At 38.9% G+C, this 72089-nt stretch overlaps 3 protein-coding genes across 3 annotated transcripts; all 3 read left to right on the top strand.

Annotated features, from left to right (window-relative positions):
- Positions 1 to 3885: 3885 nt before the first annotated feature.
- Positions 3886 to 5208, top strand: LOC130215982 (D-galactoside-specific lectin-like). The gene is made up of 6 exons (XM_056447856.1): positions 3886 to 3923; positions 4088 to 4177; positions 4311 to 4358; positions 4455 to 4590; positions 4789 to 4892; positions 4970 to 5208. Exons 1-6 carry the CDS (start codon positions 3896 to 3898, stop codon positions 4981 to 4983), a joined length of 420 nt encoding a protein of 139 aa, XP_056303831.1. The 5' UTR covers positions 3886 to 3895; the 3' UTR covers positions 4984 to 5208.
- A 31753-nt stretch (positions 5209 to 36961) lies between these two features.
- On the top strand, positions 36962 to 38240 carry LOC130215981 (L-rhamnose-binding lectin ELEL-1-like). Its single transcript, XM_056447855.1, has 6 exons — positions 36962 to 37000; positions 37164 to 37262; positions 37400 to 37447; positions 37553 to 37688; positions 37827 to 37930; positions 38006 to 38240. Exons 1-6 carry the CDS (start codon positions 36973 to 36975, stop codon positions 38017 to 38019), a joined length of 429 nt encoding a protein of 142 aa, XP_056303830.1. The 5' UTR covers positions 36962 to 36972; the 3' UTR covers positions 38020 to 38240.
- Positions 38241 to 66487: 28247 nt separating this feature from the next.
- LOC130215763 (L-rhamnose-binding lectin CSL3-like) lies at positions 66488 to 71098 on the top strand. Its single transcript, XM_056447609.1, has 7 exons — positions 66488 to 66518; positions 70048 to 70113; positions 70277 to 70369; positions 70502 to 70549; positions 70639 to 70774; positions 70904 to 71007; positions 71085 to 71098. The coding sequence occupies exons 1-7, from the start codon at positions 66488 to 66490 to the stop codon at positions 71096 to 71098; spliced, it is 492 nt and encodes a 163-aa protein (XP_056303584.1).
- Positions 71099 to 72089: the final 991 nt, after the last annotated feature.

Below are 72089 nucleotides of genomic sequence, written 5' to 3'. Positions count from 1 at the left end.
TTTTATCTCTGACTTACTAGTTAAAACTGATAAAATACTAATTGTGGGAGACTTTAACATCCACATAGATGACGCTCGCGTTTAGGGATTTCCTACATTGACTAGGGAAGCAAAACGTTATTGGTCCAACCCATCGCTTAAAGCATACACTAGATCTAATTCTGACTTATGGAATTGAGGTCACTGATGTAGACATTATACCACAAAGTGATGATATTACAGACCACTACCTTTTACTATATAAGCTGTGTTTACCTGAAATTAGCAGATCTGCCCTGATATATCGCCCTAGTAGAACTATTGTTCCATCCACCAAAGATAAATTTATAAATAACTTACCTGATCTTTCTCTATTTCGAATGCAAACGCAAATGACCTTGATGTAGTAACCAGCAGTATGGATGCCATCTTTACTAGCACTCTAAATACTGTGGCACCCATCAAACTAAAAAAGACTAGAGAGAATAAAACTACACCAAGGTATAATAGTCATACCCGCGCTCTCAAAACAGCAACCCGTGCTCTGGAACGTAAATGGAAAAAACTAATTTAGAAGTTTTTAGAATTGCGTACAAAGACAGTATGTCCAGCTATAGGAGGGCTCTTAAATCTGCCAGGGCTGAGCTCCTCCGCAAACTGATAGAAAATAATCATAACAATCCTAGATTCTTATTTAACACCATTGCTAAATTAACAAATAATCGGTCATCTTTGGAACAAAACTTTCCACCGCAAATTAGTAGTGATGACTTCATGAATTTTTTCAGTGTTAAAATAGAAGGCTTTAGACAGAAAATAGGAGATATTAAACTTTTTGCACCGCCTTATACTTCAGATCCAGTTAACATTCCACTGAATTAAAATAACCTACAGTGCTTCAAAATCCTAGAACAGGAAGAGCTAGATAAAATTATAAATAGTTCTAAACCAGCTACTTATATGTTGGTTCCAATTCCAACACAATTACTGAAAGAATTGTTACCTGTTATAGGAGAACCTCTTCTTAACGTTATCAACTCTTCTTTATCTTTAGGCCATGTTCCAAATCCCTACAAGTTAGCTGTTATTAAACCTATTATTAAGAAACCACAACTGGAACCCAGCAACTTAGCTAATTATAGGCCTATTTCAAATCTTCCATTTATATCTAAAATACTAGAAAAAGTTGTTTCTGCTCAGTTATGCTCCTTTCTGCAGACGAACAATGTTTTAAAGTGTTTCAGTCAGGTTTCAGAGCTCATCATAGTACAGAAACTGCATTAGTGAAAATAACCAACGATTTACTCTTAGCTGCTGACCAAGGGTCCATCTCGCTATTAGTTTTACTCGATCTTAGTGCGGCATTTGACACCATTGACCATGGTATCCTCATAAATCGCTTAAAGTCTACAGGTGTCCAGGGACAGGCTCTACAATGGTTGAAGTCATACTTAGCTGACCGGTACCAGTTTGTGAATATTAATGGACAACCTTCACAAGTTAGCCCAGTAAAGTATGGGGTGCCTCAAGGATCAGTTTTAGGCCCTTTGCTGTTTACAATATACTTGCTACCCCTGGGAGACATTATTAGAAGACATGGGATCAGCTTTCACTGCTATGCAGATGATACTCCATTATATATTTCAACTAAACCTGACGAGACGTCTAATCTGTCCAAGCTAACTGAGTGTATTAAAGATGTTAAAGACTGGATGACCAACAATTATCTTCTCTTAATCTCAGACAAAACAGAATTATTACTTATTGGGCCTAAATCCTGTACACAGCATATCTCACAACTCGACCTGCAATTAGAGGGATACAAAGTTGGCATTAGATCTACTATAAAAGATCTGGGTGTCATATTAGACAGCAATTTAACTTTTAAAAATCATATATCCCAAGTCACAAAAACTGCTTTCTTTCATCTAAGAAATATCGCTAAGTTACGAAGTATGCTATCCATCTCAGATGCAGAAAAGCTAGTCCATGCTTTTATGACTTCTAGGTTGGACTACTGTAATGCACTGTTTACTGGCTGCCTATCATCTTCTATTAACAAACATAAATTAGTACAAAATGCAGCTGCCAGAGTTCTTACCAGGTCTAGAAAATTTTATCACATCAACCCAATTTTATCCACCTTACACTGGCTGCCTGTTAAGTTTCGTATTAAATTTAAAATATTGCTTCTTACATATAAAGCTTTAAATAATCTAGCTCCTGTCTATCTAACTAACCTTCTGTCTTGCTACAATTCAACTCACTCTTTAAGATCTCAAAACTCAGGGCTTCTGGTAGAACCTAGAATAGCTAGGTCGAGTAAAGGAGGTCGAGCCTTCTCATTTATAGAATAGCCTGGAATAGCCTTCCTGATAACGTCTGAGGCTCAGACATACTCTCTCAATTCAAAACTTGATTAAAGACCTATTTTTTTAGTAAAGCATACACTCAGTGCACCACTTAGCGAGTTTCCACACAAGTTCTGCATCTTGTTTATATACACTCCGAACAGCAGCTACGCTAATTATTCTCTTTATTCTACATTTCCACCTAGGGATACTCTTCCCGAGGCTCTTAGACTATGCAGAGTCACTGATTCAATCCAAGACCAATGACGAGATGATCCCAAGGTTTCCATATCCTGGACCAGGCCGTATCCTGAGCAGCTACTGTGGTGGTCATGGAGGAGTGGAACATGAGACTGATTCCTGTGACGCTCCAGGGACAGACGAGTCTTCGCTGAGGCAGGCTTCCAGCCTCCGCCGCTGAGACTGCAGCTCTGCACAAGACGTTTGGCCAGCGGATAAATTAAAATGGTCGTGCCCAACTGAGTCTTATTTCTCTCAAGATTTTTTTTCTTCACTTTCGCCAATTAGTGAAGTTTTTTTCCCTCTCCGCTGTCGCCACTGGCTTGCATGGTTCGGGATCTGTAGAGCTGCGCATCGTTGGATTTGCTCTTCAGTGTTTGGACTCTCAGTAGTGATTTTTGAACCACACTGAACTGAGCTAAACTGAACTGAATTTAAACACTAAAAACTGAACTATACTGTTCTATTTACCATTTACTATGACCTTTTATGTAAAGCTGCTTTGACACAATCTACATTGTATAAGCGCTATACAAATAAAGGTGAATTGAATTGAACACACACACACACACACACACACACACACACACGCTCTCTCTCTCTTTCTCTCACAAGTTGCCTGAATTTGCACGCTCTAGATTGCTCAAGCAAAAGCCTCTAACAATTTAATGTTCAATAACATTCGTTCTTTCTTGATTTAATGGCGGATTGCAACCTACTGAACCGGGACGTGTAACTTTAAGGATTAAATAATAAAAAAAAAAGAATAATAATAATAATCTATATCTTATGCTCCAGTCCCGTATCTCTAAGGAAGTTTAAAATAGCCTTGCTAATTTTCCATATTTTTCCCAACTGCCCCAATAATCCTTTCAAGCTCCATTCTTGTTCTAATTTATACATTATTTCCTTCAAGATTTTCCTTTCTGTCTTGTATTTATTACATTTCATAAGGACATGCTCTACATTTTCTGTTATATTACACTCGTCACATTTATCTGATAAACTTTTTCCCATTAAAGCAGGAGTGAAATTTAAACTACTATGTCCTAATCTTAGTCTAGTCATTAGCACTTCCTCTTTTCTGCATTTGCTTTTATAAAGTCAATATTATTATAATCATTTTTATTATATTATTATTGATTAACTTTCCTTCAGAACTGTTAACAAATACGCGTATGCGCTGGTCACTCATCCTAGTGTTGTCCTTTGTGGGACTGCAGATTGGTGTGGCACACAGGTGTCGCTCATTACCACTCACACCAGCGGCCTATAAATTTGAATCAGTAAAGGCTGCATGGGATGTTGAGGACGACAGCAGAATCATGTTTTCTCTCAGTTTATGTCTCACCTGTGAGTTTCTTACTGAATTGAGAAAGCAGATGTGTGGTGAAATTGTATTTTAGATATATTGTTTTTATGTGAATTTTTTTTTTCTTTGTATCAGGTTTTGTGCTACTAATAATGTGAATAGAAATGCACAAGTGTCTTAATCAGTTCTGTCTTGTTTATTTCAGTAATTCTTCTGAACTCCAGCCTGCTGATATCAGCAAATGGTGGCCATGGTCATGATGATGATGATGATGATTACTGTAGGAGGTCTTCTAGTAAGTGTTATGTCCCAAACCCCCCCCCCCCCCCCCCCCAACAACTGCTCTGATGTAGTGATGCTTAACACAATTACAGATTTTCTTTAAGTAGATGAAATTTGTTACTGAAGTTGAACTGTCCTATTTACAGGAACCGCAACTGAGTGTGAAGGACTTAATCTGGTGCTGTCTTGTCCTAGTAAGCTGTTAAAGTGTCCCAATATATTTATGCATGTGGGTTAAATATTGTGGTTTTGATGTGGTTTTTTTTTTTTTTTTTTTTTTTTCTTTGTAGGATTTAGTAAGATCCACATACTTGCTGCAAACTATGGACGTACAGATAGAAGAACCTGCGCTGACCATCGTCCATGGGGTCAAATCCGAAAAACCAACTGCATTTCACGCAACTCTCTGTACATTGTGTCCAGAAGGTATAAGGTTTTTTTTTTATTTATTTTTTTTTTTCCTCTAAGAATTTAACAGTTTTGATTTATCGATAGATGGGGGCATGTGATGGGCATAAACTTTTTGTATAGTCTCCCTTATGGTGTTTTATAAGCATTATACACAACTAGAACAAACCGGCATGTCCAGTTTAATCAAATGAGTTTCATGAATTGTCTGTGTAGCTGTGATGGACATCGGAGCTGCACCATATCAGCCACCAACAGTGTATTCTCTGATCCATGTGTCGGCACATACAAGTTTCTGAGAGTCAAATACTGCTGCAAGCGTAAGTTATTGTGCCGAGCAGCAAAGTTATTCGAGATGAGTTAAAACTCTCATTAAGCCACAGTTTTATTTTTGCAGGTCGTAGGGGCTGATCTTGTGGATTTGACACAAAGAGGAGGGGGGGGGAGGAGTTTCTGAAGCCTTCCCTCATGAAGATTAACCTTATCACTAACTGTGGTTAAACCATGATGGCTATGGATGTGCTGTAGTGTAACTGTAGCATTTAAATGTGCTAAATGGTTAACCAAAATCTGATTTGTTCCACAAATACATGAACTTTCCCTTTTGCGTATGGTTCACAACAATATTATCCTTCTGTGCTGATTACACTAAATAAATTCATTTTGAAATAAAATGTTGGTTCTCTTGATCTCCTGTTTTATTCTAGTTAAAAGATTAAGTTTTATTATTAAGGGTCTTTAGAAACCTGTTTGTATAAATAAGATGCATTAAGACTTTGGTTACAATATGGCCAGACTTGTTGAAGCTGGCAAAAGTTACTTCAATCCTGACAAACCTTTTCAAAAACTGAAAGATGAACTGCTGCAAATTAAACTCATTGGTGCCAGTTCTGTTTGTTAATCAACTGAAGTGAATTTTTCCATGAGTTAACCAAATATGAACCATAGAATGATGGATGTGTTGCTAGGTTGCTAAGATCATTAAATCTTTAGGCAAAAGCTAGTGTTCACACAAACACACACACACTTTTTGGGGGACAGACTTTAAACCCATCACCTGTGGGGACCACCCTTTCTAAAGGTGTCAGAGGTCTGATGAAAATTAGTATTTATACCTGAATTTAAGAAGTAATGGTTCAAACATTGTTCATGGTATTTCTAAAAAACTGAATGGAAATCACTTACAAGAACCTCATATGGCTAATACAAACACGCATTAGTTTATGATTTTTGGGGACCCTGCAAACACATTCCTTTATGGTGTGTGGGGACTCTATTTCGAATCTCACATAGAGCTCTCGTTTTTTTTTTTTTATTTATTTATTTTTTCTCATTCTGCACCCCTCACATTTTTCTGTAACTTATATAAGTACAGCTTTGTCTTTTGTCGGAAAATATATCCATATTTTAAGATGTAGGACGTCGTTCATATGTAAACATCTATTCACATGCGCACACACACACACTTTATACATTTTTTAAATATATTTTTTCAGGGTTTACAAATGCTATTGTGAGCATTAATTACAGCCTATTTTAAAGCTCCATCAGTCACTAAATGACACTGATAATATGAAATCTGTCAATGGTATAAATGTGCAGGTATAACTTAATTTTCTGTTCTTAATCTTTTGGTGTTTCAACTATTAAACTCATTACTGCTTCCACGTACTAGCTCATAAGTGATGATGACCCCACCTCATCACTATGTTGAGGCTAAATGGCTGATTTTCAGGGAGCAAAGATTCAATTGTATAATACAAATATAGTAAACAAAAAAACATTGTGTAAAGCATGTTGAATTAAACAATGTTTCATTTCACTATATTTGTATTGTACACTTGAATCAGTACTGGGCACTATATTGTTACTTGCTGGAGGATAAATGATACCCTTTTCTGTCTTACAAGATGACACCCTACCTGCAGCCTGACCCAGAGGAAACCGCAGAGACCTAGGCAGACCAAAGAGATGGAAGTGCGCTAAGAAATATAATTTGTCAAAAAAATGTTTAATTAAACAGTTTGGACTGAAGCACTGTTCATTTCTTTATTTCCTGAAATAAAATGAATGATTTGATTTTTACATTGCTTTATACTCACACACACACACCTTTCAACATGTAACATATTTTTTCCTTCACATTTCTTTCCTTAAGATGATGCTCGTGTGACTTTATTTGTCTTTGAAGATGGACCTTATACAGCTACTTTAGAATTAAAATAAATAAATAAAAGATTGTTTTGTGATACGATAGTGAAATTTAAATATGTAAAAGTGCAGACAAATTCTTGCACTGCTTGTTAGTTGAGGCAGAAGGAACTTCATCTGCATTCATCTACATCAGTGACAGATTGTGTGGTTTAAGTCAAATAACTCAACCACTGATGAGCCTTTATTAAAGGACAGAGCAGCTCCTCTAACTGGTGGGCCACAGCAGTTAGACAGGCCTCTGCCTCCTTTCTATTAGCTACATGACAGAAAGAATATTCTAAAGTGTTTAATACATGGCTCCAGTAATCAAATATTACGTTTTCAGAGAATGTGTCTGATTAATTATGACTTTGGACAGAGTTATTCTAGCTCCAGAAGGATTACAATTTCTATAAGCCTTATATACGAGCCAATACACATTTGTATTGTGGCCTTAAGAAACTAATGGCAAGAAAATTAAATGTATGAATGGTTACATAACATACTCAAGAAGGATGTTAAAGAGAAGTTAAATTTTTCATTACAATAAAAGGGAGGGTGGCATGTGCAATTTAATGAACTAACAAATTTTCATATTATTTATTTTTTCTTTTCTTATCTATTTATCTTATATTTCTTTCTTTCATTGATGCAGATGTGTAATCTGTCATTAAAACCTCCAGCTCCGCCTCTGTAAAGTGCGCTGCCCTTTTTTCTCACCGTGACTTTCTATGGTGACTCGTGAATTCGGCGATCTACTGAAAATGCCTTCAGGTATGCGCCGTGCGCGCGCATTAACAATCTACCACACACAATCTAGGCAAACCATATATGGTAACTAACTCCTTAGGAGCATTATCGCCACCTATTGAATTTCACAAATATGGTTTCCCATTTCAGTCATTATAGTATTTTTGTATCGTAACGATCATTTTATCATCTCTGCAAGTTTCTGAACTCAAATTATCTAAATAAAAAAATAAGTTAAAACACTTATGACTTTATTTACGTGTCCACATACACAAAGAAAACATAATAGACCATCTAATAGTAGGATAAAGTGTAAGAAACTAATTCAGGATCTTAATATTATCATACTTGGTTAAAATCACTTTGTTGTAAAATATAAATAGCAAACAATAATGTGTCACATTAAAATGACTTACTATAGTTAATTATTTAAACAATATATAATATATATTTTTTATCTTAACTGATTATCTGATTATAAACTATCTTTTACTAAACTGTAATATATATATATATATATATATATATATATATATATATATATATATATATATATATATATATATATAATTTTTATTATTATTTAATTAATTATAAACAGTTAATTTGTTTGTAATGCTAAATTTGTTGCAACAATAATTACAACAAATTACCAGTACTTTATGGTTTAAAAACAATATTTTGCTTACTATAAATTTCTGTAGTATTTAATATGGGAAATCATTGATAAAGAAGTCATTAAACAAATAAATACTATTAAATCGGTTGAGTAAAATATTAATATAGTGTTATTCATTTATTACATTTAAAAAGATTTTTATTACAGATGTAATATTGCCTATTTTAATTTGCTATTATTTGCTTCGTGATAAATTAATCCATTATATTAATGAAACCTGTGCAATTTAAATCATTCAGCAAGGCCAACAAACGAGTATCTGCTATGTTGACTCTGTCAGATAATGACTGATCATCTATGATGCCTGATAGAAAACGGTTCCCAGCAAGCATTTTTTGGTCTAAAAGACGTCTAAACATAGCCTAGACGTCTAGGCTAAATCACGGCTAAATTTGGGCTGTCAGTGAAAATCTAATAGACGTCTAAGCATAGCCCAAGTTTAGACGGCTGCATATATACGTCTATTAGACGGTGAAATTTGGTCTAGGCTAAATCAAGGCTAAATTTGGGCTGTCAGTGAAAATCTAATAGACGTCTAAGCATAGCCCAAGTTTAGATGGCTACATATATACGTCAATTAGACGGTGAAATTTGGTCTAGGCTAAATCAAGGCTAAATTTGGGCTGTCAGTGAAAATCTAATAGACGTCTAACCATAGCCCAAGATTAGACTAGACGTGGTTTAGACGCCTTTTCAACGGCTACATATATACGTCTAAAAGCCGGTGAACTTTGGTCTAGGCTAAATAATGGTTAAAGTTGGGCTGTCAGTGAAAATCTAATAGACGTCTAAGTACAGCCCAAGCATAAACAAGTCATCAAAATTTCAGCTAATGAATGATTATGTTTGTACATTTAATAAAAAACAAAAATACACATATACATATCAACATTTTTGATCAACAGGTTCTCAAAAATGCAATCCATTCAAACTAATTAAACAAAGCTTTTATTAATAAAAGCAACATTAACAATATTAAAAACATTAAACAATACAAAATAATATATATAAAAATGTCAAAGTTATGACAAAACAAATAAGATAAAAACTAATTTTTTTTCCCTGTTAAACACAGAAGATATTTTAAAAAAAGCTGAAAACCTGTAAAAAACATACCATGGAAGTACAGGTTTTATATGCCAATGGTTACAGGGATTCAGCTTTCTTCAAAATATCTTGTTCAACAGAATAAAGAAACTCAAAGGCTGTTATTTTTGCTTTATATGCACTCAAAATTATTATTAAATTATTAATTTAGGTATTTATTTGGACTTTAAACAAGTTGGGACCATTGCTGTCCATAGATAATGAGAGCTCTCAGATTTCACCTGAAGTATCTTAATTTGTACTTCGAAGACAAATCAATGTTTAATACAACATCAATAATTAAACGTTTTCATTTCTGGTTAAAAAAACCCTTTAAGTTTACATGAACCCAAAGGTCCATCCAATCTATACGTGACACTCAGCAGGTTCAAAACTTCTACACCCACATCTGTAGGTCTGTCCCCAGGACCAGCATCCTCAGCCCAAACGATAAAGATCTCCACTGTTGTGGGTGCATTTTGAGATTCAGCCACTTTCAGTCCTGCAGAAAAAGGAGAGAAAATACTGAGATGTGTTGCAAACTCAGTCCTGTGACTGTGAGTTTTACAAATACATTTATGAAAGGAGGGTGGGCTGACACACTTACCACATATTCCTTTAAAAGTCTTCATTGAGGTAAATGCACAGACTCTTCAAATGAGGTAGGTCTTCAGGACACAATCACGCTTGATGGTTACGCATTATAACTAGAAGAAAAAAAACACCTATTAACATAAAAAAAATAATTATCCACAGGTTTACAGCTTAAAGCTTTTTACTTATTTACACATTTAAATTCAATTATTTATTCACTTTAACTATTTTAGTATCAATGTGTTATATTCAATGTTTCTTTATGTCAACAGCAGTTATGAAGATAATGCATGATTATTGTTTAATATTCATTCTGTGTGTTTGATGTGACTCGAAAGCTTCATCCAGCTTGTGAACGCACATGGGCAATCTGCATATGGACAGGGAAACCAGCAAATGTGGTCAGTGTAAATGTTTTAGTCTAAAGTGTTTAAGCAACTCATACCTGCTAGACTGCTCATTTTACATGGACACACTCAAATATCTGTGGATAAAAACGAATAATTACAAATATTAGAGAAGCATTATAATAATAACAATAATAATAACTTCATAGTAATCAGCTTACTTTATACTAGATTTTACTGTGACAAGTCAAAATACAGTTACTCATATTACTAAAAAATACATTTTCCATAACATAGTATTATATATAGTTTATTTATAAAATATAAATCAATAAAAAAATCAGAAATTAACTCTCTTGTTATGAAATCACAAGCAAACATGATTTAAAAGTCAGAACTGCAGAAGTTTCATCTCATGACTGACTTTTTCCATTGACTTCATTAGGAAATGTAATTAAGACGACTCGCAATGTACGAAATAAATGCTCTTAATCACCGAACTTTGATTAATAAGTGTTTAATTTTGCGTGTTTAAAATGTTGTAACACTCCCTCACACCGTTTTTATGTTTGTCTAAGATTTTTGGAATAAAGAGTGCCTGTCCATTGATATTAGCGTAATACTATATTAAAACTCACACATAAAATAAAAAACATTGCCAAACAACATGATATTAAAGCAGATTACACTTACCTTGCAGGCCACTCGCGCTCGCAATCCTTAGCGCTACAAATTTCAAACCACAACAGCTTCTTCTTGATTTGTTGGTCCATTTCAGCCGAGCCGACTCGACAAACGTGCAATACCGCCATCTATCGTGTGGAGTACGGAACTGCATTGATTTTTCTTAACTGATTAGATCGGCTTGTTTTACCGTAAGATATATGTAATATATTATAAATAAGATATATTATACCATATTCACTTTTAATTAAAAATAAAAAGGCAGAAAGTCTGCAATTAATTTTTTATGTCAATTTTGCGAGGTGGGTAATCCAAAGCTAAATTATGGCTACAAATAGAACATGTCACGAAATTACACCTTAACACTTACTGATAATGCGTGCGTAATGCACGCGCTGCACGGCCGAATACAGTGAATCAGTTTAGGCTATCAGTGGGCTATAAATAGCCGGCCGGATGACGAGCTAATTCAAGGCTACGCTCAGACTATGAAAATATATTTTTAAAAGCCCAAACACCTTATATGCGATTGACTTTCCTTACTTGAAGGAATATCATACATATCACAAGGTATTTTGCCAAAAAAAGACAGGTAAGCAAATCTAAGGTTTTTTGGGCTAGAGATGGGTTACACATAGCCGGACTAGATTGGGTCTATACTTCACCGAGAAACTGAAACTACGTCTATTACTTGCAGGAACCTCATAATTGTTATTGACCTTTCTTGCATGACGAAGTATCATATGTATTTCAAGCTTTATTTAGCAGAAAAACAACGTGCAACCAAATTTAAGGTTATTCGGGCTAAAATTGGGTTACACGTAGACGGGCTAGATCTGGTCTACCCCAGCAAGCAATAGCCGTCATTTCACCGGCTAGGTGAAGTATAGACCAGATCTAGCCCGGCTACGTGTAACCCAATTTTAGCCCGAATAACCTTAAATTTGGTTGCATGTTGTTTTTTTGCTAAATAAAGCTTATATATGTATGATACTCCATCATGTAAGAAAAGTCGATAACGTTTATGAGGTTTCTGCAAGTAATAGACGTAGTTTCAGTTTCTCGGTGAAGTATAGACCCAATCTAGTCCGGCTATGTGTAACCCATCTCTAGCCCAAAAAAACTTAAATTTGATTACCTGTCTTTTTGGCAAAATACCTTGTGATATGTATGATATTCCTTCAAGTAAGGAAAGTCAATCGCATATAGGGTGTTTGGGCTTTTTAAAATATATGCTATTTTCATAGTCTGAGCGCAGCCTTGAATTAGCTCGTCATTCTGCCGGCTATTTATAGCCCACTGATAGCCTAAACTGATTCACTGTAGTATTTGGCCGTGCAGCGCGTGCATCACGCACGCATTATCAGTAAGTGTTAAGGTGTAATTTCGTGACATGTTCTATTTGTAGCCATAATTTAGATTTAAATTAGATGGGCTTTACCCACCTCGCAAAATTGACATAAAAATTAATTGCAGACTTACTGCCTTTTTATTTATAATTAAAAACGAATATGGCATAATATATCTTATTTATAATATATTACATATATCTTACGGTAAAACAAGCCAGATCTAATCAGTTAAGAAAAATCAATGCAGTTCTGTACTCCACACGATAGATGGCGGTATTGCACATATGTCGAGTCGGCTCGGCTGAAATGGACCAACAAATCAAGAGGAAGCTGTTGTGGTTTGAAAATTGTAGCGCGTTGGATTGCGAGCGCGAGTGGCCTGCAAGCTAAGTGTAATCTGCTTTAATATCATGTTGTTTGGCAATGTTTTTTATTATATGTGCGAGTTTTAATATAGTATTACGCTAATATCAATGCACAGGCACCATTTATTCCAAAAATCTTAGACAAACAAAAACGGTGTGAGGGAGTGTTACAACATTTTAAACACGCAAAATTAAACACTTATTAAGCAAAGTTCGGTGATTAAGAGCATTTATTTTGTACATTTCGAGTCGTCTTAATTAAATTGGCTCATGAAGTCAAATAAAAAAGTCAGTCATGAGATGAAACTTCTGCAGTTCTGGCTTTTAAATCATGTTTGCTTTTGATTTCATACCAAGAGACTTTTAAACACCAAGTTAATTCTGTTTTTAGAAAATCTATTTAAGTTAATTTCAGATTTTTTATTGATTTATATTTTATAAATAAACTTTACTATGTTATGGAAAATGTCATTTTTTAGTAATATGAGTAACTATTTTGACTTGTCACAGTAAAATCTAGTATAAAGTAAGCTGATTACTATGAAGTTGTTATTATTATTATGCTTTAATATTTGTTTTTCCTCCACAGATATTTGAGTGTGGCTGTGTAAAATGAGCAGTCTAGCAGGTATGAGTTGCTTAAACACTTTAGACTAAAACATTTACACTGACCACATTTGCTGGTTTCCCTGTCCATATGCAGATTGCCCATGTGCATTCACAAGCTGGATGAAGCTTTCGAGTCACATCAAAGACACAGAATGAATATTAAACAATATTTATGCATTATCCATATAACTGCTGTTGACATAAAGAAACATTGAATATAACACATTGATACTAAAATACTTACAATAAGTGAATAAATAACTGAATTTGAATGTGTAAATAAGTAATCAGCTTTAAGCTGTAAACCTGTGGATAATTATTTTTTTATGTTAATAGATGTTTTAACGCGTAACCATCAAACGTGATTGTGTCCTGAAGACCTACCTCATTTGAAGAGTCTGTGCATCTACCTCAATGAAGACTTAAAGGAATATGTGGTGAGTGTGTCAACCCATCTTCCTTTCATAAATGTATTTGTAAATCTCACAGGACTGAGTTTAGAACACATCTCAGTATTTTCTCTCCTTTTTCTGCAGGACTGAAAGTGCAGTGGCTGAACCTCAATGCACACACAACAGTAGAGATCTTTATCGTTTGGGCTGAGGATGCTGGTCCTGGGGACAGGCCTATAGATGTTGGTGTAGAAGTTTTGCAGAACCTGCTGAGTGTCACATATAGATTGGATGGACTTTTTGGGCTCATGTACACTTAAAGGGTTTTTTTTAACCAGAAATGAAAATGTTTAATTATCCGTGTCGTACCAAACATTGATTTGTCTTCGAAGTACAAATGAAGATACTTCAGGTAAAATCTGAGAGCCCTCATTCTCTATAGACAGCAATGGTCCCAACTTGTTTAAAGTCCAGATAAAAACCTAAAACATCCTCAAAACAGACTACATGCTTTCAGTTGTTTAATCAGAATATTTTAAGCTACAAGAATAATTTTGAGTGCATATAAAGCAAAAATAACAGCCTTTGAGTTTCTTTATTCTGTTGAACAAGATATTTTGAAGAAAGCTGAATACCTGTAACCATTGGTATATAACCTGTACTTCTATGGTATGTTTGTTACAGGTTTTCAGCTTTCTTTAAAATATCTTCTGTTTTCAACAGGAAAAAAAAATAGTTTTTATCTAATTTGTTTTGTCATAACTTTGACATTTTATATATATATATTTATTTTGTATTGTTTAATGTTTTTCATATTGTTAATGTTGCTTTCATTAATAAAAGCTTTGCTTAATTAGTTTGAATGGATTGCATTTTTGAGAACCTGTTGATCAAAAATGTTTATGTATATGTGTATTTGTGTTGTTTATTAAATGTATAAACATAATCATTCATTAGCTGAAATTTTGATGACTTGTTTATGCTTGGGCTGTACTTAGACGTCTATTAGATTTTCACTGACAGCCCAAATTTAACCATTATTTAGCCTAGACCAAAATTCACCGGTTTTTAGATGTATATATGTAGCCGTTGAAAAGGCGTCTAAATCTCGTCTAGTCTAATCTTGGGCTATGGTTAGACGTCTATTAGATTTTCACTGACAGCCCAAATTTAGCCGTGATTTAGCCTAGACCAAATTTCACCGTCTAACAGATGTATATATGGAGCCGTCTAAACTTGGGCTATGGTTAGACGTTTATTAGATTTTCACTGACAGCCCAAATTTAGCCGTGATTTAGCCTAGACCAAATTTCACCGTCTAATAGACGTATATATGTAGCCGTCTAAATTTGGGCTATGCTTAGACGTCTATTAGATTTTCACTGACAGCCCAAATTTAGCCGTGATTTAGCCTAGACGTCTAGGCTATGTTTAGACGTCTATTAGACCAAAAAATGCTTGCTGGGACATATTTTCCTCATTTGTATTCTTGGTGACCTTGTCCAAGATCCCTTTTGCCTGCTAGTCATCTTCTTGGCTTTAACAGGAGCAATGTCATCTATGACATTCTTAATTTTAGAGTTAAACAAATCAAGGAGAGAATCAACAGAGTCTGCAGATATACTTGGTGCTAGCGATATGGCCTTCATAAACTGCTCACTAGTGTTCTCATTTATGCATCTCTTTCTGACAGAGACAGATCTGTCTTTAATAGCTGGAGAGATCAATGTCTCAAAGAAAATACAGAAATGATCAGATAGTGCAACATCCTTAACAACAGTCGATGAAATGTGTAAACCCTTAGTTATAAGTAGATCAAGAGTGTGTCCACGATTGTGTGTGGGTCCTTGAACATGCTGAGTCAGATCAAAAGTATTGAAAACAGTCATGAGTGTGTGTGTGTGGGTGTGTGTGTGTGTGTAGAGAAAGAACTCACGTGAGCCCGAAATGAGGGAGATGAGGGATGAGGGACTTTATACACTCGCGGCTTCGGCAGCTCGTCACACATGATCACTGTGATTTTAAGATTGCGTGTGAAGATAAAACAGTTTCAACTTTTTCATGCAGCAGTGCTCATTACTGTCAGTTATAATGCAGTGGACCAATCGGAAGAACTCGGAGGCGATGCAAGCATTGTGAGCTTCTGTGTGGCAAGTTGGCATGACAATGCTTCAAATGCATTTGCCTTCTCAGTTGCCCTCTCAAAACAATGAAGATATTGTAGATGAAACGTGAGAGCTCTCTGACCCCCCATAGCAGCAAGACACTCAATGACCAGAAAGGAACCAACAACACTCTCAAAACAGCCCATGTGTCTCCAGTGGTTTCCAGTACGGAAACTTAAAGGAGTTTAATTGTAAAAACTTGGATGAATTTTGATCAGTGCTGAGGGTGTATACCATATATACCATGGCATCCAGTATCATAACCAACATTCAAGAGTTCACACTTAGCTGATAATCAATAAAACGTAATTGGCATGCTGTCCCGGGAGAGAGCCCTGAGCTCGTAATATCCTCGAGCCCAGGGCTCCCTACCGTTAGAACGGCGAGAGGAGAGTTCGAGCTCAGGAGGTCTTGAGAACTCCCCTGCTTGTCGCCGTGTGAGAATTGTAAACTAAGGTTGTCTTAGGTGATAATTTGGTTTAGTCGATTGGCTATGGTGTATGTTCTTGGACGGTGGGAGAAAACCGGGGAACCCAGAGGAAACCCACGCGAACACAGGGAGAGCATGCAAACTCCACACAGAAATGCCAACGGCCCGACTAGCAGCATTCTTGCTGTAAGGCAACAGTGCTAGCCACTTAGCCACCGTGTCGCCCTATAGGGTGGGAAGTAGGGGTGGAAGGGGGGAAGCTTCAAGATGAAGATAACTGTGAAAAAATTCTGATTATTTATAATGCCTCTGTAATTATCTAATTGACTCTATGCACGAACTCTGCTGACGTGTTTCCGGTAGAATTTAAGTCAGTGGCTCTGCTTCCGCCACAGCGCGTTCTACGCTGAAATCTTATAGCGGCGAAACCTAAACGCATTCAAAGGAGGGAGATTTACACTTAAATTGATGAGGGTCCCATGCCAGTGGATGCCCAGCATCTGGAACATCATTTTTGTTCAGTTCCACAATTCAGGGCAGATGATTAATGCACCGGATCAGGCTGACAGTCTCCATGAGGAGGTGGAGTGACTGAAAGGAGACTGCTTTGATGCTGCTTTTGGTGTTATACGGCTCTAAAGGTACGATTAAAAATGATGTACTAGAATTTAACCCAGATGAAAGAAGTAACAAGTTGTAATTGTATGTTATATTAAATATTACGTTTTTAACCAGAATATAGTAAATTGTACTATACTGTATATATTGTAGTACTTAAAAGGACTAAGCTTAAAAGAAAACTAATGAATATTGTAGTATCTACTACTTTCTGTAATAATTGCAGCAACATACTGTAGTATTAACTATCATGAACTTCAATAAATTGCAGTATAGTTAAAAAAAAAAAAAAAAAAAAAAAAAAAAAATATATATATATATATATATATATATATATATATATATATATATATATATATATATATATATATATATATATACACACACACAGAGACTAAATATTATAGTGTCATGTAATAGTGAAAAAATAAACTGAAACAAATGTTTTAAGCACAAGTGTTTATAGGCGAAACCTATATATTTCTTTCTGTTTTATACATCTACTTGCATTAAATCTGATTTAGGTTCACAACTTGCATCCTACATCCAGAGTAAGGGCAACTGTGAGGGAGACACCGTCCATGGCATGGCTGAGGGTCCACACTGAGCATCTCATCCGCAGCATGAAGCAACACAGGATGAACAGTCATCATCTCTTTCTATTACAGCGAGCACCAACCAGATTTATACAAAGGCTTGCCTTCTGCCCATTAGTAAAAATTAAAGAGTACACACACTGTACATAATTTATATGTTGTTGCCTGCACTGCAGGAATATAAAGTTGTCAATATAATAAACATTAATTTTCAACATAATCATGTAAACATATATTACAGAACAATTTGAGTGAACAATTGCTCTGCACTAATGTAAATATAAATAACTTTAGATACTTGCACTGCAGGTGTAAATAAGCAGGGTATTATGTGCATAGAGAAATATGCAATGCTTACCTCCATCAAACGTACTCTGTCTTTTGATAAAAATCAGGCGGGCAACTACCGTCAGAACCCAAGTGATGCTCAAGCACTGGTTGTATTGAGTTACATTTAATGTTAACCTTTTTTAAAAAAGATAAGAATAATGCAAAATACATTTGTTTCAAGTCACAACAATGTAATGAATGAGATACCACCTCCAACTCATTTTCAACAAGGAAAACCCTGAAATATGTAAATATAAGTAACATTTGCACTGCAGTAATGTAAAAACATAACTTTAGACATTTGCACTGCAGTATAAATATAAACAGTTTGACACAATGTTAAACATTTCCCTTACAGCGATGTGTAAAAATACAACATTAAACAATTTTGAAATAAGTTGTGTGTGTTTGTTCAAATCTGTAATCATTGTGACAGGTAAAAATAAAAAAGGAAAAAAATGGTCAGCTTCCTCTCAAACATGTTGATGTCTTTGTAGATGAGCTGTATCGTCATGTCATCCTGAGAATAAAAACCCTCCCACTCAAACTATGCAGCTTCTCTGACTCCATCATCGACCTGAAACACGTCATGCTGATCTCTCCTGTCACTCCATCCTTACAGGAAACCAGGAAACTATAACTTACAGTTAATAACTCAAACTAGTTCATAAATATGTAAATAGATAGATATACAGATGGATAGAAATTATACAGGTAATTAAAATATAACATAAAAATCTATATGAACTGAGAGAAACAGACACGGCTAAGGTTTTATTGCTATTCGTATATATAGCATGACAATACTCACCCTTAAAATGATGACTGTAACTCGAAATGTAGAATTTGAACCTCTTCTCTTCTTTGCTGCTTGGTGTGACAGCTCTCTGTCTCACGATTCGATTAATGTCCTTCACGATAAACCGAGGAAACTCTTAGAAACAGCGAGTGTAATCTATCATCCTCACCTGCGCTATCCGCTTAAAGCGAGCGCTGTGCTACACCGGAAGTTGTCCTGCGGACTAACCGCAAACGTGGAAGAGATCGTGCATAGAGTCAATAGGGCAGATTACAGAGCTAATGAGGTGTCAGCCACGTTGATCAGAAGCACGTGATCCTCTCGAAATTAGTTTATAAATAAACCGCACTTGAGGATGTAGCTTCAGTGTGCTGAAAATGCTTTTTTTTTTGTTGTTGTTAAAAATGCTTGTAAGGAATCAAATGTCTTTCAGCTATCATTCCACACAGTTTAAAGTAACCAATATTTAGAGGAACTTAATACTTAATATAATTGTGGTTTCATAAGAAAAGCTTACATGTGCAATGCTAGCTGATTCACTCTTATGTTGGATGGGTTGAGCAACAAATAAAGGTTTTATGACGTTATGACTACAATAAAACTATTTAGTTGAGCTTATTTTTAAATAAATGTTCACTGCAAAAACATTTGTAGATGTAGTTCAGTTATATTTGTAATGATGATAAGAACTACATGCTTTTGAGATTATTTGTAAAGTAGAAATTACTTTGAAACTTTAGTTTAACAAATCACATCGCTTGATTGTACATTCCAGAAGGCATTTGCTCGTCTGATGATGTTTTGATCTCTTGGATGGTGGTGACATATTCACTTCAGCAGGAGGAAGAGGGAAGTCTGCTGAAGGCTCTCTGAGAACATATTAAGAAAGATCACTCTCTAGCCCCATTTCTTTTTTGTTATGTGTGTTCTGACTGGGTTCTTCTCCTGTTCCAGGTGCTTTTGGGTGCAAGACTGTTCACTGTGTCTGTGATGTTGAATTCTGAAGATTTGTGCATTACATCTATAAAACAAATAAAGTAGAAATGCCACAATTAATTCTTCAGTATATTAAAAGACAGTAAATTTGAAACTGATGTTGAGATATTGTCAGTTTTATCATTTACATGTGGTGATTTGTAGAATCTTTCTGGTTTAAAATAAAGTTGTAAGTGAAATAAAAGTTCAGTAGTAGTTTATCAGACAAAGACAAACATCAGACTATTGACTAAGTACAATTACATGGCATGGAGTCTCTTCTAGAGGTTGACCGAGATGAGATTTTTTAATGGCCAATGCCAATATTGATCAATCAGTCTGATTGATATAATACATTAAATACAGTACAGTAAAATGTATGTTAAAAATAAATATAACACAGTTAATCAGAGCCACGTAGAACATGGAGAAGAGAGAGAGAGAGAGAGAACAAAATTAAGAGAGAAACTAAATTAATTCTGGTCCTGTACCTGTTGAATAGATTTGGTTTGATCAGAAGCAGTGGTGTAGTCCTTGTTATATGCACGTATACTCAGCATGCTTACTTTTTTCCATGAGCTGTTTGGGTATTACGATTTCTGAGGATCAATAATTGCGTATATATTGCGTACTTTTTTTTCTGATTAATCTTCCCTAATTTACGTGTATTCACGTTGTCTTTAACTGTATACCAAATGTTTTTTTAACTCGCATATTAATTGGTTGCAACTGGTACATTTTTGTTTAAATTCGACCATTCCCCGCCCCCTGACGACTGCAGCAGCTGTGAGAAAATTTTGTGAGAGTTTTTCGAAGACCCCGACAAGTCAGCTGAATGATGTCTTGCTAAAACGTTCAGGTAAATTTATTATTTTGTAATAAGTGTATTATTTTGAATTCTTACTTAAAAATGTGTATATATGTATGTAACACATTTTTCTTTGTTTACCCCAAAAGGATCTGATCCTGAGCCGCCCTAAAATTAAATTCCTAAAATCGCAGTATTTCACATTTGTCTTAATCATGCCTACCGCTACAGGGAACGACACTAATTATAACACTGAAAACGATGAGGCAAAGACTACTTATAAATCGCGTAACAATATGCGATTTAAAAGGGTAACCACTAGTATAAAATAGTACTAGTACAACAGATGACAGACTCCTAATAGCTTGGCTTGAAACAAGCATGCACGAATGTGACAATCAAAAATAATGGCTAATTGATATTTAAAGGAACCTATTTAATGTAAAGTAATAAGCCAGTAAAGAAACTAAGTTAAAAAGCTGTCTTTCCATGTATGCACAGGCCCTATTGAGTTAACTTAAATAAAATTTAACTAAATTGTTGTAACTATCTTGAATGACTCTTTTTTTCAATAATAAAATGATTAAATAAGCTACACACTGTATACATTCAGCCAATATCTGAGTCTGTTGGGGGGGGGGGGGGCACTATTAGCTAAACATAATTCATTAAATAGGATTAGACAATTAGCATTACCCTTTAAAACGAACAAATTTGTTATGTTTTTTTTTTCTTTTTAAATGGATGGTCGCCCTATATGTGTGTGTATATATATATATATATATATATATATATATATATATATATATATATATATATACATACATACATACATACATACATACATAGCTAATGAATGAAAGAAACATCGACTTTCATCGTTTCTTTGCCTACTTTCATTTAAAATTTGGGACTACACCAATAATCAGAAGCATCATCCATCTGAGTTTCCTGAAGAGAAGCATCACAGTCACCTGCTGCAGTAGTATTAGCAGCCATGCTAGTCATCTGTAAGAAACCATATCAATAATGAGAAGATTGCAGAACATTAACTCGCCTCATGACTTCAGAAAGGAGATTGAGAGACAGTCGGCTTCAACTTAAATATTTACTCCTGTCCTGGAACTTCTGTCTGTGCTCTCTCACACACACCTTGAGTAAAACACGCTTTATGAGGACCTTCCACACACAACATTATAGTTACTTATGGGGACCAGATTCATTCAAGTTAATGCACCAGTGTGAACTCCAACACAGAGACTAAATGTGTGTTGTGGGAACGTTATTGAGTGTAAAATTTAAAGTAACATCTAACCATGAAAAGATTGCCTGAGATGGACAAAACTGGCCTGAAATATTGCACTACCACTAACCTACTGGACACATGTCGTTAAACTGTTGAGAGTGGTAATTCACACCAGATATGCAACAAAATATAGTAAAATATCAAGAAAACCTGACAAAAAGAGATTACAGACATAACTGTTTAGCGATGAAGGTGAACGTATCTATTGAGTAGACCTGGTTTAAGCAGAAGCATCATCCATCTGAGTTTCCAACTGGAGAGAAAGGACAGAGTCACTCGCTGCGCTAATATTAGCAGCCATGCTAGTCATCTGTAAGAGACCACATCAATAATGAGAAGATTGCAGAACATAGAAATACACCTCATGACTTCAGAGTGGAGACTGAGAAACAGTCGGCTTCAACTTGTACTGCAACAGAGCCAAAGATCTGCACCGTTTTGTTCCAACCAGCTCTAACTCACAGCTATTTGGACATTTTTAGTTACCTTGAAGACCTTGATTAGACCAGGATCAGTTGTGTTTACTTAGGGGCTGAGTAGAGCTATGACAGTCCAGGAATTGAGTTTTAGACCAATGTCATTAAGTTATAGTTGTACAATATAGTAATCATTAACAGGATAGTTCACAAAAAAATATTTTATTATGTACTCACCCTTTACTTGTTTCAAATCAATTTCTTTTCACTGTTAAACACAAAAGAAGTTTTTTAGAAATATGTTGGAAACCTGTAACCACTGACTTCCATAGTATTTGTTTTTCCTTCTATGGAAGTCAATAGTTACAGTTTTTCATCTTTCTTCACAATATCTGTTTAAAAAAACATTTTCTTTTATTTTTTAGCTGTAAATTTGTTTGTTTTTATTTAAAATTGTTGCTCAAAGCAGGTGTTTCCCACTTTAACCTCACTGGTGTATTTTACATAAAAAAAACAGGCTGTTACAAAACTACGGCCCTAAAAATGCAGTTTCACTATATCACCTTATCAGGTAGGTGGCGCTGGAAAGGCAGTCCTGAAACTTAAGTTTCCGCCTAATTCATCCAATGCAGCAGGTGGCGCCGTTACAAAACTATGGTCCTAGAAATGCAGTTTCATTATTTCATCCAATAAAGTGGAGGAACTATGACGTCAATTTGTATGCAAAATCCCGGAAGCGAGTTAGCATTTAAGCTGTTCTGGTTCCCTCGTCCCAAAGTCAATTGACTCTATGCACGATCTCTTCCGCGTTTGCTGTTAGTCCGCAGGACAACTTCCGGTGTAGCACAGCGCTCGCTTTAAGGGGATGGCGCAGGTGAGGATGATAGATAACACTCGCTGTTTCTAAGAGTTTCCTCGGTTTATCGTGAAGGACATTAATCGAATCGTGAGACAGAGAGCTGTCACACCAAGCAGCAAAGAAGAGAAGAGGTTCAAATTCTACATTTTGAGTTACAGTCATCATTTTAAGGGTGAGTATTGTCATGCTATATATACGAATAGCAATAAAACCTTAGCCGTGTCTGTTTCTCACAGTTCATATCGATTTTTATGTTATATTTTAATTACCTGTATAATTTCTATCCATCTGTATATCTATCTATATACATATTTATGAACTAGTTTGAGTTATTAACTATAAGTTATAGTTTCCAGGTTTCCTGTAAGGATGGAGTGACAGGAGAGATCAGCATGTTTCAGGTCAATGATGGAGTCAAATAAGCTGCATAGTTTGAGTGGGAGGGTTTTTATTCTCAGGATGACATGATGATTCAGCTCATCTACAAAGACATCAACATGTTTGAGAGGAAGCTGACCATTTTTTTCCTTTTTTATTTTTACCTGTCACAATGATTACAGATTTGAACAAACACACACAACTTATTTCAAAATTGTTTAATGTTGTATTTTTACACATCGCTGTAAGGGAAATGTTTAACATTGTGTCAAACTGTTTATATTTATACTGCAGTGCAAATGTCTAAAGTTATGTTTTTACATTACTGCAGTGCAAATGTTACTTATATTTACATATTTCAGGGTTTTCCTTGTTGAAAATGAGTTGGAGGTGGTATCTCATTCATTACATTGTTGTGACTTGAAACAAATGTATTTTGCATTATTCTTATCTTTTTTTAAAAAGGTTAACATTAAATGTAACTCAATACAACCAGTGCTTGAGCATCACTTGGGTTCTGACGGTAGTTGCCTGGCTGATTTTTATCAAAAGACAGAGTACGTTTGATGGAGGTAAGCATTGCATATTTCTCTATGCACATAATACCCTGCTTATTTACACCTGCAGTGCAAGTATCTAAAGTTATTTATATTTACATTAGTGCAGAGCAATTGTTCACTCAAATTGTTCTGTAATATATGTTTACATGATTATGTTGAAAATTAATGTTTATTATATTGACAACTTTATATTCCTGCAGTGCAGGCAACAACATATAAATTATGTACAGTGTGTGTACTCTTTAATTTTTACTAATGGGCAAAAAGGCAAGCCTTTGTATAAATCTGGTTGGTGCTCGCTGTAATAGAAAGAGATGATGACTGTTCATCCTGTGTTGCTTCATGCTGCGGATGAGATGCTCAGTGTGGACCCTCAGCCATGCCATGGACGGTGTCTCCCTCACAGTTGCCCTTACTCTGGACACGTTACTCTAGATTTAGGATGCAAGTTGTGAACCTAAATCAGATTGAATGCAAGTAGATGTATAAAACAGAAAGAAATATATTAGGTTTTGCCTATAAACACTTGTGCTTAAAACATTTGTTTCAGTTTATTTTTTCACTATTACATGACACTATAATATTTAGTCTCTGTGTGTGTATACATATATATATATATATATATATATATATATATATATATATATATATATATATATATATATATATATATATATTAACTATACTGCAATTTATTGAAGTTCATGATAGTTAATACTACAGTATGTTGCTGCAATTATTACAGAAAGTTGTAGATACTACAATATTCATTAGTTTTCTTTTAAGCTTAGTCCTTTTAAGTACTACAATATATACAGTATAGTACAATTTACTATATTCTGGTTAAAAACGTAATATTTAATATAACATACAATTACAACTTGTTACTTCTTTCATCTGGGTTAAATTCTAGTACATCATTTTTAATCGTACCTTTAGAGCCGTATAACACCAAAAGCAGCATCAAAGCAGTCTCCTTTCAGTCACGCCACCTCCTCATGGAGACTGTCAGCCTGATACGGTGCATTAATCATCTGCCCTGAATTGTGGAACTGAACAAAAATGATGTTCCAGATGCTGGGCATCCACTGGCACGGGACCCTCATCAATTTAAGTGTAAATCACCCTCCTTTGAACGCGTTTAGGTTTCGCCGCTATAAGATTTCAGTGTAGAACGCGCTATGGCGGAAGCAGAGCCACTGACTTAAATTCTACCGGAAACACGTCAGCAGAGTTCGTGCATAGAGTCAATTGGTTTTTTAATGGGATTTCAGTAAAATCGCTTAAATATGGTCCGTGGCTAACACAAACTCAAAATACTTTCACGTTTTGTTCTATGACATAAAACACATCAGTTACAGCACACTCTTGATTTTTTTAATCGGTCACTCTTTTTTAAAAAGACGTTTGCTATCAAGTTGCTAAACTGGACTACAGGCGGTGTCGGAGGCATTATACATCATTGAGCTGAACTGGTCTGGAGCGCAGCTCGCATGTGTTGGGCATTTGGATTTGTCTGTTATTTAGGTATTTTCATGAATAGTGTTTTATAGTTTGTAGTGTTTTTCTAATTGGGATTTCATATTATGTGTAGATAATGCCTTCACTTGTAAAGGCAGTCAAGACAGATTAATTTGTTTATCATTTATTTGAATTAAATGATATTATAAAGATATTGCTTACCAGTGCAGCCTGTCTCTTTCCTGCTCTCAGTAATGCAAATGTTTGAATAAATGTGTAAAAACACCTACATATTAATGGCTCGTTTCCACTGACTGGTACGGTAAGGTACGATACGGTTCGGGTCGGTACGGGTCACCTTTATCAGGCTTGCGTTTCCACTACCAAGGGTACCCTTTTGGTGGGCATGGTGTATGGCAGAAAGTTTCAGTCGACGTCATTCTCGCTCAAGAAAATGTCTACAGTAAAGCTGTACGGGTCACTCATATATCATATGAAAAGCACTCTCACAAAACAGATGCTTTACACACATAAATACTTGTGTAGAAATGTTTATTACTAACCTTTTCTATGAACATGAGTTGATTATAACTGCAGATCAATGACGAAACAGCCTACTGTAACGTCTGTAATAATATTAAATAAATAAATAAATAAACATATATAAACACATACAGCCCCTTACAGTCTTCGATATGTTACCAACTAAAGAACTACACACAACAGACATTTAGTCCTTATTTGGGTTCAAAAAACAACACAAAATATAGCCCACAGTCAGTGAAAACCTCTTATTTGTGTCTGTAATCTTCAGCAGCACATGTAGCCTCTGTTAGACAGTAATTCCATCATTCCCAGTTCATATTAGTCCAAAAGGTAAAGATAATAGTTAAACATGGCATTTTGTTCATGTTTACTGAAAAATAATGTGCTCCTTTTTTCCGGCTTCTCCTTTCTTTTTTCACGCTTCACTCTCGCATTTGTGAGTGTCTGACAGGATCGGGTTTTAAAAGCATGTCAATAATCAAGCGCAGGTTATTATCATGAGCTCAAGAAGTTTGTCATTTCTGACATAGATGCGCGGCGAACTCAAGGAAGAAAGCGGAACCGCTCGCGCTTCAAACTGCCTCGTAAAAAAGGCACAGAGTAGATTCTGCTCTACTCCATGGCTTTTTGCTGTTCATCAAGACGACAAGGTTTGTTTGAGCCCGGATCGACGATGGCTCATTATTATATGTATATATAAATCCACTGTAATCTCTCGCTGTGTATTTCAAACGTGGCGGGTTTTTTGTTTTCATTCTGGCTTGTTGCGTAAGCGAATGACGTATCTCTGTAAACCAATAGCGTTCAGCTGCACGTCTAGCTCCGCCTGCTCCGCCTTTTGGTACCCTTTCTCGTGTTTTGGTACCCTTTCGAAAGGGTGCTGAAAAAGTGGTACGGTACGGTTCGGTTTGGTACGCTTTTATGGCCGTTTTCTACTGTCAAAAGACGTACCGAACCGTACCGTACCACTCAGTAGAAACGGGCCATAACTATCATTTTAACGTGATCAAGTGATTTTTTGGCGATTTATTTATTTATTTTTCTTCATCTGAACACATTTAACTCCATCATAACTGCAATATTTACACTCCTCCATAAAATGTATAGCAGTGGTGACTGTACGGGCTACTTTTCGCTGTACTTCGTGACATAAAAAGAATACTGAATGTTGCTCTGTGTCCATGATGGAACTTGCAGGCATTTGATAGACTTGTCCCTCACGCCTCATTTCTGTCGTCTGTTACGGTAAGCGGGCTGTGTGCACGCGAGCAATACACTTATTTAAATATGTCTTATTATAATATTATGTAGGCATATTTATACATATTTTTAAAACTTTTACAACAACCGTAAAGCAAAACAGAAATATTTCCCACGTAAAAACGATCCAAAAGGCACGTAGGTCTAGGTGTATTTACGTATTTATTTGTTTATAATATATAGCGTGCGTTATAATATAATAAACAGAGAGATTAACTCTTTGTCATGGACCATATTTCTATAAATAAGCTAGAAAAGTTGTCTGTAGCAGGGTGGTGCTGACGTCACAGACGAGCGCCCCGAGCGCAGTGTAGTCCGTTTATAACCTAATGTTAGCCTTTTAATTCTTGCGTTTCCATTTAAGATCCAAAAGTGCTTGAAGTTGAATTTTCATGTGAGGATTATCCGGCTGGATAAAACTTGTAAGTGTAATGAACTGTGTTCGAACACAGAGCTTATTATTTGCAATCTTCGAAAAGCCTATGGGAAAATCCTACAGGGATTTTATCGAGGGAACCAGTTTTATGCTAGCAGCCGATTCGACTACAAAGTGACATCATAGTTCCTCCACTCTATGCGGTAGGTGTTTTTTTTTCAGGAATGTGAATTTTTATATTTTTACTGTTGTTGGTTTCAATAACAGTTAACGATAGAGTGCAGAAACTTGGAACATTAGAGAAAATTGAGATGTTGTTAATGCGGTATATGGTGCTGCTGCAGACCCTTTTCACATAACGTCACGCGGTTTCTGGTTTCACTCCACGCAGTGTATGGTTACTTCCGCCTACACAGAATCCCCATAGAGAACTCAGCCAGTCAGCTGTATATTTACTACTGAAACGGTTAGACTGTGACTACGACTGGTTTCTGTTGTCTGCATCCAAGGTGAGACATCTGACATCTAAAAATCTTACAGATCATCAAGAGTTCTGCTTGAACCAAGAAAAATGGCACTTTAAACAGAGTCTATTGCTCTGTGTTGCTGTCTTTACTGCAGATGAAGTTGGTATGGACTTGTCAGTATTTGTCAAATAAAGATTTCAGATGTTTACACGGGTGCTCAACATTTTTTTATGTCAGAATTATTATTATTATTATTTTTTTGTGTCCTGAAGAATAAAAAAATAAATAAAACGGTGTGCGTTTCACTGTGGTTCTATACAGTGGACAGCTGATTCACAAACACATTCATATTGTTCACATTCTACTGCTCAGTTCCCCTTCATATGGGAACTTCTACGTGTGTCTGTATTAAACAGACTTTTGGGAGTTCTTTAGACGACCAATCACTTCTGAAGATAAGAAAACGGGCCAATGAAATGCCAATTGAATTGGCGGAGCTTAGCTCCACAGCTGAAACTGATGAGCCAATTAGGGCTATATCAGTCGGCTGCTGGAGCCAGCTCATCAGAATTGTTGCTTCAGACCTGATCTGAGACTGAAGAACCTTCTGCTGAGCTGACTTCCAACTCTGAAAGAAAGCATTATTCTCACCAGTGCGAGGGAAGACGTTCTAGCGGCGGTCGAGCTGGGTTTCCCGTCCCCTTGGCGTTTCGCTGGTGACCTGAAAGAGCAGTTTGTTAAAAGAGCAGAATTCCCTAAGAGAGCACACGGTCGTGCAGCGCGTCTTTTTAAAGATGTCGTTTCGACCGTGCGTTTCTGGATGCGGTGGTTTCCTCTCCCCGGATGACAGGCACGAGTACTGCATCACATGCTTGGGGGTCCAACATGTTGATGCGGTGCTCGCGGACAGTTCTTGCCCGCATTGCGATGGCTTGACTGTTGCGCAACTGAGGTCGCGGCGAGCTCTTTTATTAGGGCAAGTCACCCCTGCTGCTCCCCGCCAAGCGGTTAGCACTCGGGCAGGCCTGAGGGTTACAGTGGGGGCTAATCCGTCGCCTTCGGGCCCGCGGACCCCTCGCTCCTCGTCAGTGCGCTCTGTTTCTGCTTCGAGTGTTAGCGCTGGTCCATCCTCTGGGTTGGCCGCGCTCTCATTAGATGACACCGGGGACGTGATGTCCATCGCTGCATCGGAGGGCGGGCTGACATGCTCTGATGAAGATCCGGACCCCCTGCCACCCTCCAGGGTTGTCAGTGAGGTTTCGGATCTGGAGTCGGACATGTTAGCCGTGTTATTCCGGGCTGCTTCGGCCGTGGGACTGGAGATGGCTTGTCCCCCAGAACCGCGGCCGGACCGCTTAGATGGGTGTTACGTGGGGGTGAAGAAGGCGAAGCCTTCTAGACCCCCCGTCCCCTTCTTCCCGGAGGTACACAGAGAGCTCACGCAGGCATGGAGGGCACCTTTATCTGCCCGGTCCTCGTGCGCTCCCGCTCTCACCTCCCTCGATGACGGAGCGGCCAGGGGTTATGAGGCGATTCCCCAGGTGGAGCGTGCCATCGCGGTCAATCTCTGTCCGCAGAGCCACTCCACTTGGAGAGGTCCACCCAAACTCCCTTCCAAAGCGTGCAGGTTATCTGAGTCTCTCACAGCCAGAGCCTACACTGCTGCGGGCCAGGCCGCCTCCGCTCTGCATGCTATGGCCACCAAGCCAACGCTACCAAGCCGAGAAGCTGGCAGAGATGCAGGAGGGCGGTTCTTCCTCGGGCTTGCTGCATGAGCTCCACACGGCAACCGATTATGCTCTCATGACCACCAAATCGGCTGCTCGTGCCCTGGGGAAGACGATGGCCACATTAGTGGTCCAGGAACGCCACCTCTGGCTGAGCTTGGCTGATATGAGAGACGTTGACAAAGCTCGCTTTCTTAACGCTCCCATATCCCAGGCTGGCCTGTTCGGCGACACCGTTGGGGAGTTCACCCAGGAATTCTTCGCGGTGAAAGAGCAGTCCAAGGCGATGGGTGAGGTCATCCATCAGCGGGCTCGGAAAACTGCTCCTCCCGCTGCCCCTTCCGCTGCGGCTGCTCCTCGCTGAGGGCGTCCACCTGTGGCTTCAACATCTGCTCCGCTTCCGCTGCCCGCTCCACCGGCCAAGCGGCAACGCCGAGCCTCCCGCGGGACTGTGACGCCCCCGCCCCAGGGCGCCGTTAAGTCCGGTAAGCGGACCGCGAAGCGACCCTGAGACGGCCATCCGGAGAAGAGGGGACCTGCTCTTTCCTCGGTGGGGGGCCGAGGATCATCACATCAGTCCATAACAACGAGTTTAAACTCATCGCTGCCGGCCTCCGGGTTGGCGGCAACCAAATTGTCAAAAAAAGAGCAGTTTCCTCTCTCTCCGGATGCGCAAACCCGAGCACTGCAAGTCTGGGACGCTCTGCCTTCCAGCTCGCAGCGCCGGGACCCTTCGCCTCAGGCCCTCAGAGTGCAGCAGGACGGACTCCTTTCTCTCACTCTGGCCTCACCGCGGGATCCAGGGAGGAAGGTAAGAGAAATTATCTTATTTTCAGCTCATTCTCGGGACCCACCGCTTTCCGGGATGAGCACTCCCATCCCGAGCTGCCCTTGCGGCTCGCGGGTATCCGCATACTCAACTATCTCGACGACTGGCTCATTCTAGCCTCCTCTCGCGATCAGTTGATTATGCACAGAGACAAAGTGCTTCGGCACCTCGACCAGTTGGGGTTTCAGGTCAACCGAGAGAAGAGCAAACTTTGCCCTGTGCAGAGGATCTCTTATCTCGGGCTGGAGCTGGATTCGATCACCATGGTTGCGCGCCTCTCCGAGGAGCGCGCCAGGCTAATGCTTTCCTGTGTAAACGAGCTCCACAGGAAGATAGTGGTCCCGCTGAAATGTTTTCAGAGGCTCCTGGGGCATATGGCATCCGCAGCCGCGGTCACGCCGCTCGGTTTGCTTCATATGAGACCACTTCAGCGTTGGCTTCGCGATCGAGTCCCCAGACGGGCATGGCGCGCGGGTACGCACCGGGTACACATCACTCCGCTGTGTCTCCGCACCCTCAGTCCCTGGACGGATCTGGCTTTTCTACGGGCCGGAGTGCCCCTAGGGCTAGTATCCAGGCATGTTGTCGTAACGACAGATGCCTCCAGCACAGGCTGGGGGGCCGTGTGCAACGAGCAAGCAGCCGCGGGTTCGTGGTCCGGACCCCGCCTGCTTTGGCATATCAACTGCCTGGAGCTGTTGGCAGTGTATCTGGCTCTCCGCCGTTTTTTTCCGGTGTTGGAGCAGAAACACGTGCTGGTCAGGACGGACAGCATGGCGACGGTGGCTCATATCAACCGTATGGGGGTATACGCTCTCGCCGCATGTCTCAGCTCGCTCGCCGTCTGCTCCTTTGGAGTCACACGCGGCTGAAATCGCTGCGTGCCATTCACATCCCGGGCGAGCTCAACCGTGCAGCCGACGCGCTCTCACGGCAGCTTGTGTCCCGAGGAGAGTGGAGACTCCACCCCGATTCGGTCCAGCTGATATGGGCGCGCTTCGGGGAAGCCCAGATCGATCTGTTTGCTTCCGCCGAGAACGCACATTGCCAGCTGTTTTATTCCCTGACCGAGGCCCCCCTCAGCACGGATGCACTGGCTCACAGCTGGCCATCGGGCACGCGCAAATATGCGTTTCCCCCAGTGAGCCTAATCGCACAAACTTTGTGCAAAGTCAGGGAGGACGAGGAGCAGGTCTTGTTTGTTGCGCCCCTCTTGCCCAACCGGACCTGGGTTTCGGAGCTCACTCTCCTCGCGGCGGCCCCTCCTTGGCGCATTCCCCTAAGGGAGGACCTCCTCTCTCAGGGACGGGGCACCATCTGGCACCCACGCCCAGATCTCTGGAACCTCCACGTGTGGTCCATAGACGGAGCGCGGAGGACTTAGGTGACTTACCCCCCGCGGTACTTAACACCATCACTCAGGCTAGAGCACCCTCTACAAGGCATGCCTACGCCCTGAAGTGGAGTCTATTCTCTGAGTGGTGCGCTTCTCGCCGAGAAGACCCCCGAACTTGCCAGATTAGCATTGTGTTATCCTTCCTTCAGGATAAGCTGGAGCGTAGGCTGCATGCTCGGGAAGCATGATCTAATCATCCGATTCCTCAGAGGCGCGCGACGATTAAATCCGTCCCGCCCCCCTCTCATGCCCTCTTGGGACCTCTCTATAGTCCTAGCGGGTCTGCAGAGAGATCCGTTCGAGCCACTCGATTCGGTATCCCTTAGATTTCTGTCATTTAAGACAGCTCTGCTGATCGCATTGGCGTCATTCAAGAGAGTTGGGGATCTGGAGGCATTTTCGGTCAGCGAATCGTGCCTTGAATTCGGGCCGGGTTACTTTCACGTTGTCCTGAGACCCCGACCTGGCTATGTGCCCAAGGTTCCTACCACCCCATTTAGAGATCAGGTGGTGAACCTGCAAGCGCTGCCTGCGGAGGAGGTAGGCTCAGCCCATTCACTGCTTTGTCCAGTTCGCGCTTTGCGCCTTTACGTGGAACGAACGCAAAATGTAAGATCATGTGAACAGCTCTTTATCTGTTATGGTGGCCGGCAGAAGGGAAGTGCCGTGTCAAAACAGAGGTTGGCCCACTGTTTAGTTGATGCCATCGCCCTCGCTTATCAATGCCAGGGCGAGCCGTGCCCTCCTAACGTGAGAGCGCACTCCACTAGAGGTGTCGCTTCCTCATGGGCGTTAGCACGCGGCGCCTCTCTCACAGATATCTGCAGAGCTGCGGGTTGGGCGACACCTAACACATTTGCGAGGTTCTATACCTCCGAGTGGAGCCAGTTTTCTTCCGGTTATTGGGTAATCCCAATCAATCGGGGGGGAATTAAGCTCGGTGTCACAAACGCTTGCTGTGCCAGGCTCCCTAAACCGGAGATGCGTGCGCTTTTTCCTATTCTACTAGTAAGTTTCCCTTCCCAGGCGAACCCTAGAGAATTCCTCCGAGGCCCCCAGCATCGACTCAGCGGAGGAGTCGAGTGCATGGCTCAGTGTGCGGTTGGTATGCCCATTAGGTCTACACGCATATTGAGGATCGGTGCCAGCTATGTGCATCCCCATTTGGTGATGTCATATGCATTATTACCACGGTGTTTTCCCCCTTATTAGGCGGTCCCGTGTCTTCCCTAAACCGCTAACCAGCTTATCATATGTAGCACTCCCCCTTATTAGGGCTAGTCCATATGTCTCCTTACCATCAGGTCTCCCCTTTTAGGGTAGCAGGTGGTCTCCGCTGCGTCCTCCCCCTTCGGGGACTGGCACGCTTCCCAACGTACTGTCGTATTTCCAAAATCCCTAGTCTATATTAGCTAGGTAAAAGCACACTTACGACCCCCGATTTAAAAATTTTATTCCCATGTAATGGTAATATGTTGGGCCTAGGGGACGTTGGAAGGTTGCGCTCTTGGTGATGTCAGTGCGCTCACGCTTTGGCTTGGCAAACTACACATCAGGAGCGCGACAGGCTTAGCTGCTGTGGCGCTTTCCATACAGTCTCCCAAAAGTCTGTTTAATACAGACACACGTAGAAGTTCCCATATGAAGGGGAACGTCCTGGTTACGTACGTAACCCACGTTCCCCGAATAGGGAACGGAGACGTGTGTCTCCACTGCCACAGCACCTGAGTCTCCAGCTGGGAGCTGAGCGATCGACTCTTCAGCAGGCAAATTCTGATGAGCTAGCTCCAGCAGCCGACTGATATAGCCCTAATTGGCTCATCAGTTTCAGCTGTGGACCTAAGCTCTGCCAATTCAATTGGCATTTCATTGGCCCGTTTTCTTATCTACAGAAGTGATTGGTCGTCTAAAGCAGTGGTTCTCAAACTTTTAAACCCGCGACCCCCATTGTAAGATCATCAAGAACTCGCGACCCCCCACTACCAAAGCATATACAAACAATAAAAATAGCTTTTTTTTAAGCTGTTCACAATATTTTAACTATATTTACTATAGATTACAGGGCTCGAAATTAACAGTTTTGCTTGGTAACACTGGTGCTTCTAACTTTAAAAATGTAGACGCACCAGCCAAAATTTAGTGGCTCCCACCAATTATCGCACTGTTACTACAAGTTTTATAAACAGATTTATTGCATTTGAAAATCAACACTAATCAAAACTAACAAGCAAAAAAATAAATATGCATGCGTGAGGAAAATATGTCTTAATGAAATCCCGTTATCACAAGAAAAGACATTTTTATAACATAATTGAGTGACCAAAAGATACACGGACGGATATCCCAAAAGATATCCCACAGACTTTACAGTGAATGCTAGTTATTTTCATAGCAGACTTGAAGCCAATGGAGGTCTTTTATCCACTCTTCAATAAGTATAGCTGGTGGATTAACATTCAGCACATGATCAGTAATCAGATGTGCCAATATTTGTAGCTTTAGGTGTTTCTAAGACAAAATCTGTCAGTGTTGTTTTCATTCTCTCGTCTTCAGCGCTTTACATTTTCGCGGTTGTAGCTCCAGTCATCTGAAGACAGGAGGCGTTGACTAAGTGTTTGACAGCTGATTTTAACCAATCATTCGTGTTCAGTTCTTAGAGCAGTGGGCCAATAAGAAGAGCGCGAAGGCGGGGCAAGCATTGAAGGCTTTGTTTACTGCGGCAAGTTGACATGACAACAGTTTTAAACTGTTCCTGAGTGCTGCGTTCCAAGTACAAAGATGCATTCTGCCCGAATGTGTCCTAAATACTTTATGAATCAGTAATATCTTTTTAAAAATCTGAAAATATTAGCTTTCACTTGTATTACTGAAAAATATTTATTATAATCACTGAAAATTACACAATTTTTAAATAACTCTCGCGACCCCTTGAAATTATTCTGCGACCCCCGCAGGGGTCGCGACCCCCAGTTTGGGAACCACTGGTCTAAAGCACTCCCAAAAGTCTGTTTAATACAGACACACGTCACCGTTCCCTATTCGGGGAACGTGGGTTACGTACGTAACCAGGACGTTCTCTGCAGTTTTATTTCTATATAGGTATTTTATTCATGAACATAAAACATTTATGTCTATTTAATATTCAAATTAAATTAAATAGAATAACAATGTTGTATGTGACTCTTAATAATCAAACAAAAGCATTAAAAAAATTACAATTGCAAAAATAACACCAAGAAGACTGCATTTGAATTCAGTATTATTAGATTATGAATTTATTTGTAGCATTATTAATTAAAATGCAGTTCTAATATGAAATTAAATCCACCCAAAAGGTGGCGGTAGGACATTTCTTCATTCAAATGGAGAAACTGAACAAAACAATAATAGATCAGTAAATAATAAATTATGAAACTGGTTGCATTTATAAACATACTTACCAGGTAATATAAGAAGATTTAGTAAAGAATTGTACTCATGCTGGAACATTTACATACAACAAATGATATAAATTTATATTCAGAGCAGCATTAAAGTAAAAATAAATCCATTATTGAGGAAAAAAAACTAATAAGTGAAAAGGTTGCAAACATATGCTTGTCTTGATAAACAATAGCTTATACCTATTCTTAATAACTTAAAGAATCATTTTCAAACTCAGAAAGCAGTTCATTATTAAAAGAGAAACATTTAGACACATGCCCAATACCAATAATAGTCTTAAATCAGATCGTGCAATGTTAATATTTTTATTTGTACATTTTCCAGAGAAGTCTCCCATTCATTCAAAGGTAAACCGGAACTAAAAATACACTGCGTTGTCGATAGGGGGAAGTGAAGCGACGTCATTGTGAAAAGGGTCTAATGTGCAGCTACTCCGGTTGTGCAGGATGATACTATTGGTCAATGGACGGGACACTTTCATTTCAAGGGGGAACTTTCTCTCCGATAGAAAAAAGTGACTTATTTTCAAATGCCGAAATACAGATCAGTTGTAGCAAAACAATCCTTTACAGTTCATGAAATACACCACGGTTGTCTGTGAAAAGGGCAATAATATATGATCTGACAACGTGCTTACTTCATACATTGTGAGCATAATTAGACAGTTTGTGCTGTCCGTATCTGTACTTTTTCTGTGAACAGCTATGCAAAAAAATCAGCTCTGAGAAAAAATCTGATTTGAGCACTAAGCCTCGCAGTGTGAACGCAGCCTACAGTCCTGTTGTGTCGTTGATAAACCTGTTGTGCTTTATTGTGTGAGAACATGCCGTTTACTGTAAAACACACACACACACACACACACACTCACACACACACACACACTCTCTCTCTCTCACAAGTTGGCTGAATTTGCACGCTGTAGATTGCTCAAGCAAAAGCCTCTAACAATTTGATGTTCATTAACTTTCTTTCTTTCTTGATTTAATGACGGATCTGTACATACTGTACCGGGACGTGCAACTTCAAGGGTTCACGTACATTCAAAAATAAAAAAATGATAATCATCTATATCTTATGCTCCAGTCCCGTATCTCTAAGGAAGTTTAAAATAGCCTTGCTAATTTCCCAATTTTTCCCAACTGCCCCAATAATCCTTTCAGGCTCCATTCTTGTTCTAATTTATACATTATTTCCTTCAAGATTTTCCTTTCTGACTTATATTTATTACATTTCATAAGGACGTGCTCTACATTTTCTGTTATATCGTCACATTTATCTGATAAACTTTTCTCCATTAAAGCAGGAGTGAAATTTAAACTACTATGTCCTAATCTTAGTCTAGTCATTAGCACTTCCTCTTTTCTGCATTTGCCTTTATAAAGGCAATATTATTATAATTATTTTTATTATATTATTATTGATTGATAATGTTTATTAACTTCCCTTCAGAACTGTTATGCGCTGGTCACTCATCCTCGTGTGTTCCTTTGTGGGACTGCAGATTGGTGTGGCACACAGGTGTCGCTCATTACCACTCACACCAGCGGCCTATAAATTTGAATCAGTAAAGGCTGCATGGAATGTTGAGGACGACAGCAGAATCATGTTTTCGCTCAGTTTATTTCTCACCTGTGAGTTTCTTACTGAATTGAGAAAGCAGATGTGCAGTGAAATTCGATTTTAGATATATTGTTTTCATGTGAAATTTTTTTTCTTTGTATCAGGTTTTGTGCTACTAATAATGTGAATAGAAATGCACAAGTGTCTTAATCAGTTCTGTCTTGTTTATTTCAGTAATTCTTCTGAACTCCAGCCTGCTGATATCAGCAAACGGTGGCCATGGTCATGGTGGTCATGATGATGATGATGATGATTACTGCAGGAGGACTTCTAGTGAGTGTTTTATGTCCCAAAAAAAAATCTCTCCCCCCAAACAACTGCTCTGGTTTAGTGATGTTTGACATTACAGATTTAAGTAGATGAAATTTGTCCACTTAAGTTACTGAAGCTGGACTGTCCTTTTTTTACAGGAATCGTAACTGCGTGTGAGGGACTTGATCTGGTGTTGTCTTGTCCAAGTAAGCTGTAAAAGTGTCCCAATATATTAAAGCATGCGAGTTGAAAATTGTGGTTTTGATTTAGTGTGTGTGTGGGTTTTTTTTATTATCTTTTTCCCTCTGTAGGATTTCGTAAGATCCACATACTTGCTGCAAACTATGGACGTACAGATAGAAGAACCTGCGCTGACCATCGTCCATGGGGTCAAATCCGAAACACCAACTGCATTTCACGCAACTCTCTGTACATTGTGTCCAGAAGGTATAGTGTGTTTTTTTTTTTTTTTTTATTATTTGATGGGCATAAACTTTTGTATGGTGTTTTAGAAGCATTACACACAACTAATACAAACTGGCATGTCCAATTTAATCAAATGGGTTTCATTAATTGTCTGTGTAGCTGTGATGGACATCGGAGCTGCACCATATCAGCCACCAACAGTGTATTCTCTGATCCATGTGTCGGCACATACAAGTTCCTGAGAGTCAAATACTGCTGCAAGCGTAAGTTATTGTGCAGAGCAGCAAATTTATTTGAGATGAGTTAACTCCCATTAAGCCCCAGTTTAAATTTTGCAGGTCGTAGGGGCTGATCTTGTGGATTTGACCTGTCAACATCTCATTGGGAACACAAAGAAGGGGGGGTTCTGAAGCCTTCCCTCAGGAAGATTAACCTTCTCACTAACTGTGGTTAAACCATGATGGCTATGGATGTGCTGTAGTGTAACTGTAGCATTTAAATGGTTAACCAAAATCTGATTTGTTCCATAAATACATAACTTTCCCTTTTGAGTATGGTTCACAACTGGCAATTTTATCCTTTGTGCTGTTTGCATTAAATTCATTTTGACATGAAAATGTTGGTTCTGTTGATCTCCTGTTTTATTTAGTTAAAATTAAGTTTTATTGTCAAGGGTCTTAAGAAACCTGTTTGTATAAATGGCATGCATTAAGACTTTGGTTAAAATATGGCCAGACTTGTTCAAGCTGGCAAAAGTTACTTTAATCCTGAAAAACCTTTTCAAAAACTGAAAGATGAGCTACTGCAAATGAAACTCATTGGTGCCAGTTCTGTTTGTTAATCAACTGAAGTGAATTTTTCCATGAGTTAACCAAATATGAACCAAAGAATAATGGAAATGTTGCTAGGATTTTAAACCTATTAAATCTTTAGGCACAAGCTAGTATCTCTTTCACACGCACACACACACACACACTCACTTTATTAAATATATATTTTTTCAGGGTTTACAAATGCTATTGTGAGCATTAATTAAATGCTGCCTATTTTAAAGCTCCATCAGTCAGGACACTGATAATATGAAATCTGTCAATAGTATAAATGTGCAGGTACAACTTAATTTTCTGTCCTTTAATCTTTTGGTGTTTCAACTATTAAACTCATTACTGCTCCCACTTACTAGCTCATAAGTGATGATGACCCCACCTCATCACTATGTTGAGGCTAAATGGCTGATTTTCAGGAAGCAAAGATTCAATTGTATAATACAAATATAATAAAAAAAAAACATTGTGTAAAGCATGTTGAATTAAACAATGTTTCATTTCACCATATTTGTATTGTACACTTGAATCAGTACTGGGCACTACATTGTTACTTGCTGGAGGTTAAAGAATACCCTTTTCTGCCTTACAAGATGACACCCTACCTGCAGCCTGACCCAGGAAACCTCAGTGACCCAAGCAGACCAAAGAGATGGAAGAGCGCTAAGAAATATAATTTGTCAAAAAAAATGTTTAATTAAATAGTTTGGACTGAAGCACTGTTCATTTCTTTATTTCCTGAAATAAAATGAATGATTTGATTTTTACATTGCTTTATACACACACTCACACACCTTTCAACATGTAACATATTTTTTCCTTCACGTTTCTTACCTTAAGATGATGCTCGTGTGACTTTATTTGTCTTTGAAGATGGACCTTATACAGCTACTTTAGAATTAAAATAAATAAAAGATTGTTTTGTGATACGATAGTGAAATTCAAATATGGAAAAGTGCAGACAAATTCTTGCACTGCTTGTTAGTTGAGGCAGAAGGAACTTCATCTGCATGCAGAACAAAAAGCACAAAAAGAACCTAAAGCTACCTGACAACAATCACTCTTCATTAAATCATTACATCATTACATCAGTGACAGATTGTGTGGTTTAAGTCAAATAACTCAACCACTGATGAGCCTTTATTAAAGGACAGACTCTAACTACTGGGCCACAGCAGTTAGACAGGCCTCTGCCTCCTTTCTATTAGCTACATGACAGAAAGAATATTCTAAAGTGTTTAATACATGGCTCCAGTAATCAAATATGTTTTCAGAGAATGTTTCTGTGTTTAATTATGACTTTGGACAGAGTTATTCTAGCTCCAGAAGGATTACAATTTCTATAAGCCTTATATACGAGTCAATACACATTTGTATTGTGGCCTTAAGAAATTAATGGCAAGAAAATTAAATGTATGAATGGTTACATAACATACCCAAGAAGGATGTTAAAGAGAAGTTAAATTTTTCATTATAATAAAAGGGAGGGTGGCATGTGCAATTTAATGAACTAACAAATTTTCTTGTTATTTATTTTTTCTTTTCTTATCTATTTCTTATCTTATATTTCTTTCTTTCATTGATGCAGATGTGTAATCTGTCATTAAAACCTCCAGCTCCGCCTCTGTAAACTGTGTTGCTTTTTTTCTCTCACCGTGACTTTCTATGGTGACTCGTGAATTCGGCGATCTACTGAAAATGCCTTCAGGAATTCGCCGTGCGCGCGCATTAACAATCTAGGACACACAATCTAGGCAAACCATATATGGTAACTAACTCCTTAGGAGCATTATCGCCACCTATTGAATTTCACAAATATGGTTTCCCATTTCAGTCATTATAGTATTTTTGTATCGAAACGATCATTTTATCATCTCTGCAGTTTCTGAACTCAAATTATCTAAATAAAAAAATAAGTTAAAACACTTATGACTTTATTTACCTGTCCACATACACAAAGAAAACATAATAGACAATCTAATAGTAGGATAAAGTGTAAGAAACTAATTCAGGATCTTAATATTATCATACTTGGTTAAAATCACTTTGTTGTAAAATATAAAAAGCAAACAATAATGTGTCACATTAAAATGAGTTACTATAGTTAATTATTTAAACAATATATAATATATATTATTTTATCTTAACTGATTATCTGATTATAAGCTACTATCTTTTACTAAACTGTAATATATATATATATATATATATATATATATATATATATATATATATATATATATATATATATAATTTTTATTATTATTTTAATTAATTATTTACAGTTAATTTGTTTGTAATGCTATATTTGTTGCAACAATAATTACAACAAATTACCAGTACTTTATGGTTTAAAAACAATATTTTGCTTACTATAAATTCTGTAGTATTTAATATGGGAAATCATTGATAAAGAAGTCATTAAACAAATAAATACTATTAAATCGGTTGAGTAAAATATTAATATAGTGTTATACATTTATTACATTTAAAAAGATTTTTATTACAGATGTAATATTGCCTATTTTAATTTGCTATTATTTGCTTCGTGATAAATTAATCCATTATATTAATGAAACCTGTCCAATTTAAATCATTCAGCAAGGCCAACAAACGAGTATCTGCTATGTTGACTCTGTCAGATAATGACTGATCATCTATGATGCCTGATAGAAAACGGTTCAGTCTATTATATTGAATGGCGATCGGAAACAACGCTGCCCATTCACCCGTCTAGTAAACACTATTGTTTATTGTGTACAATATTTATTAACAATATATAAACAATTATATTGATGACGAGGTTCGAGAAGACGTTAATAACATTAAAGAGCCCGAGACTTCCGGTTCCGGTTAACATGTGAAGACAGCGCGGTCTCAGTCTCCCGCAGCAATACTCTTAAAAAGTTACTTTTTCTTTGGAACCTCAAACTGATCCAAACTTGAACTGTCAAAATTTAAACCTTAAACAGCTAAGGAGATGTCGAAAACCAACAAGACATAAAAAAAGGCTGAAGTTGACGCTGCTTCAGCGGACAACGTCACATTGGCTAGCATAGCTACTTTACTCGAAGACCAAAGAGTTAGCATCGCAGCTGACTTTAAAACTTCACTTGTGACTTTAGAATCAAGACTAGACAAAATACAAACAACCATAACAGAGCAGGGTCAACGAATAAACTCATTGGAAGCCAACGCTGAGCTGCAAGACCAGAGAATTCAAGCGCTGGAGGAGAAATGTGAAGTACTGACGAGCAGCAATGCTAAGCTAATAGCAAAAACGGTCGATCTGGAAAGCCGCAGCCGCAGAAACAATATAAGGATAGTAGGGTTACCTGAAGCAGTTGAAGGACCCAGACCCACAACTTTTTTCGCCGAACTCCTCGTCGAGGTTCTCGGGGACCAGACACTTCAATCCCCTCCGGAGCTGGACCGAGCACATAGAACTCTCACTGCAAAGCCACAACCTGGCGCGCGGCCCAGACCGGTAATAATTCGTCTTCATCGCTACCAAACCAAAGATCTGATTGTCCGTGAAGCCCGCAAGAGGCGCGGGAAACTACAGTACCGCGGAACGTCTATCCAGATTTTCGAGGACTACACACCAGAAGTGGCGGAGGAACGAGCTAAGTACAGAGCAGTGATGGCCGAACTTTATAATCTCACCTGCAGACCTGCGCTTCTATTCCCGGCTCGCTTACAGATCACCCTAGAAAACGGGACGAAAAAGAGGTTCTCCTCTCCCGAGGAAGCTGCGACTTTTGCGGCTAACTATAAGAGAACATCAAGACCCGAGTAATTTACCGATTTGGATAATCGTGGCCAACGCGAAGCACAGACCCTAAATATAATGTTATAATACGTTTAAGGTTTACATTCATTACAATGGGGGTTCACACTAAGATAATTAAGCTGTAAAGAACTGAGACTAATGGGGAAAAAGAGGAAAGATGACAAAGAAAGGGAAGTATGATTATTTTGGTTTGTCTTCTTATTTTAATTTGATTGCATTGTTCCTGTATGTGTTATATTGTTTTGTTTCTATGCAGATTGCTTCATATGTTTTTTGCTGCCTACTTCTTGATACTGATCAGACAACTTTACTGTTATGTGCTGAACCATGGTAAGAGTAACTGATGGGGGTGTGCCCGGGGGACAGAATGTGAAGATTATCTCCTTAAATACTGGTGGGCTAAATGCTACAATTAAACGTACAAAAATTATGACACACTTAAAAAACTTAAATGCAGAAATTATGTTCCTCCAAGAGACACACTTATGTAATTCTGACCATAAAAAACTAAACCGACCATGGATCGGACAGATCTTTCATTCACAATTTAATGTAAAAACAAGGGGTACAGCTATACTAATTCGGAAAAATGTACATTTTATTTTAGATAAAACTAAGATCGATTCAAACGGTCGTTATGCTATAGTTACTGGTACATTATATGAAAAACCTGTAATATTAATATCTGTTTACGCTCCCAACTGGGACGATCATAACTTTATGGGCTCGCTGTTCACAAATATTCCAAATTTAGAGACTCATCAATTAATAATGGGAGGTGATATGAACTGCGTTGTGGACCCGGTACTGGATAGATATAGCTCACGATTAACTTCACCTATGAAAATGTCACAAGTTTTATCTGTATTTATGGATCAATATGGATTGGTTGACCCCTGGAGATTTATATATCCCTCCACAAGACAGTATTCCTTTTTCTCTCATGCTCACCGTTCATTTTCGCGCATAGACTATTTCCTTATAGACAAAAATTTGATTTCAGCGACTACTTCTGTTCAGTACCTACCCATAACAGTGTCAGATCATGCCACAGTGGTATTAGATCTTCACTTCAAGACCAAACCAAAAGAATTTAGACACTGGAGGCTTAACCCTGTATTATTGGCCGATACTAAATTTTGTAAATATATTTGTGAATCAATTACTTTTTTTTGCGAAACTAATAAACCCGATGATACCTCTCCATCTATATTTTGGGACACGCTTAAAGCTTATATAAGGGGTAAAATCATCTCTTTTACAGCTCATTCAAACAAGCTACGGAGAACCCGCCAAAAAGAATTAGAAAAAGCTATTGTAGATATAGACAATTCGTTATCTTTTATGAATGTACCAAACCTATATAAAGAGAGAATAAAACTTCAAACAGAGCTTGACCTCATTTTAACCAGTGAGGCTGAACAATTACTCCTGCGCTCTCGAGGACTAGTATACGAACATGGGGACAAAGCTGGACGTCTGTTGGCACATCAGCTCAAAGTAAAAAATGCAACAAACCAGATTACACAGATAACAGATGAAACTGGCTCTGTAACTTCCGACCCAGACCAAATAAATAGTACATTTAAGTCTTATTTCTCACATCTGTATACCTCAGAATCCCTTAGTTATGACGAAAATCAATTAAATACATTTTTTCAAATTTTAGATCTACCCCAAGTTTCATCTAGCGACAATCTCAGACTAGACAATGCCATTACACTTTCAGAAATAAAAGAAGCAATAAAATCAATGAACAATGGCAAATCCCCAGGCCCTGACGGATACCCAGTTGAATTTTTCAAAAAGTTTTCAGATGAATTGGCTCCATTACTACTTGAAATGTTTAATCATGCATACGAACAGGGCACTCTACCCCCCACACTTACAAAGGCCTCTATTTCCTTAATTCATAAAAAAGATAAAAACCCGTTGAACTGCGCATCATATCGCCCGATATCCTTGCTCCCTGTTGATGTTAAAATTCTTGCAAAAATACTGGCACGGAGATTAGAATCTATTATGCCTCTGATTATTTGCGATGATCAGACGGGGTTCATAAAAGGGAGGCATTCCTATTCTAACATTAGAAGACTGCTAGATGTCATCCTTACCCCATCATCCCCTGATAGCCCAGAGATTGTTATTTCCCTTGATGCGGAAAAGGCCTTTGATCGGGTGGAGTGGGCCTATCTTTTCTTTTCCCTAAAGCAATTCGGTTTTAGCAATAACTTTATTTCATGGATCAAATTACTCTATTCTTCTCCCAGTGCTTCAGTATGCACAAATAATCAGCGTTCTACACCATTCCCACTTTTTCGGGGTACGCGACAGGGGTGCCCACTCTCCCCATTACTATTTGCGCTTGCAATTGAACCATTATCAGCTGCTTTGAAAAAAGAAATGGGTTTCAAGGGAATTATGAGATGGGGAGTGGAGCACCAAGTTTCGCTGTATGCCGATGACTTGCTTTTATATGTAAGAGATCCCCTAGTAAGTATTCCAAATATCCTCACCCAATTAAACTGGTTTAGTAAATTATCTGGGTATAAATTAAATATTTCAAAAAGTGAATATCTCCCTATCAATGAATTGGCTGTAAATATACCATCGTCTCTTATACCCTTTAAAACAGGGGTGGGCAATTATTTTTTCCATGGGGCCACATGAGAAACAGAAAATATTGTGGAGGGCCAGGCCAAAAGGCTGAAGTCAATTATGCATAATATTAATGGTATTTCTTTATAAAAAGTAGTAAATACCATTGTTTTCTCAAGCAGGTAAGAGTAGACTATATGTTATAAATGAGCAAAAAGGAAAAAGTGAGGTTGCCTTACAAAAATATGATTTATTCAAATTTCCCATGGCAATGGTAAACAAAGTGTGAGCATTTGGTTTTTGTTAAACATTTGTGACTTATATTAGTTAACAGTTTCAGTCACATTCGCTCCAAAACACATATTGAGTTTCAAATATTGTTGGAAAGATGTTCTTAGCATTCTACAGACACACAGTATTGTCTGTAAAATAAAATCACTGAACTGTGATCTTGAGAAAGAGGTTTAAAAAAAAAAAGTGTCCCAGTTCACTGCTATTTGCCTACATTTGTGGTCCAAACACCTTATTTCGTGTTTTTAAGCGACTTTTTTCTTGTTCAGTGAGAGAAATCTAGTCTCTGCTGGGCTTTAACAAGTGCATCAAAGTCAGGTTGAATGTCTGAGGTGGAGATGCGAAGCACAGCTGACAAATGATCATCAGTTATAGAGGATCTATACCTGGATTTTGTAAACTTCATCACTGAAAATGTTTGTTCACAAATGTAGGTAGAGCCGAAGAGAACCAACATCTTCTGAGCATGTCTCCTCAGGTTTGGAAAGTTCTCCTCCTTAAGAGAAGAGTAGAAATCCAGCAGAGATCCTGACTTACAGTGCTCTGCCAGTACTGCATCAGACTGCAGGTCAATGAGTTCCAGCTGCACATCACTAGGTGCATTATCCACACTGCAGGTAAAGGGAGAGGAAATCATGTGCATTTCATCCTCGATTGTTCTGAGATCTTCAAAACGCCTTGAAAACTCACCATGTAATGCTCCTAACATGGATGAGTACCTGCTGAGGTGATCAGCTGATGGTGTGACTTCGTTCAGGGTTTGCATGTGAGTGAGAATGTTGCTCTCCAGTTGACTTGAAAGAAACTGCAACTTTCTCATGAAGGCCTTCACGAGGCTGTGCATTTCATGAACAAAAAGGCCCTTGCCTTGCAGTTTGGTGTTCAGTTCGTTAATCAGTGCAGTTACATCAACAGCAAATGCAAAATCTGCCATCCAATCCTCATCTGAGAGCTCTGGAATGTCTTTGCCTTTCCTCTCGCAAAACTCTCGAATCTCTGCTTTCAAGTCCCAAACCCTCTTCAGCACTTTCCCCAGGCTGAGCCATCTGACAGCTGTGTGGTAGCCGATGTCACTATGCTCAGTCTCATGCTCCTCCAAAAGAGCGACAAACTGTCTGTGATTCATTGCCCGCGCCCTGATGAAGTTTACTATTTTAGTAACAACATCAGTAACATGGTTGATTTTTAGCACTGACTTGCACAACACATGTTGGTGTATAATACAATGCAAAAACACCAATTTTTGATCTGCATCGATTTCTGTCACTTTATCTTGCATGCGTTTCAAAAGTCCGACATTTTTCCATGTAAGATTTGGACAACCGTCTGTTGTGACACCTGACAGTCTCTCCCATTTTAATCCCAGAGTGTCCATGCACGCATTTACCTCTGTAAAAAGATCACTCCCTGTCGTTGTCCCTTTCATCGACCGCATTGCTGCAAGCTCCTCTGTGAGCTTGAAGTCCGTTATCCCCCGGACAAATACGAGCAGCTGGGCTGTGTCGCGGACATCACAGCTCTCGTCTAAGGCCAATGAGAAAAAGTCAAAACTTGCCACTTCACGTTGCAGCTGAAGCTCCAGGTTCCCCGCAATGTCCTCGACCCTCCTGGTCACGGTTCGCCTGGACAGCGGGATTTGCTCAAATGCGCCTTTTTTTTCAGGGCATATTAGTGCGGCAGAGTCCACCATGCACTCTTTGACAAACTCTCCCTCCGAAAATGGCCTGTTTTTAGCTATTTTGTGGGATATCACAAAGCTGGTCCTGGTCGCTGCATCCCTGGATGTGTGAAGCTTTGTAAAAAAGCCTTGCTGCTTTTGCAACTTTGCTAGCAAAGCTTCGGATGTCCGTGCCCTCTCAGCATCAGACAAGTTCTTGTATTTTTCCGAGTGTTTCTTGTCGTAATGCCGACTCAAATTGTAGTCCTTAAACACGGCAATCTCCTCCCCGCAAACCAAACACACGGCTTTACCTCCGACTTCAGTAAAAAAATACTTAGCAGTCCAATTTTTGTTGAAAATCCTGCATTCGGCATCTATCTTTCTTTTTTTTTGCATGAGCGGACATTTCTGGGGGTTACAATCACCATGTCAACCGCGGGCACCTGTTCCTATACGTATTGCGTCATTGTGTATGTAAAAAACAAATTCAAAATAAAAGCAATGCAGTCTTAGTCCATGCATGAGGTAACATGAGAAAATAAATTTATTTTGTAATTTCCAATTAACCTTACGCGGGCCGGTCGAAGTCAACCAAAGGGCCGTATGTGGCCCGCGGGCCGTAAAATGCCCAGGTTTGCTTTAAAATGTCTAACACAGAGATTAAATACCTTGGTATTGCAATCACTAAGTCAACATGAACATTGCGAGAACAAAATCTTGATTCATTAACAGCAAAAGTTAAATTAGATTTACAAAGGTGGAGTCACCTACCGCTCTCTTTAGCAGGCAGAATACAAATTATCAAAATGAATGTGTTACCAAGGTATTTATATGTATTTCAGTGCCTGCCCATATTCCTTCCTAAATCCTTTTTTAGATCTATAAATGAAATTATTTCATCATTTATCTGGGCTGGTAAAAGACCACGAACAAACAGAATGTCGCTATGCAGAAGCAGACTGGCAGGTGGACTAGGTCTACCCAACTTTATAAGTTACTATTGGGCAGCTAATGTTGATAAAATAATATCTTGGTTCACCTCTCCCCAAACTGGTTGGTGTCAAATGGAGTCAGCTTCTTGTTCCTCTTCATTGAGCGCTTTGGCCTGTAATACCTTACCCTTTTCCCCAGGAAGCTTTACCACCAACCCTGTGGTCGTCGAAACTCTAAAAATCTGGGCGCAAATAAGACGCAACTTTGGCTGGCTCACCCTTCCGTTATCAACCCCTATTTGCAATAATCATTTGTTTATACCAGCTAAAAGTGACTCAAATTTTATCAGCTTAGAGAAAAAGGGAATACGAGAGTTGGGAGACTTGTATATTGAAGATTTATTTGCAAGCTTCAACCAGCTGATTTCTAGATTTAGTCTAAATCGATCAGACTTTTTTCGATACTTCCAACTACGTGACTTTGCAAGAACACACACAACTTCATTCCCACATATCCCAACACCCAGCGGGATAGACTTGATCATTAAAGCCAAAACCTTGACAAGAGGCCGTATTTCATATTTATATAATTTACTCTCTCCAACTAACGAATCTGTCCTAAACAAAATTAAAATGGATTGGGAATCAGAACTTCAATTAAATTTCTCTGAAGATTTCTGGGAGGAGGCCCTAAATGCTGTAAATTCATCATCTAGTTGCGCCAGATTATCACTAATACAATTTAAGGTCCTCCACAGACTACACTATAGCAAAGAGAAACTCTCAAAGCTCTATCCGGACAAGTTAGATAATAAATGTAATAGGTGTTCACAGACCCCATGCAACCTCACTCACATGTTCTGGTCATGCCCCAAATTGTCTGAATTCTGGCGGTTATTTTTCAAGGCAATCTCAGATATCTTGGACATTAATCTAAACCCAAATCCTCACATTGCTATTTTCGGAAAACCCCCAGATGATTTTCATGTCACAAACATTCAAAATAATGTCATCGCCTTTTCCTCCCTAGTTGCTCGCAAAAGAATTCTTTTGATGTGGAAATCGCACCAACCACCCTCAATCAAAGTTTGGCTACACGACATCTTAAGTCTTTTGAAATTGGAGAAGATTAAGTTCTCTCTCAGAGGCTCGTCTCACAAGTTTTATACTCATTGGTGGCCACTACTAGATTATTTTGATGATTTGACACCTCTGGAAGTGATTATTTAAGAAGTCATTTTATGGTCGGAATTATTATTATAAATTTTTTTTTTTTTTTTTTTTTTTTTTTTAGTCTAGCATTTTTTTTCTCCGGAACTATCATGCCCTAAACTAGATGCATCGGTTCAACCCCAGCATAACTAAAGCTATAATAACCAAGAAGTAGGTAGCACATTATTATTGATGTAACAAGCTAATGTATTTATTTTATTTATTTATTTGAAATGATTTATATATTTATCTCAAATTGTATTATTATCATTATCTTTGTTTTATTGTTAATATTTTATTTTTTATTTTTTTATTTTATTTATTTATTTTTTTTTTTTTTCTTCTATTACTCCGTCTTCTGTTATACGTTTTACAAGAAAAGGGGTTATGTTTATGTATGGGTGGGATGGGCGGGGGGTGTTGGGGTTAAATGTTTACAAAAGTGTTCAAAAAGAAAAAAGCAAAAATTGGACATTTGTATACAACAAATGCTATCCACTTGTGTTCAATAAATAAAGTTTATAAAAAAAAAAAAAACATTAAAGAGCCCATATTATAGATGAAATAGGGTCATATTTAGGTTGTAAGGGTCTCCAACAACAGTCTAATATGCATGCAAGGTCAAACAACACTTTGATGGTCTTATAATATGCATTTATTTTTACCTAGTTATCCCAGCGACTCCCATATGAATCGTTCAGCGATTCATTTGTACCCAAACCCGTCCTCAGCGCGAAGCTAATCTGCGCTGATTGGACCAATGACAGGCTGCTGCGATTGGTCGACGACACTGACAGGCTTCAGGGCGAGACAGAGTGAAATGCCCAGCAGATTATCAACAATATAAAAGTAGTCACAGTGTACACACGCTTCATAGTGGATTTTGGCTGCCAGTGGGTGAATGTAAATACAGACGATGGACTAGAAAATACTGACGACTAACTATTTTATCAAGCAAAAAGTCCAAGAACTGGCGAGGATATGTCCTAGCAGTCTACTTGCTCTTTTTACACACACGCACACACAGGGCCGGCGCGTCCAGAATAGAGACGGCGCGGCGGCGACACCTCCCTCCCCCTCCGCGTCCTCAGTTACATCCGCGATTACAACCCTAAGATTTCAACCGCGACACCCCCTAAAGTCCTCACTTTACAAACGGGTCCCTTTGATCACCCTTTGCCTAGAGCTTTACCCTATTCAGAGACACGCACACACACACATCAACCTCCTAAGAGGAGACACTCACACAAACGACCGTCCTCAGAGGAGCCACACACACACACATTACACACACACACATAGCTGACTATCCATAAACAAAGCGGCACGCGTCGCGTTTTCAACGTGGCTTTACACGCGATATGAGAATATAAAGAGTTAACCTGATACAGTACACGCGGTTACAAATAACAAAACACAACTAAATGCATAATTTGCAAGCTAGAGTAAACGAGGCAACAATTTTAATCGCACGTACTTACACTGGTGAAATGGGGGAAGAAACTGATTCATGATCCACTGATCCTTGTTCTGACAGTCTTTACCGATCCTTCCTTTAACAAACTGATGAAGTCTTCTTTGTAAGCAGGTAGTTTCCAGAGGCTCTCGATCTGCTCAAGGCTAGGCTATATGCTAAGGTTTCATCTTTGGGTGAACTGTCAATAATCTCCATCTGCACAGCGTGACTTCATTCTACCGGTGTCTGTGTGTGTCTCTGTGTGTGTGTGTGTGACTTTTTTCTGTTAGTGGGCGGAGCCGCAGGTTTCAAATCTCCCGGGCTTGCGCGTGCAACTACTTGTGTTTCGTGGCTGCGTCATCGCGAAACACCTAATAACTCGTTATCAAGACGACTCGTTTGAAGCACTATGAGTCGAATCTTTTATAGATGAATCAATAGTTTTAAACACTGTACACTTACAGATTTAAGCCTTAGCTGGATATTTCACTTCACTTAGAGCTGTGTGACACACTACATGGAAGGGCATTTTCAAAAAGCCATAATATGGGCTCTTTAACAGCCATAGTAACATCGTATGGTTTGCCTAGATTGTGTGTGCTGGATTGTGTGTGCCTGAAACGTGTGTGGTTCTGCGGTCCTGCAGCTGGATATTATTGTGGAATAAACAGCTAAAGTATATGATCCCACCAGTTTTATTAATCTCTCAGAGTAGCATGTCCAGTGTCAGTTGAAACAATTTATCAGAACAAATACAGCCTGTGTAGAGGCACAATACTGATATATGAGACATTTTTCATTTGCACTATGGCTAAAATAAGTCTTTATTAAACTCTCTCTTTATCAGTTAATAAATTTTTTTTAACACTATCAGGCCAGTAGCCAGCTTATTAAAAGGGTGTTTTTTACTGAAAATCTGAACCTCGTTGCAGTTATTTGCTTGATTCCTATTTAATTATGCACAATATTGCATTTTAGTGACATTTTAAGAACTAATGTTTGCTGGGTTATCTTGTCGGATGGTTATCATAACCACACTTGTACCGTGATGTACCAAAAAATATTTTCAACCATTCTGTCAAATTGCTTACCATACTAGTATAAGTGTTTATTCACAATTAGGCATTTAAACGAAGTTATTTTACAGTTGTATAAATGACATTTTTGAATAAAAAATTTGAAAAGATACTTGTTTTAAAATAGAAATGTATATCTTTTTTATGTATCATTACATTTTTTTAGAAATCTGTTAAAACTTGTTTAAATGAAACACTGAAGTGAAAATGATAACTGGCCAGAACATTCAACTTTCCTCGGTCAGAATCTGGCCATTTTAATAATATGAAAAATGTAAAAATATTATTGGTCCAACTTATGGTCTTTCGAAAGTAAAATAATTAATTAGGAATAAAAGAAACAAGTATAAGAGAAATAAAAACAAATAATAAAATGGGAAAAAAAAAATAAATAAAAAAATTTAAAATAAGCATAAAAACAGATAAAATGTGTTATAAAAGAATGAAAAAGAAGAGAAAAACATAATATAGTGCGATCTGTCGGACGTAGCACAGTGCTCATACAGTAAAGGCACAGCTAAACAGATGTGTTTTCAGTCTTGATTTGAATGTACCTAATGTTGGAGCACATCTGATCATTTCTGGAAGCTGATTCCAGCAGCGAGGGGCGTAGTAGCTGAAAGCCGATTCACCCCGCTTTGACTGAACTCTTGGAATTTCTAGTTTAAATGATCCTAAAGATCTGAGTGATCTGTTAGGTTTGTATTCAGTGAGCATATCTGTAATGTATTGAGGTCCTAGGCCATTTAGTGATTTATAGACCAGTAATAATACTTTAAAATCTATTCTGAATGTAACTGGGAGCCAGAGTAAAGACCTGAGGACACGTGTGATGTGCTCTGATTTCCTGGTTCTGGTCAGAATTCTGACCGCAGCGTTCTGGGTGAGCTGCAACTGTCTGACTGTCTTTTTGGGAAGGCCAGTGAGGAGGCCGTTACAGTAATCCACCCTGCAGCTGATAAAAGCATGAACAAGTTTCTCTAACTGGAACAAAGCATCTAATTCTTGCAATGTTTTTGAGATGATAGTATGCTGATTTAGTTACTGCTTTGACATGACTATTGAAACTCAGATCTGACTCCAGAGTCACACCAAGATTCTTGACCTTATTTAAATTTTTTTGATTGCAGGACGTTTTGTGACAGGGCTTGAGCTCCCAGGACGGAAGGCTAATTTAATAGGTGATTTTAGGACTTTTCCTCACAGTGTGTATTGATCACTGTGTGTGTGTGCATGTGTGTGCCCTTTACACAGTGGAGTGCAGTGTTTTCACTTGCACGAAGTGCAGTCTGGCCACCTTCCTTGGCTGGTGAGCTCTGGCCCTTGGGCACAATTTAGGATTTCACGAACTATAGTGTCAATGTTGCAATGTTGGTCTTAATCATGTTTTTATCTAAGACTTGTTAATAAAGAGATTATTTTTGTACCGGGCCATTGTCTCTAACTCTTTATTGGTGGAGCGAACTTGTGCGTGCCTTTTATAGGTGGTGTGTGTATTAATTCTTTGGGTGGGATTCCCAAAGTGGTGTAGTCGGGTAAACTGGTGTAATTACTATCATATCGGGGGGGGGGGGGGGGGGGGGGGGGGGGGGGGGCGTGCACTTCCTTCATCCGCCCACCTGCCATCCGTCACAAATGCATTGGCAGAGGGTGTCAATGGGGTTGTAGACATTAGGCAGTAAGGCTAGGTAAATCTGAGTGTCATCAGCATAGCTGTACTTGGACATAGGAGATTTGGTCCTTTCTCATTATTTGGCTCAGAGGAAGCATATAAAGGTTGAACAGGAGAGGTGCCAGAATCGAGCATTGTGGGACTCCACATGTCATGGGTGTCCACCTTGACCTATGATCACCTATACTGACATGGTAACCTCTCCCTTCAAGGTAAGATCTAAACCATTTGAGGACCGTCCCAGACAGCCCAACCCAGTTTTCCAGCTTATCCAGAAGTATGCTGTGATCGACAGTGTCAAATGCGGCACTGAGATCGAGCGGTACCAGCACTGTTAGTTTGTATTAAGGCGGATATCATTGATTATCTTTATAAGGGCACTCTCTGTACTGTGATGTGGTCTGAAACCAGATGGAAAATTGTCTAAACACCCCTTGAAGTTTAAGAACTTGTTAACCTGGTTAAAAACAACTTTTTCAATGATTTAGCCAATGAAAGGGAGATTTGAGATGGGCCTGTAATTGCTCAATAGTGAATTATCCAGGTTGCTCTTCTTCAAGAGAGGTTTAACAACTGCAGTTTTAAGTGAGTTTGGAAAAATCTCTGAGAGAAGTGAAGCATTTACCACTTTTAGTCGACCCCTTTTAGTGGATATAACTCGTGGACGCCGCCCTCTCTATTCTGCCGCCCTAGGCGCGGATATAACTGCTGAGGACGCGGATGGCGAGGGAGCTGTCGCGGACGCCGCCCTCTCTATTCTGTCTATTCATATTCAAATGCATTTGCCTTCTCAGTTGCCCTCTCAGAACACAAATGAAGATATTTCTCTGACCCCCCCATAGCAGCAAGACACTCAATGACGAGAAAGGAACCAACAACACTCTCAAAACAGCCCATGTGTCTCCAGTGGTTTAAATACGGAAACTTAGAGGAGTTCATTCGTAAAAACTTGGATGAATTTGGGATCAGTGCTGAGGGTGTATACCATATATACCATGGCATCCAGCATCATAACCAACATTGAGGATGCAGCTTCAGTGTGCTGAAAATGCTTTTTTTTTTTTTTTTGTTAAAAATGCTTGTAAGGAATCAAATGTCTTCCAGCTATCATTCCACACAGTTTAAAGTAACCAATATTTAGAGGAACTTAATACTTAATATAATTGTGGTTTCATAAGAAAAGCTTACATGTGCAATGCTAGCTGATTCACTCTTATGTTGGATGGGTTGAGCAACAAATAGAGGTTTTATGACGTTATGACTACAATAAAACTATTTAGTTGAGCTTATTTTTAAATAAATGTTCACTGCAAAAACATTTGTAGATGTAGTTCAGTTATATTTGTAATGATGATAAGAACTACATGCTTTTGAGATTATTTGTAAAAGTAGAAATTACTTTGAAACTTTAGTTTAACAAATTACATCGCTTGTGCATAGTAAGCATTTAAAAAAGATTTATTTATTTTTATTATTGATATTTTCTTAAAAGGTTGAATATTTCTCATAGAACCTTTAGCAGAGGTGGCTCTTTCTACTACTGAAGTGAATACATCAACACGCATCCAGGAGATCAAAACGTCATCAAATGCCTTCTGGAGACAGTGCTGCAAGGCCACCTTTACATGTTGCTGTTAGACATATGTTGCTTTATGCTAAATTAAACTACAAATGGCCACGTGTAACAGTAGAATATGTAAAACAAAACAAATGCAGATTTTAATCGGTGTCAAGCTTAAATATTTGTCATTTTATATCTAACAAATTATTTCATGTTTTTTAAGCCATAAGTTACAAACCCTGCCATGTCAGAGAGCTTGTTTACAGTAATAATATCATTAAACTGTGATGCAATTTATAAATGTAAAACTGTACGGTTTTTACATTCCAGAAGGCATTTGCTCATCTGATGATGTTTTGATCTCTTGGATCGTGATGACGTATTCACTTCAGCAGGAGAAAGAGCCACGTCTGATGAAGGCTCTATGAGAACATATTAAGAAAGATCACTCTCTAGCCCCATTTCTTTTTTGTTATGTGTGTTCTGACTGGGTTCTTCTCCTGTTCCAGGTGCTTTTGGGTGCAAGACTGTTCACTGTGTCTGTGATGTTGAATCCTTAATATTTGTGCATTACATCTATAAAAGAAATAAAGTAGAAATGCCACAATTAGTTCTTCAGTATATTAAAAGACAGTAAATTTGCAACTATTGTTAAGATATTGTCAGTTTTATCATTTACATGTGGTGATTTGTAGAATCTTTCTGTTTTAAAATAAAGTTGTAAGTGAAATAAAAGTTCAGTAGTAGTTTATCAGACAAAGACAAACATCAGACTATTGACTAAGTACAATTACATAGCATGGAGTCTCTTCTAGTGGTTGACCGAGATGAGATTTTTTTAATGGCCAATGCCAATATTGATCAATCAGTCTGATTGATATAATGCATTAAATACAGTACAGTAAAATGTATGTTAAAAATACATATAATACAGTAAATCAGAGCCACATAGAAAATGGAGAAGAGAGAGAGAACAAAATTAAGAGAGAAAATAAATTAATTCTGGTCCTGTACCTGTTGAATAGATTTGGTTTGATCAGAAGCAGTGGTGTAGTCCTTGTTATACGCACATATACTCAGCTTGCTTACTTTTTTCCATGAGCTGTTTGGGTATTACGACTTCTGAGTATCAATAATTGCGTATACGCTCGGTATACTCACTTTTTTTTTTTGATTAATCTTCCCTAATTTACGTGTATGCACGTCATCTTTAACTGTATACCAAATGTTTTTTTAACTCGTATATTGATTGGTTGCAACTGGTACATTTTTGTTTAAATTGCACCATTCCCCGCCCCCTGACGACTGCAGCAGCTGTGAGAAAATTTCGTGAGAGTTTTTCGAAGACCCCGACAAGTCAGCTGAATGATGTCTCACTGAAACGTTCAGATAAATTTATGAAACAGCATGGGCGTCGCTTGAGCTATTCATAACCCTTGAAAGTTTTGCGATTTAGCTCATGAACTGTACACTACTAAATGATCGCCTCAGTCCCCTCTAAATTTTATATGAAAACATCGGCGTTTTCAGCTTGTTTTCCATTTCAAGAGTTCAGACTTAGCTGATGATTTATCAATAGCTTGTTTGGCATGCTGTCCCGGGAGAGAGCCCCAAGCTCAAGGGATCCTCGAGCCCGGGGCTTCCTCCCGTTTGCAGAGCGAGAGGGGAGCCTGAGCTCGGTGGATCTCAGAACTCCCCGTCTGCAGTAGCTAAGGGAACACGTGAGGAAAAAAGGGGGCTAGACAAATGTTTCATTGTTATGCATGATGTATATATTTGGATGGTGGGAGGAAACCGGAGAACCCGGGGAAAACCCACGCGGACACGGGGAGAACATACAAACTCCTCACAGAAACACCTACCGACCTGGCAGGACCAGGGTTGGCAGTGTTCTTGCTGTGGGGCTAACAGTGCTAACCACTGGGCCTCTGTGCCGCCCGATCTAAAGTGAAGGAGGAGAATGGGGAGGAGGGGGGTTTCTTCCAAACGAAGATAAAGTGGACTGAAAACTGTGGTTATTTATAGTAGCTTATGGCTCATATGATTGGATGATACTGATTAGCTTAATACGAGACCGGCTGTGATAAATCATAAGCACATGATCCTCTCGAAATTAGTTTATTAATAAACCTCACTTCAAGAGTTCACACTTAGCTGATGTTTCATCAATAGCTTGTTTGGCATGCTGTCCCGGGAGAGAGCCCCGAGCTCAAGGGATCCTCGAGCCCGGGGCTTCCTCCCATTTGCAGAGCGAGAGGGGAGCCTGAGCTCGGTGGATCTCAGAAGTCTCCAAAATGCAGTAATTAATCGCTCGGGACAGCAGCCGCGTGTTTGTAAGAAAAAAACCCCAAAAAAGCAAGAAAATGGAGCTATTTCCGGCTGCTGGATATAACACGAACAGAGAGGTTCTTGCAGGGGGCCTTGCATAGGGAGTGCTATGTAGGGTAAGGAGACTGGAGATATATAAGGGAGCTAGACATAACATGGCAAGATGAGAGAGCAGGGAGGCTCCTGTAGGAAGCCTGGCGGGAAGGGCTGGAATGGGCTTTAGTTGGGACTGGGTGTTATAAGGAGCTGAGGGGCTGAGCCTCCAGCTGTGTTGGAGTAGGAAAGGGTGTGGAAAAGGCACAGGACGTGCTTGGAAGGGTAAGGAATATAGGGAAATTGTGGACTAAGGGGGTGGTTGGGGGAATTAAGGAGTTTATGAAGAGACTAGAGGTGGCTTGGGAGGGCTGTGGAGGGGAGGAAGGGATATGAGGGGGGGGGGGGGGGGGGGGGACTCCTGCGGGGGTCGGAGCTTCTTTGTAGAGGTTAGAAGAGTTGGAAGCGGAACAGGGGACACATCTGGACATGTGCAAGTACGAATGTACTTAATGTCCATATGAGTACCCAGGCATGGACACATATGCTCGCACACGTACACGCACACAAACACACACACATGCATGCGCGCACGTATACCGGCGCGCAACACACACATGCTAACGCATACACACGTTTACGTGCACACGCGCGCGTACACGCACAGAAAGCAAACGTGCATGCGCGCATGCGCACGCCTATGCGCGCACGCGGCAACAAGCAAACATGAATTTACACAAATGCGTATAACTATGTATATATCTATGGATAGCTCCTGCGGGAGTTTGGCTGTTGGAGGGGGGGGGGGGGGGGGGGGGGGGGGGGGGGGTTGAGAAGTGGACAGTAAACTGCTTTTGGGGGGGAGGTTGGGACTCTTTGACTCCTGCGGGAGTCGGAGCCGGGGAGGCAGACATGGGGAGAGGAAATGATGCTCTTGCTAAAGGAGTTATAGAAGGAGAGGGTGGTGGGGGACATGGGGGGGGGGGATTCGGATTTGCCTAGAACTTTAGGGAGGGAGTGTGGGGGTTGGGAGTATGGTGAGGGCTCGTTGACCTTCCCTGAGGTGGTATTTACTAAGGCGAATGTAGGATTTGAAGGCTTCAGAGGACCAGCGACCGAGTGTCTGGATCTGATGCTGGGAAAGCCCATTGAAGGCTACTGTGGTGGCGGCACCAATCCTAAATGAGTGGCTGGAAAATGGCTCGGGGGAAAAACCTGAGAGGCGGAGAACTTCTTTAAGGTGTTTTTGGAACCAGAAGCGAGTTACTGGACGGTTAGCGTCATCAGTAAAGAGTGGGGCTAGTGGGTTAGCTTCTTGAGATTTTCTTAGATCTAGGAATGCTAGGAGGGTTTGGAAGGGGTGGGTGGGGGAAGGTATGTTGAAAACGTAAATAAGGTGTCCTTTATGGAATTGATCTGTTTTGCTTTGTTTGACAAGGAAAGAAATGGTTTCCTTATCTTGCAAAGTTAGATCTGAAATAGTGGGGTGGAGTGAAGGGTTGAATTTGGATGTTACTGTTAATTCGGAGCATCTGAGAAAGCCGAAGAAGGCTAGGGTGAACATGGCATCTAAGGTGCGAGCTGCGTGGGAGGAAATGTAACCTTTACGTAGGGTATAAATGCATGAGGAGAGGATTTTGAGTGTAATGGGTTGTCTAGAATCGGGGGTGGTGGGGTGGGTTTTTTTGAATACCTTTAATGAGGAGGGAGGTTTGCGAATTGGTGATAGTATCTGAGGGGGACCCGTGGATTAATTTGTGAAAAAATTGGATCCCACTGAGATAGCTTTTGATTGAAATTGCTTGGATGTGTTTTGCAGAGTGAAGGTGTGATATGAAGGAGGTGATGGAGAGGAGGGAAAAATCGGGGAAATGTAGGTGATGGAGGGTGTGAAAATGTTTGAAGGTGTTCCATGCTGTGAGGTATGAATGGAGGGTTCTGGGGGCTACAGCTTGTAATATGAGAGATAGGGAGGTCTGGTTTAGATTGTAGAGGGGATGGTTTATGACAATATCATTTCTGAATAAGGAGGGACAGGCGTTGGGTGGGGGTCCGCCTCTGGGGCCAATCGCCAGAATTTCTGGAAAGAAAAACGAGAAAGAGAGTCAGCAATATGGTTTTTGCAACCAGGTACATGTTCAGCAGTTATGATAAATTGTTTTTGAGCAGAAATCCAGGTGAGGCGTCTTAGAAACGGCATTATTGAAGGGGAGTGAGAACGCCCTTTATTAATGCAGTGTACCGTAGCTTGGTTATCACAATGAACGAGAATGCTAGAAGTGGACCATTCATCTCCCCACAGAATGGCTGCTGCAACTATTGGGTAGAGTTCGAAGAGGGCTGAAGAGCTTTGGTTTTTTGGAATGGAAGTCAATTGGCGTGGCCATGCAGCAGCAAACTAATGCCCATTATAGAAACCTCCAAAACCAACTGACGGGGCAGCATCTGTGAATAAATTAATGTCTATGGGGGATGCTACAAAGTCGCTGTAGAAAAAAGGAACAGCCGTTCCATTGCTTAAGGAAGGTGATCCATAAGCTTAGTTCTTTGCGACTGGGTTTAGAGAGAAGGATTGTTTCTTCTAAACCATGGACTGTAGTGGAGAGTTGGAGGAGGTGAGTAATGAATAGGCGGCCTTGAGGAATTATGCGCATGGCAAAATTAAGATGGCCGAGAATGGATAGGAGTTCACGTTTGGTGCATGTCTGTTTTTCTAGGAATATCTGGGATAGGGAAATGATTCGATCAATTTTCTCTTTAGGGAGAGATGCTTGAAATTTTTGCAAGTCTAGTTTAATGCCCAGAAATTCGATTGTGGTCCTGGGTCCTGAGGTTTTTTCCTGAGGAATTCCTAGTTTAGCGAAAACCTGTTGGGTGATCGCTAGGTCCTTAGCTGGAGGTGAAGAAGGGGGAGAAATTATGAGAAAATCATCTAGAAGATGAATGAGGTGGGGGATTTTGTAATTATTAGACAAAATCCAGCATAGTGCTTCTGAGCGAATATTCGTCTAATGAGATAGTGCTGTTAATGCTGGGAAAAACTGAATTGTGGGGGGCCGAAAGATCAATTATTAGGTGTTTTTTGTCAGAAAATTTTCGAGTTGCAACTCCTATGGGGCTAATGCGTGAGACATTGAATGGAGGAGCCATGAATGGTCCGATCATTAAGTTATTGTCGATTTCTTTTTTAATAAGATAATCAACAGTATCAGGTTCAGTGGTAGCAGACTGCAAATTGGGACAAAAGAGATTGTGAGAAGGAAGGGCTGAGATGCCTGGGTGGAATCCGTGGGTTAGACCTGAAATTAGAAAATCAGAGAAGTTAGTATCAGGGTGAGAACGTAGTTCTAGAGCAAGATTAGGAATATTCACAGGAGTCGACAGGTAATTTTTAGATTTTTTTATTTTTTGCCCTGAGGACTTGGCAGATGATTTTGGCGTGAGCGCCACCACAATATGAGCATAAATGGAGGTATCTGCAAGGCATTCTGTTACATCTGCTGATGTTAAAATTCATGCAGATGTCACGGTTAGGGAGGGAGGGTTTGAGGGAGGGAGACAGCAGAAAAGGGATGTTTTGGCTGGGTGGTTGAGGAACATAGCTGGTGGATTTGATGGATGATTTAGTAGGATCAGAGGAGGGAGTGATTGGAGGACAGGAGGTAGTGGGGTGCAGACTGGAGCGGCAGACAGCGCAGGTTAGATTGCGGCATCCTAAAAATACCCGATTGTGGAGCTCAGTGTCCAAAGCCCCCCAGTAAGGACACTGGTTCCACTGGGTCACTCGTAGTGCGCATTTGGCGGAGAATAATTTGTGGTAGGTGTATAATTGTGTGCCTCCATAGGACAGCGCGAGCTCGGCGATGATTGCCATATAATCATTTAACTCATGTCTCCTATGGGGGAACACAGAACAAATTATGTCTGTGAATCTTGAAAAGGCAATGGAAAATTCTGCTAGTGTTAATATACGGGATTGATTACTGGCTGATGGTTTGAGGGAGACAGAAAATTCGCCGCAATCAACCTGCCGTTCTGCCGCAGGAGGTGCAATGGGTGAGAGGAGTGAAATGAGATCTATGTCAGTACCTGATAGGATTTGGTTGCGAGCAGAGTTGGAGATGGTCCAAGGCTAGAGCATTATTTGGCTAGGGAGGGGCGTGGCAGAAAACAGGGTGAAAGGGGGGCATGTAGAGGAAACTGGAGTAGGGAAGGTGAAAATATGGGCGGGGTCAGTGCTTGAGTGAGCAGTGGGAAGAGAGGAAGAAAAAGGAGGAATAGTAGTGGGAGGAATTTGATAGGAGAAATTCAGGTGGGATGGGATGGGAGCGGAGGTAGATGGTTGGAGAGAAAAAGATAAAGTTTGATTTTGAGAAGTTGCAGGAGGAGCTGAAGAAAGACAATGGAGTGGAGCATTGGAGGTAGAAGGGAATTGAGGACTGATAAGAGAGCTGGAGGGGGCGGGAGGCCAGGAAAAGGGGGTGGAGATAGGGATTTCTTGAATGGAGTCCTGGAGCGGGAGAGTGCGTGACGTCATTGGAAGCGGCCGGGTTTCCTGGTGTTGCGATCTTGCGGGGGAGTGACTTGCTGTGTGTTTTTGTTTGGATTTTCTCTTCCCTTGAAGCGGGCTGGAGGCTTGTGGATATGGAGTAAATCGTGAACTGTTTCTTTGTGTAGTTGGTCTGGCAGGAGGGCTTGAGGAAGGATGGGAGTCCGATGTTGCGTTGTGGTAAAGCTTGAGGAGTTCCGGTTTATTGAGCGATCTGGGTGCGTGAATTCCTAGTTCGGCGAGCAGTTTCCTGATTTCCATGACTGTGATTCTCTTTGGTGGATGGACGGAGGAGGTGGCGGAAGCATAAGATGAGGTAGGTGAAGTATTTTGGTTTCTTGAAGTGGATGGAGCTGGGGATCTGCGGCAGAGAAGTCGACTGGATGTAGAGCGGGTAATGCGCCGGCCTCTCATGGCGGCCTCGGGCTCGGTTTGAGAGCCTGGCGGTGCTGTGGGAAGTTGCGTTGCGGGAGGAGATTCAATGATATCGGGGTTATCTTGCAGGATGTTGGTTTGTTGATTGTTCTCCTGAGTGTTGATATTGTCGTTGTTCATGATGTTGTGGTTGAAGATAGTGCTGGATAGTTGACGAAGGTAAGCAGATGATGATGCTGATGGAGATGATGATGATGATGGTTGTTGTTGTTGTTGTTGCTGCTGTTGCTGTTGTTGTTGCTGTTGTTGTTGAAATGCTGAATATGGAGTTGCTAGCTTGCTTGCTTGAAAAGAGTTGCTGGAGCGCAGTTGTGAGCAGAGCGGTCTTCCAAACGAAGATAAAGTGGACTAAAAACTGTGGTTATTTATAGTAGCTTATGGCTCATATGATTATATGATACTGATTAGCTTAATACGAGACCGGCTGTGATAAATCATAAGCACATGATCCTCTCGAAATTAGTTTATTAATAAACCTCACTTAATCAGCAAACCACAGCTGTGCAGAGTGACAGCAGAAGGTGTGAGTTTAGCTAAAGATTTTTTATAATATCTGCATATTTGTAGTTCTTTACTACAGAAACACTTGTATCATTTTTACCCCAATCAAAGGAGCATGGAGGAGCAATCGGGTTTCCCCCTCCACTGTTCCCGACGCTTCCCTCATCATCACATCTGTTTACTCCAGCAAAAATGCAACTCTTACCAAACATTTCGCTATGATTATTTCAAAGTTAACTATTAAAGTTAACATTTTTATATGTTCATATTTATGCCATTTTGAATTTAAAAAGTGGCAGTTTTATTTTATTTTTTTAATTTTAATTTAGTTTTAGTCATTTGTACTACAGTAAACAGGTATGTTGAGCCTATTTGGCTCATTCAGAACTCAAATGACTTTGCCTGTCTATACAATACAGTGGAATACTGCTAGTTTAGTATTCTAGCCTACCATATTAGTCAAACATTTTTAAGTGTATTATTTTGAATTCTTACTTAAAAATGTGTATATATGTATATAACACATTTTTCTTTGTTTACCCCAAAAGGATCTGATCCTGAGCCACCCTAAAATTAAATTCCTAAAATCGCAGTATTTCACATTTGTCTTAATCATGCCTACCGCTACAGGGAACGACACTAATTATAACACTAAAAACGATGAGGCAAAGACTACTCATAATAATAGCTTGGTTTAAAACAAGCATGCACGAATGTGACAATCAAAAATATGTGACAATCAAAAATAATGGCTAATTGATATTTAAAGGAACCTATTAAATGTAAAGTAATAAGCCAGTAAAGAAACTAAGTTAAAAAGCTGTCTTTCCATGTATGCACAGGCCCTATTGAGTTAACTTAAATAAAAGTTAACTAAATTGTTGTAACTATCTTGAATGACTCTTTTTTTTCAATAATAAAATGATTAAATAAGCTACATACTGTATACATACAGCCAATCTCTGAGTCTGTTGGGGGGCACTATTAGCTAAACATAAATCATTAAATAGGATTAGACTATTAACATTATATACATATATATACATACATAGCTAATAAATCAAAGAAACATTGACTTTCATCGTTTCTTTCCCTATAGTTTCATTTCAAATTTGGGTCGGGTGTGATAGTACACCACTTTTTTTTTGGACTACACCACTGATCAGAAGCCTCATCCATCTGAGTTTCCAGCTGAAGAGAAGCATCACAGTCACCTGCTGCAGTAGTATTAGCAGCCATGCTAGTCATCTGTAAGAGACCACATCAATAATGAGAAGATTGCAGAACATGGAAACACACCTCATGACTTCAGAAAGGAGATTGAGAGACAGTCGGCTTCAACTTAAATATTTACTCCTGTCCTGGAACTTCTGTCTGTGCTCTCTCACACACACTTTGAGTAAAACACGCTTTATGAGGACCTTCCACACACAACATTATAGTTACTTATGGGGACCAGATTCATTCAAGTTAATGCACCAGTGTGAACTCCAACACAGAGACTGAATGTGTGTTGTGGGGACGTCGTGAGTGTAAAATTTAAAGTAACATCTAACCATGAAAAGATTGCCTGAGATGGACAAAACTGGCCTGAAATATTGCACTACCACTAACCTACTGGACACATGTCGTTAAACTGTTGAGAGTGGTAATTCATACCAGATATGCATCGAAATGTAGTAAAATATCAAGAAAACATGGCAAAAAGAGATTACAGACATAACTGTTTAGCAATGAAGGGGAACGTATCTATTGAGTAGACCTGGTTTAAGCAGAAGCATCATCCATCTGAGTTTCCAACTGGAGAGAAAGGACAGAGTCACTCGCTGCGCTAATATTAGCAGCCATGCTAGTCATCTGTAAGAGACCACATCAATAATGAGAAGATTGCAGAACATAGAAATACACCTCATGACTTCAGAGTGGAGACTGAGAAACAGTCGGCTTCAACTTGTACTGCAACAGAGCCAAAGATCTGCACCTTTTTGTTCCAACCAGCTCTAACTCACAGCTATTTGGACATTTTTAGTTACCTTGAAGACCTTGATTAGACCAGGATCAGTTGTGTTTACTTAGGGGCTGATTAGAGCTATGACAGTCCAGGAATTGAGTTTTAGACCAATGTCATTAATTTATAGTTGTACAATATAGTAATCATTAACAGGATAAAAAATATTTTATTTTGTACTCACCCTTTACTTGTTTCAAATCTTTCTCAATTTCTTTCCATTGTTAAACACAAAAGAAGTTATTTAGAAATATGTTGGAAACCTGTAACCACTGACTTCCTTAGTATTTGTTTTTCCTACTATGGAAGTCAATGGTTACAGTTTTTCATCTTTCTTCACAATATCTGTTTAAAAAACATTTTCTTTTATTTTTTAGCTGTAAATTTGTTTGTTTTTATTAAAAATTGTTGCTCAAAGCAGGTGTTTCCCACTTTAACCTCACTGGTGTATTTTACATAAAAAAACAGGCTGTTACAAAACTACGGTGCTAGAAATGCAGTTTCACTATATCACCTTATCAGGTAGGTGGCGCTGGAAAGGCAGTCCTGAAACTTAAGTTTCCGCTAATTCATCCAATGCGGCAGGTGGCGCTGTTACAAAACTATGGTCCTAGAAATGCAGTTTCATTATTTCATCCAATAGAGTGGAGGAACTATGATGTCAATTTGTATGCAAAAACCCGGAAGCGAGTTAGCATTTTAGCTGTTCTGGTTCCCTCGTCCCAAAGTCAATTGGTTTTTTAAATGGGATTTCAGTAAAATTGCTTAAATATGGTCCGTGGCTAACACAAACTCAAGATACTTTCACATTTTGTTCTACGACATAAAACACATCAGTTACAGCACACTCTTGATTTTTTAAATCGGTTACGCTTCTTTAAAAAGACGTTTGCTATCAAGTTGCTAAACTGGACTACAGGCTGTGTCGGAGGCATCATACTTCATCGAGCTGAACTGGTCTGGAGCGCAGCTCGCTTGTGTTGGGCATTTGGATTTGTCTGTTATTTAGGTATTTTCATGAATAGTGTTTTATAGTTTGTAGTGTTTTTCTAATTGGGATTTCATATTATGTGTAGATAATGCCTTCACTTGTAAAGGCAGTCAAGACAGATTAATTTGTTTATCATTTATTTGAATTAAACGAATGAAGATATTGCTTACCAGTGCAGCCTGTCTCTTTCCTGCTCTCAGTAATGCAAATGTTTGAATAAATGTGTAAAAACACCTACATATTAATGGCTCGTTTCCACTGACTGGTACGGTACGGTACGGTTTGGGTCGGGTCGGGTCACCTTTATCAGGCTTGCGTTTCCACTACCAAGGGTACCCTTTTGGTGGGCATGGTGTATGGCAGAAAGTTTCAGTCGACGTCATTCTCGCTCGAGAAAATGTCTACAGTAAAGCTGTACGGGTCACTCACATATCATATGAGAAGCACTTCTCACAAAACAGATGCTTTACACACATAAATACTTGTGTAGAAATGTTTATTACTAACCTTTTCTATGAACATGAGTTGATTATAACTGCAGATCAATGAAAACAGCCTACTGTAATGTCTGTAATTATATTAAATAAATAAATAAATAAACATATATAATCACATACAGCCCCTTACAGTCTCCGATATGTTACTAACTAAAGAACTACACACAACAGATATTTAGTCCTTATTTGGGTTCAGAAAACAACACAAAATATAGCCCACAGTCAGTGAAAACCACTTATCTGTGTTTGTAATCTTCAGCAGCACATGTAGCCTCTGTTAGACAGTAATTCCATCATTCCCAGTTCATATTAGTCCAAAAGGCGAACTCAAGGAAGAAAGCGGAACCGCTCGCGCTTCAAACTGCCTCGTAAAAAAGGCACAGAGTAGATTCTGCTCTACTCCATGGCTTTTTGCTGTTCATCAAAACCACAAGGTTTGTTTGAGCCCGGATCGACGATGGCTCTTTATGATACTGTATGTATATATAAATCCACTGTAATCTCTCGCTGTGTATTTCAAACGTGGCGGGTTTTTTGTTTTCATTCTGGCTTGTTGTGTAAGCGAATGACATATCTCTGTAAACCAATAGCGTTCAGCTGCACGTCTAGCTCCGCCTTTTGGTACCTTTTCTCGTGTTTTGGTACCCTTTCGAAAGGGTGCTGAAAAAGTGGTACAGTACAGTTCGGTTTGGTATGCTTTTATGGCCATTTCCACTGTCAAAAGATGTACCGTACCGTACCGTACCACTCAGTGGAAACGGGCCATAACTGTCATTTTAACGTGATCAAGTGATTTTTTGGCGATTTATTTATTTATTTTTCTTCATCTGAACACATTTAACTCTATCATAACTGCAATATTTACACTCCTCCATGAATTGTATAGCAGTGGTGACTGTATGGGCTACTTTTCGCTGTACTTCGTGACATAAAAAGAATACTGAATGTTGCTCTGTGTCCATGATGGAACTTGCAGGCATTTGATAGACTTGTCCCTCACGCCTCATTTCTGTCGTCTGTTACGGTAAGCGGGCTGTGTGCACGCGAGCAATACACTTATTTAAATATTTAAATATATTATAATATTATGTAGGCACATTTATACATATTTTTAAAACTTTTAAAACAACCGTAAAGCAAAACAGAAGTATTTCCCACGTAAAAACAATCCAAAAGTGTATTTACGTATTTATTTGTTTATAATATATAGCGTGCGTTATAATATAATAAACAGAGAGATTAACTCTTTGTCATGGACCATATTTCTAAAAATAAGCGAGAAAAGTTGTCTGTAGCAGGGTGGTGCTGACGTCACAGACCAGCGCCCCGAGGGCAGTGTAGTCCGTTTATAGCCTAATGTTAGCTTTTCAATTCTTGCGCTTCCATTTAAGATCCAAAAGTGCTTGAAGTTGAATTTTCATGTGAGGATTATACGGCTGGACAAAATGTTTAAGAGTAATGAACTGTGTTTGAACACAGAGCTTATTATTTGCAATCTTCAAAAAGCCTATGGGAAAATCCTATAGGGATTTTATCGAGGGAACCAGTTTTATGCTAGCAGCCGATTCGACTACAAAGTGACATCATAGTTCCTCCACTCTATGCGGTAGGTGTTTTTTTTTTTCAGGAATCTGAATTTTTTATTTTTATATTTTTACTGTTATTGGTTTCAATAACAGTTAACAATAGAGTGCAGCATCAAAGGTGAGACATCTGACATCTAAAAAACTTACAGATCATCCAGATTTCTGCTTGAACCAAGAAAAATGGGACTTTAAACAGAGTCTATTGCTTTGTGTTGCTGTCTTTACTGCAGATTAAGTTGGTATGGACTTGTCAGTATTTGTCAAATAAAGATTTCAGATGTTTACACGGGTGCTCAACATTTTTTTTAATGTCAGAATTATTATTATTATTATTATTTTGTGTCCTGAAGAATAAAAAATAAATAAAACGGTGTGCGTTTCACTGTGGTTCTATACAGTGGACAGCTGATTCACAAACACATTCACATTGTTCACATTCTACTGCTCAGTTGTCTGCCATTTTATTTCTATAAAGGTATTTTATTCATGAACATAAAACATTTATGTCAATTTAATATTCAAATTGAATTAAATAGAATAACAATGTTGTATGTGACTCTTAATAATCAAACAAAAGCATTAAAAAAATTACAATTGCAAAAATAACACCAAGAAGACTGCATTTGAATTCAGTATTAATAGATTATGAATTTATTTTAGCATTATTAATTAAAATGCAGTATTAATATCAAATTAAATCCACCCAAAGGTGGCGGTAGGACATAATTTCTTCATTCAAATGGAGAAACTGAACAAAACATTAATAGATCAGTAAATAATAAACTATGAAACTGGTTGCATTTATAAACATACTTACCAGGTAATATAAGAAGATTTAGTAAAGAATTGTACTCATGCTGGAACATTTACATACAACAAATGATATAAATTTATATTCAGAGCAGCATTAAAGTAAAAATAAATCCATTATTGAGGAAATAAACCTAATTAATAAGTAAAAAGGTTGCAAACATATGCTTTTCTTGATAAACAATAGCTTATACATATTCTTAATAACATCAAACTCAGAAAGCAGTTGTTTATTAAAAGAGAAACATTTGGACACATGCCCAATACCAATAATAGTCTTAAATCAGATCATGCAATGTTAATATTTTTATTTGTACATTTTCCAGAGAAGTCTCCCATTCATTCAAAGGTAAACCGGAACTAAAAATACACTGCGTTGTCGATAGGGGGAAGTGAAGCGACGTCATTGTGAAAAGGGTCTAATGTGCAGCTACTCCGGTTGTGCAGGATGATACTATTGGTCAATGGACGGGACACTTTCATTTCAAGGGGGAACTTTCTCTCCGATAGAAAAAAGTGACTTATTTTCAAATGCCGAAATACAGATCAGTTGTAGCAAAACAATCCTTTACAGTTCATGAAATACACCACGGTTGTCTGTGAAAAGGGCAATCATATATGATCTGACAACGTGCTTACTTCATATATTGTGTGCATAATTAGACATTTTGTGCTGTCCGTATCTGTACTTTTTCTGTGAACAGCTATGCAAAAAAATCAGCTCTGAGAAAAAATCTGATTTGAGCACTAAGCCTCGCAGTGTGAACGCAGCCTACAGTCCTGTTGTGTGGTTGATAAACCTGTTGTGCTTTATTCTGCGAGAACATGCCGTTTACTGTAAAACACACAAACACACACACACACACACACACACACACACTTTCTCTCTCTCTCTCTCTCTCTCTCTCACAAGTTGGCTGAATTTGCACGCTGTAGATTGCTCAAGCATAAGCCTCTAACAATTTGATGTTCATTAACTTACTTTCTTTCTTGATTTAATGACGGATCTGTACATACTGTACCGGGACGTGCAACTTCAAGGGTTCACGTACATTCAAAAATAAAAAAATGATAATCATCTATATCTTATGCTCCAGTACCGTATCTCTAAGGAAGTTTAAAATAGCCTTGCTAATTTCCCAAATTTTTCCCAACTGCCCCAATAATTCTTTCAATCCCCATTCTTGTTCTAATTTATACATTATTTCCTTCAAGATTTTCCTTTCTGACTTATATTCATTACATTTCATAAGGACGTGCTCTACATTTTCTGTTATATCGTCACATTTATCTGATAAACTTTTCCCCATTAAAGCAAGAGTGAAATTTAAACTACTATGTCCTAATCTTAGTCTAGTCATTAGCACTTCCTCTTCTCTGCATTTGCCTTTATAAAGGCAATATTATTATAATTATTTTTATTATATTATTATTGATTAACTTCCCTTCAGAACTGTTATGCGCTGGTCACTCGTCCTCTTGTTGTCCTTTGTGGGACTGCAGATTGGTGTGGCGCACAGGTGTCGCTGATTACCACTCACACCAGCGGCCTATAAATTTGAATCAGTAAAGGCTGCATGGAATGTTGAGGACGACAGCAGAATCTTGTTTTCTCTCAGTTTATTTCTCACCTGTGAGTTTCTTACTGAATTGAGAAAGCAGATGTGCAGTGAAATTCGATTTTAGATATATTGTTTTCATGTGAATTTTTTTTTCTTTGTATCAGGTTTTGTGCTACTAATAATGTGAATAGCAATGCTCCAGTGTCTTAACTAGTTCTGTCTTGTTTATTTCAGTAATTCTTCTGAACTCCAGCCTGCTGATATCAGCAAATGGTGGCCATGGTCATGGTGGTCATGATGATGATGATTACTGCAGGAGGACTTCTAGTGAGTTTTATGCCCCCCACCCCCCCCCCCCCCCCCCCCCCCCCCCCCCCCCCCTAAAGAAAAAAGATTTTCTTTAAGTAGATGAAATTTGTCCACTTAAGTTACTGAAGCTGGACTGTCCTTTCCTTACAGGAACTGTAACTGCGTGTGAGGGACTTGATCTGGTGTTGTCTTGTCCTAGTAAGCTGTAAAAGTGTCCCAATATATTAAAGCATTTGAGATAAATATTGTGGTTTTGATGTAGTGTGTTTTATTTTCCCCCTCTGTAGGATTTAGTAAGATCCACATACTTGCTGCAAACTATGGACGTACAGATAGAAGAACCTGCGTTGACCATCGTCCACGAGGTGAAATCCGAAACACCAACTGCATTTCACGCAACTCCCTGTACATTGTGTCCAGAAGGTATAGTGTGGTTTTTTTTTTTTTTTTTTTTTTTTTTGTTCCCCCCCTTGTGTTTTATAAGCATTACCCAACTAAAACAAACTGGCATGTCCAATTTAATCAAATGGGTTTCATGAATTGTTTGTGTAGCTGTGACGGACGTGGGAGCTGCACCATATCAGCCACCAACAGTGTATTCTCTGATCCGTGTGTCGGCACTTACAAGTTTCTGAGAGTCAAATACTGCTGCAAGCGTAAGTTATTGTGCCGAGCAGCAAAGTTATTCGAGATGAGTTAAAACTCTCATTAAGCCACAGTTTTAATTTTGCAGGTCGCAGGGGCTGATCTTGTGGATTTGACCTTTGTCAACATCTCATTGGGAACACAAAGAAGGGGGGGGGTTGGGGAAGTTTCTAAAGCCTTCCCTCATGAAGATTAACCTGATCACTAACTATGGTTAAACCATGATGGCTATGGATGTGCTGTAGTGTAACTGTAGCATTTTAAATGTTAAATGGTTAACCAAAATCTGATCTGTTCCACAAATACATGAACTTTCCCTTTTGAGTATTGTTCACAACTGGCAATATTATTCTTTGTGCTGTTTGCATTAAATAAATGCATTTTGACATGAAAATGTTGGTTCTGTTGATCTCCTGTTTTATTTAGTTAAAATATTAAGTTTTATTATCAAGGGTCTTTAGAAACCTGTTTGTATAAATGACATGCATTAAGACTTTGGTTAAAATATGGCCAAACTTGTTGAAGCTGGCAAACGTTACTTCAATCCTGCACAAACCTTTTCAAAAACAGAAAGATGAGCTGCTGCAAATGAAACCCATTGGTGCCAGTTCTGTTTAATCAACTTAAGTGACTTTTTCCATGAGTTAACCAAATATGAACCATAGAATGATGGATGTGTTGCTACGATCTTAAATGCATTAAATTTTTAGGCACAAGCTAGTAACACACACACACGCTTTTTGGGGGACAGACTTTACAACCATTACCTGTGGAGACCACTCTTTCTAAAGATTTCAGAGGTCTGATAAAAATAAGTATTTATACCTGAATTAAAGTAATGATTCAAACATTGTTCATGGTATTTCCAAAAAACTGAATGGAAATCACTTACTAGAAACTCATATGCCTAATACAAACACGCATTAGTTTATGATTTGTGGGGACCCTGCAAACACACATTCTATTTCGAATCTCACGTAGAGCTCTCGTGTTTTTCGCTATCATTCTGCACCCCTCACATTTTTCTGTAACTTATAATATAAGTGCAGCTTTGTCTTTCGTAGGAAAATATATCGAATTTTTAAGATGTACA

This window comes from Danio aesculapii, chromosome 22, assembly GCF_903798145.1.
Source record: "Danio aesculapii chromosome 22, fDanAes4.1, whole genome shotgun sequence".
NCBI lineage: Eukaryota > Metazoa > Chordata > Actinopteri > Cypriniformes > Danionidae > Danio > Danio aesculapii.
This window is presented reverse-complemented; position numbering and strand designations above follow the sequence as displayed.

What these genes read in the sequence shown, in the direction of transcription:
- LOC130215981 (XM_056447855.1), top strand. Translation starts at nt 36,973, where the DNA reads ATGTTTTCGCTCAGTTTATTTCTCACCT. An exon ending in GCTCAGTTTATTTCTCACCT is followed by an intron (nt 37,001 to 37,163) that starts GTGAGTTTCTTA and finishes TGTTTATTTCAG; the next exon opens with TAATTCTTCTGAACTCCAGC. An exon ending in TCTGGTGTTGTCTTGTCCAA is followed by an intron (nt 37,448 to 37,552) that starts GTAAGCTGTAAA and finishes TTCCCTCTGTAG; the next exon opens with GATTTCGTAAGATCCACATA.
- LOC130215763 (XM_056447609.1), top strand. Translation starts at nt 66,488, where the DNA reads ATGGCTTTTTGCTGTTCATCAAAACCACAAG. An exon ending in TCTCAGTTTATTTCTCACCT is followed by an intron (nt 70,114 to 70,276) that starts GTGAGTTTCTTA and finishes TGTTTATTTCAG; the next exon opens with TAATTCTTCTGAACTCCAGC. An exon ending in TTACTGCAGGAGGACTTCTA is followed by an intron (nt 70,370 to 70,501) that starts GTGAGTTTTATG and finishes CTTTCCTTACAG; the next exon opens with GAACTGTAACTGCGTGTGAG.
- LOC130215982 (XM_056447856.1), top strand. Translation starts at nt 3,896, where the DNA reads ATGTTTTCTCTCAGTTTATGTCTCACCT. An exon ending in TCTCAGTTTATGTCTCACCT is followed by an intron (nt 3,924 to 4,087) that starts GTGAGTTTCTTA and finishes TGTTTATTTCAG; the next exon opens with TAATTCTTCTGAACTCCAGC. An exon ending in CTGTACATTGTGTCCAGAAG is followed by an intron (nt 4,591 to 4,788) that starts GTATAAGGTTTT and finishes TTGTCTGTGTAG; the next exon opens with CTGTGATGGACATCGGAGCT.